The sequence below is a fragment of the Lolium rigidum genome, chromosome 5, assembly GCF_022539505.1.
Source record: "Lolium rigidum isolate FL_2022 chromosome 5, APGP_CSIRO_Lrig_0.1, whole genome shotgun sequence".
In the NCBI taxonomy this organism is placed as follows: domain Eukaryota; kingdom Viridiplantae; phylum Streptophyta; class Magnoliopsida; order Poales; family Poaceae; genus Lolium; species Lolium rigidum.
Genome location: NC_061512.1, coordinates 165,792,362 through 165,864,450, shown reverse-complemented (window position 1 = coordinate 165,864,450; position 72,089 = coordinate 165,792,362). Strand labels below are relative to the sequence as shown.

At 45.2% G+C, this 72,089-nt stretch overlaps 1 protein-coding gene, 1 long non-coding RNA gene and 1 pseudogene across 3 annotated transcripts; 2 read left to right on the top strand and 1 right to left on the bottom strand.

The window, feature by feature from the left end:
* The first annotated feature begins 20,164 nt into the window (after positions 1-20,164).
* On the top strand, positions 20,165-21,188 carry LOC124653667 (germin-like protein 8-11). Its single transcript, XM_047192736.1, has 2 exons — positions 20,165-20,334; positions 20,463-21,188. The coding sequence occupies exons 1-2, from the start codon at positions 20,214-20,216 to the stop codon at positions 21,017-21,019; spliced, it is 678 nt and encodes a 225-aa protein (XP_047048692.1). The 5' UTR covers positions 20,165-20,213; the 3' UTR covers positions 21,020-21,188.
* Positions 21,189-21,400: 212 nt separating this feature from the next.
* On the top strand, positions 21,401-22,204 carry LOC124656660 (annotated as a pseudogene).
* Positions 22,205-57,041: 34,837 nt separating this feature from the next.
* Positions 57,042-58,243, bottom strand: LOC124658118. Of its 2 annotated transcripts, XR_006989021.1 has the most exons (4): positions 58,172-58,243; positions 57,761-57,863; positions 57,344-57,654; positions 57,042-57,261 (listed from the first exon to the last, which is right to left on the bottom strand). It is a non-coding gene; the product is annotated as an uncharacterized LOC124658118 (long non-coding RNA). The 2 variants fall into 2 exon arrangements; XR_006989020.1 differs by having other exon boundaries at positions 57,344-57,863.
* Between the last annotated feature and the right edge of the window lie 13,846 nt (positions 58,244-72,089).

The window sequence follows — 72,089 nt, the reverse complement described above, 5'->3', positions numbered from 1 at the left end:
ACGACGGAGGGCTCGGCGAGGCCGGAGGAGGCCGGGAGGCGCCGCGGCGGCCGTCGGTGTCCTCGCCGGCTGCGGGGAAGAAGCAGACGGCGGCGGCGATTGGTGGCTCCCCGCATCGATTCCTTCGACGGGGAGGATCAGGAGGGGGAGGCGGAGCCGATGGCGGTCGCGGATGGGCGCGGGGTGGTCGGTAGCAGGATTTGGGGATATTTGGGGCATTTTGACCCAAATTTCAAGGGGGTTTTTGCACAAAATTTTGTTAGAGCAAAATACAACATTTACAACTTTCTTTCAAACCATTTTGGTGCAAAATTTCACAAATCAAATGTAGATGCATGCATGCTTATGAACAACTTAGCAACATTATTGGATTAACAAACATGGGATGTTACACTAAAGTCATAGGTGGTCATTCCTTGGATCATGAGCCTTTGAAGCGACATGTATTCTTTGTTGGCGACAACTCGTTGTTGCTTCCTCTAGGTCCGGTCAGGTCCTGCCGCCCTCTCGCCTTCTTATGTGTACAAGAGATTGATATTTGTGCTATCTTACCAGGCTCACTTACGCCACCCCCGAGTGTACGGTGACCAAGCATTTTAATCATCAACATTTTGAAAATACCAAAGCAAATGAAATGACAAGGGCCTCATACATTGTTGGTCAACACAAATATTAACATTCAGGGATGGCGTAAGTGAGACCAAGTCTGATGCACAAGAGATTGATATTTGTGCTATCTTACTAGACTCACTTACGCCACCCCCGAGTGTACGATGATCAAGCATTTTAATCATCGGCATTTTGAAAATACCAAAGCAAATGGAATGAAAAGGGCCTCATACATTGTTGGTCGAAACAAATATTAACATTTAGGGAAGGCGTCGGCGAGGCCAGGTAGGATGCACAAGAGATTGATATTTGTGTCATCGCACCAGACTCACTGGCGCCTCCCCAAGTGTGTAGTGACCACAAAATTTAATCATCGACACTAAAATGGAAGAAAGGCCAATGCAATTAAGAAGTGCCAACTCAAATAATAGATAAGTAGCTAGTATGAACTAAATGGAACGCCTCATACTTTGTTGGTCGAAACAAATATTAACATTTAGGGAAGGGGTCAGTGAGGCCAGGTAGGATGCACAAGAGATTGATATTTGTGTCATCGCACCAGGCTCACTGGCGCCCCCCCAAGTGTGTAGTGACCACAAAATTTAATCATCGGCACTAAAATGGAAGAAAGGCCAATGCAATTAAGAAGTGCCAACTCAAATAAGAGATAAGTAGCTAGTATGAACTAAATGGAATGCCTCATACTTTGTTGGTCGAAACAAATATTAACATTCGGGGATGGGGCCAGTCGAAGCCAACTAGGATGCACAAGAGATTGATATTTGTGCCATCACACGGGTTCATTGGCCCCACCCCAGAGTGTACAAGTGACCAAACATTCTAATCATCGGCCAATGCAATTATGAAGTGCCAACTCAAATAAGAGACAAGTAGCTAGTATGAACTAAATGGAATGCCTCATACTTTGTTGGTCGAAACAAATATTAACATTTCGGGATGGTGTCAGCGAGGACGGGTAGGATGCACAAGAGATTGATATTTGTGCCATCACACCAGGCTCGCTGGCGCCACCCCGGAGTGTATAGGTGACCAAACATTCTAATCATCATCACTAAAATGGAAGAAATAGCCAAGTGGTATCAACTAGATAGCATATGCCTCATACTTTGTTGGTCGAAACAAATATTAACATTCAGGGATGGAGTAAGTGAGGCCATGTAGGATGCACAAGAGATTGATATTTATGCCATCACACCAGGCTCACTTGCTCCACCCCCGAGTGTACGAGTGACCGAACATTCTAATCATCGGCACTAAAATGGAAGAAAGAGCCAAGTGGTATCAACTAGATATCATATGCCTCATATTTTGTTGGTCGAAACAAATATTCACATTCCGGGACGGAGTAAGCGAGGCCGGTAGGATGCACAAGAGATTGATATTTGTGCCATCACACCAGGCTTGCTTGCGCCGCCCCGAAGTGTATAGGTGACCAAAAATTCTAATCATCGGCACTAAAATGGAAGAAAGAGCCAAGTGGTATCAACTAGATATCATATGCCTCATACTTTGTTGGTTGAAACAAATATTAACATTCAGGGATGGCGTAAGCGAAGCCAAGTAGGATGCACAACAGATTGATGTTTGTGCCATCACACCAGGTTCACTCACGCCACCACAGAGAGTAGTGATCGACCAAACATTCTAATCATCGACAAGTACAAATAAAATTAAAGACCAAATCATTTATAAAGAGAACCATGAACAACATATACACACATATATATATAGCAACCAGTGAGCATTAGCATTCATTTTGAAGGTGTAGGCTATGTTCAATAAATAATGAGTGAGAACAAAAAAAATTCACAACAAAATGGATATGATGCATACTTGATGCGACTAATATGGTTGGAAATACCAAAGAACTAGGTAGAAGAAGGGGAGGAAGAGAAGTAGGATGCGGATGGTAATAAGGGAGCACCCTTAAGCCGTAGGAGAGCTTCCTGGTCCAATCCTAATATCACTCACGCGGACTGAATCATTTACCTATATTTAACTAGAAAATGTCTGACGAAAAGAAAAACATCTCGTATCATACAGAGAGAACATATCCCTCCGATTTCAAACACCTCCCCTTTTTTGTCCTCGACAGTGGATGAGCTAGTAGCTCAGAGTCTAGAGCGTGGTGGCGTGGTCCGGCCAGTCAAAATTGGGAAATGGCGGTGTGCACTGGTTCATTGCTATCGCGGTGTTTTACGATCAGGTTCAAGTTCTCTATGATCTCCACGTCTGTTCCCAAGTCATCCGTAACCGTGGACACGGCTTTTCGAAAAGATTCATAACCCTGCAGGGGTGCACAACTTTACCCACACATGCCAACCGACTCTTAATGCCAAATTATTAGCTCTCTTCCTTGGAAAGCCGGCAGAGGGTGGTCGACCACGACCTTTACCTTGCTGTCGCCGAGACCATGAGTCACGCGCTAAGGATTATTCCGCCGTAACGGGTCAAGTCCCGAAGTCGGTCCTTAACGATGTGAGCCGAGGTGGGTTTCCCGGAGGCCGCAACCCCCGACCACCACGACCACGCTTACCCGCTCGTTATGTACCTTTAACCCCCAAGCAAAATGCAATGCATATGACCAGGTAACGCGCAAACTATGTGACTCATGGAATATACTAGGCAAGTTAGTGAGTCGAGAGGGTACCATAATGGGGCCTCATGTGGTTGTACGCTCGGTCTTGGTTCAAGAGGCGAGAACTCGGTTCCTAGGGTCGGCAGAAACGAAACAACCCACCACATCCCAATGTGGCCTCTCGTCTGAGCCTTTAATCATGTTTATCATCATCTCTATACTTACCACGTCAACCTGTCATGCTAGATTCATTTCATCGTAAGGCTCCAGTCCGAGGACCGGAGTAGTAGCGTAACAAACTAAGCATGGCTAAGCATAAGAGATAAAGGCTCTCGCGACGCGCACATGCCAAACCTAGTTATGCTAGGGGCAGTGGATCAGGGTATCGAGGCTACAAAGGTCGTACATGCAACAGATAGGGTAACTCTATCTATCGATAAAAGACAGTTGAATCGTACGCGATATGTAGGAACCACAGATAAAAGCATTTCGAAATCATAGATGAACCAGGTTAGGGCTTGCCTTTGTCCCTGTCAAAGAAATATGGAATCTTCGAAGATCTTGTGATTGACTTGTTCGTCGGAGGATAGTTGCAAAGACTTGTGAGTGCTGTTGATCATCAATGTTGTTGATCTTCGTCGTCTCAGACTCGTACTCTATCGGTCGCGAAGAAGCAAATACTAGAAATAGAGAAATAACATTCAATTCATGGCATCGATGCGCGTACAAGGATGATGATATGACATGTTAATAGGTATTGAAATCATCCCTAAACATGAAAGGCAATTTAAATGGGTTTGGAATGCCCTATGGTTAGCATTTCCATAAACCACATAAATAAAGAAAAGGGTTAATATTGTTCTTCTATTAAGGACAAGGATTAAAGTTTTTTAACAATGCATGCTTTTGATATCAAAGTGTAGATCTCATTTTTCTGAAGATTTTGATATATTATACACCTTTTTCTGATTTAAAATGAAATAGTTATGAATTATACAAGTTTTACTCATTTTCTCCAATTTCTGAAAATTCCTGAAAAAAATTAAAAGCCTGACAGACGGACCCCACTTGTCATGGATTTAACCTTTTTCTAATTATTTACAAAAACAATAAAAATCTGACAGGGGGCCCCACCTGTCATGGATTTGTGAATTAAGGAAAACATTTAAATAAAAAGAAAAGGGTTGGGTCCCACTGGGTCAACCGCCGGTGGTTGACCACGGCGGTCTGGCGCCGGCGACGGGCAGCGCGGGCGCTCCAGGGCGTCCCCGGATGCGCCGTTTGGCGCGGCGGACGCGCACGAGCGTGGGTGACCGCATGGTGGCGGCGCCGCCCGGGTTTGGTCGCCGGAGCGGCCGTGCCGGCAAGCAGAGCGACGGCCAGCCACGGGTGCGCGCGAGGCGGCGGCGATACAGCGAGCGAGGGAGATGGAAGAGGGGCGCCTGAGCACCGGAGGCTCACCACGAGCACGACGGAGGGCTCGGCGAGGCCGGAGGAGGCCGGGAGGCGCCGCGGCGGCCGTCGGTGTCCTCGCCGGCTGCGGGGAAGAAGCAGACGGCGGCGGCGATTGGTGGCTCCCCGCGTCGATTCCTTCGACGAGGAGGATCAGGAGGGGGAGGCGGAGCCGATGGCGGTCGCGGATGGGCGCGGGGTGGTCGGTAGCAGGATTTGGGGATATTTGGGGCATTTTGACCCAAATTTCAAGGGGGTTTTTGCACAAAATTTTGTTAGAGCAAAATACAACATTTACAACTTTGTTTCAAACCATTTTGGTGCAAAATTTTCACAAATCAAATGTAGATGCATGCATGCTTATGAACAACTTAGCAACATTATTGGATTAACAAACATGGGATGTTACACTAAATTCATAGGTGGTCATTCCTTGGATCATGGGCCTTTGAAGCGACATGTATTCTTTGTTGGCGACAACTCGTTGTTGCTTCCTCTAGGTCCGGTCAGGTCCTGCCGCCCTCTCGCCTTCTTATGTGTACAAGAGATTGATATTTGTGCTATCTTACCAGGCTCACTTACGCCACCCCCGAGTGTACGGTGACCAAGCATTTTAATCATCAGCATTTTGAAAATACCAAAGCAAATGAAATGACAAGGGCCTCATACATTGTTGGTCAACACAAATATTAACATTCAGGGATGGCGTAAGTGAGACCAAGTCTGATGCACAAGAGATTGATATTTGTGCTATCTTACCAGACTCACTTACGCCACCCCCGAGTGTACGATGATCAAGCATTTTAATCATCGGCATTTTGAAAATACCAAAGCAAATGGAATGAAAAGGGCCTCATACATTGTTGGTCGAAACAAATATTAACATTTAGGGAAGGCGTCAGCGAGGCCAGGTAGGATGCACAAGAGATTGATATTTGTGTCATCGCACCAGACTCACTGGCGCCTCCCCCAAGTGTGTAGTGACCACAAAATTTAATCATCGACACTAAAATGGAAGAAAGGCCAATGCAATTAAGAAGTGCCAACTCAAATAATAGATAAGTAGCTAGTATGAACTAAATGGAACGCCTCATACTTTGTTGGTCGAAACAAATATTAACATTTAGGGAAGGGGTCAGTGAGGCCAGGTAGGATGCACAAGATATTGATATTTGTGTCATCGCACCAGGCTCACTGGCGCCTCCCCCAAGTGTGTAGTGACCACAAAATTTAATCATCGGCACTAAAATGGAAGAAAGGCCAATGCAATTAAGAAGTGCCAACTCAAATAAGAGATAAGTAGCTAGTATGAACTAAATGGAATGCCTCATACTTTGTTGGTCGAAACAAATATTAACATTCAGGGATGGGGCCAGCGAAGCCAAGTAGGATGCACAAGAGATTGATATTTGTGCCATCACACCGGGTTCATTGGCCCCACCCCAGAGTGTACATGTGACCAAACATTCTAATCATCGGCCAATGCAATTATGAAGTGCCAACTCAAATAAGAGACAAGTAGCTAGTATGAACTAAATGGAATGCCTCATACTTTGTTGGTCGAAACAAATATTAACATTTCGGGATGGTGTCAGCGAGGACGGGTAGGATGCACAAGAGATTGATATTTGTGCCATCACACCAGGCTCGCTGGTGCCACCCCGGAGTGTATAGGTGACCAAACATTCTAATCATCAGCACTAAAATGGAAGAAATAGCCAAGTGGTATCAACTAGATAGCATATGCCTCATACTTTGTTGGTCGAAACAAATATTAACATTCAGGGATGGAGTAAGTGAGGCCAGGTAGGATGCACAAGAGATTGATATTTATGCCATCACACCAGGCTCACTTGCTCCACCCCCGAGTGTACGAGTGACCGAACATTCTAATCATCGGCACTAAAATGGAAGAAAGAGCCAAGTGGTATCAACTAGATATCATATGCCTCATATTTTGTTGGTCGAAACAAATATTCACATTCCGGGATGGAGTAAGCGAGGCCGGTAGGATGCACAAGAGATTGATATTTGTGCCATCACACCAGGCTTTCTTGCGCCGCCCCGAAGTGCATAGGTGCCCAAAAATTCTAATCATCGGCACTAAAATGGAAGAAAGAGCCAAGTGGTATCAACTAGATATCATATGCCTCATACTTTGTTGGTTGAAACAAATATTAACATTCAGGGATGGCGTAAGCGAAGCCAAGTAGGATGCACAACAGATTGATGTTTGTGCCATCACACCAGGTTCACTCACGCCACCACGAGAGTAGTGATCGACCAAACATTCTAATCATCGACAAGTACAAATAAAATTAAAGACCAAATCATTTATAAAGAGAACCATGAACAACATATACACACATATATATAGCAACCAGTGAGCATTAGCATTCATTTTGAAGGTGTAGGCTATGTTCAATAAATAATGAGTGAGAACAAAAAAAATTCACAACAAAATGGATATGATGCATACTTGATGCGACTAATATGGTTGGAAATACCAAAGAACTAGGTAGAAGAAGGGGAGGAAGAGAAGTAGGATGCGGATGGTAATAAGGGAGCACCCTTAAGCCGTAGGAGAGCTTCCTGGTCCAATCCTAATATCACTCACGCGGACTGAATCATTTACCTATATTTAACTAGAAAATGTCTGACGAAAAGAAAAACATCTCGTATCATACAGAGAGAACATATCCCTCTGATTTCAAACACCTCCCCTTTTTTTGTCCTCGACAGTGGATGAGCTAGTAGCTCAGAGTCTAGAGCGTGGTGGCGTGGTCCGGCCAGTCAAAATTGGGAAATGGCGGTGTGCACTGGTTCATTGCTATCGCGGTGTTTCTCCTCTTCGTCTTATCATGACAAACTGAATAGACATTGAGTTTCTAAAGTATTTTTCTCTCCCACACTAGAAGCATCAAAACAAGCTTTTAATTTTCTACTCAATCGCCACAAACGTGTGCATTTTTCTGTAGCCGGAGGTGAAGGTGCTGAACCTCACCATCCTGTCGCTGGATCGGCCCGACCTGGTCCTACCCTCCCCTTCTACGCCTTCGCCCTCAAGGACGTACGACATCACCTACAGCTTCCGCATGCCGCCAGGATCTGGATCGAGGAAGACAAAGGTCACCGACGAGGGGAAGAGGAAGAGGGAGGGGAGGGGAGCGCTCACCGACGAGGACGGCAGGTGTCGAAGACGAGGTTGACGACGATGGTAGGGGTTGAGGACGAGGCGGCGCCCCCTCCTCCTTGACGCGGCGGCACCTCCTCCTCCTTGACGCGGCGGCCCCTCCTCCTCCACGCCGCAACGGATTGTGCTGCTGGTGGCATGGATGCGCGGAGCGTGGCGGCATGCGGCCGTCGCGGAGGAAGGTGGCGGAGGTGATTTGTGGAGAGGGACGGGGGGCCGACGTGGGGGGGCGACGGGGGGGGGGGGGTACGGGCGACGGAGGGGTACTGGGTGGGTTATAAGGACCTTATTTTTGTGGCGCACCATGTCCAGTGCGCCACAGAATAGCTTATTTCTGTGGCGCATCAAACCTAGTGCGCCACAGAACAACCAATTTCCGTGGCGCACTGAGTCTGGTGCACCACAGAAATAAGGAAACCAATGATTGGGGCTAGCAGGGTGTGGGCCCCACCTTATTTCTGTGGCGCATTTGCTTGCGGTGCGCCACAAAAATAAGCTATTTTTGTGGCTCACCATGCCGGGTGCGCCACAGAAACTATTTCGGTGGCGCATAGGAGGCTGGTGCACCACAGAAATAAGATCTCATCTATAAGGCTTTTCCTAATAGTGTGCATCTCATGCTATAATTGTATTAATATAAACGGAAACATTAATACTTGTGTGTTATGTAAACATAAAAGAGTCCCTAGTAAGCCTCTTGTTAAACTAGCTTGTTGATTAATACATGATCATGGTTTCCTAATCATGAACATTGGATGTTATCAATAAAAAAGATCATATCATTAGGAGAATGATGTGATGGACACACACCCATAGTAAGCATAGCATAAGATAAAGCCATTAAGTTTGTTTTGTTGCAAGCTTTCAAATACATAGTAACCTAATCCTTCGACCATGAGATCATGTTAATCACTAGCACCGGATGGATGCTTTGATGACATCAAATGCCACTTCGTAATTGGGTGGTTATAAAGGTGGCATTAAGTGTTCTGAAAGTATGAGTTGAAGCTCATGGATCAAGAGTGGGATTTGTCCATCCAAATGACGGATAGATATACTTTGGGCCCTCTAGGTGGAATGTCATCCAATTAGCTTGCAAGCATGTGACTAGGTCACAAGGGATGTTAAATCACGGTACGAGTAAAGAGTACTTATCGGTAACGAGGTTGAACTAGGTATGGAGATACCGATGATCGAACCTCGGATAATTAAGTAAAGTGTCGCATGGCAAAGGGAATCAACATCGTATGTTAATGGTTCTTTCAATCACGAAGTTCTCGTTGAATATGTGGGAGCCATTATGGATCTCTAGGTCCCGCTATTGGTTATTGATCGGAGAGGTGTCTCGATCATGTCTGCATAGTTCGTCCGTAGGGTGACACACTTAGGGTTTGATGTTGTTTAAGTAGATATGGAATATGGGATGGAGACCAAATATTGTTTGGAGTCTCGGATGGGATCCAGGACATCATGAGGAGGTCTGGAATGGTCTGGAGAATAAGATTCATATAAGAAAAGTTATTTTCTGGGGTTCGGAAAAGTTCGGAAATTTTCCGGTGGTTGAACGGAGGGTTTCTAGATGGTTCCGGAGGGGCAACAGGTGGGTCCACGACCCCAGGAGGGGCCGCCTGAGCCGAGGTGGTGCAGCCCAGCCCTAATGGGCTAGGCGCACCAAGCCTAAAGGCCCATGCCGGCCACCCCCTAGGGTTTAGGGGAAACCCTAAAAGGGGGAGACATGCGGGAAGGAAACTTCCCCCCTCCCCTTGCGCCGGCCCTACATGGGTATGGGGCCAAAAAGGCAACCCTAGCTGACCCCCCGACAATATAAAGAGGGGAGGGGTGGCCAGCCACTTCCCCCTTCCCCTAAACCTAGCCGCCACCTCTCCTCTCTCCTGCTTCTTCCTGCTCCGACTTAGGCGGGCCCTGCAGGAATTCTCCTCCACCACCACCACCACCACGTCGTGCTGCTGGGATTCCGAGGGGATCTACTACCTCCGCTTCCCTCTAGAATGGGGAGAGGAAGGTATTCATCGACTCCGTACGTGTTACCGAGTACGGAAGTGCTGCCGGACCGCGGCACCGGAAGGATTGTGTTCATGAACCACGAGACTGGATCTCGTTAAGTCTTTGGATCTTCGAGGGTTAGTTCTCATCTATCTCGTTGCACATATCTCATATTTTAGATCTTGGCTTTTCCATATATTATATCTTTGTTTTATTCTTCTTTGCGGTAGAACTTTTTTTGTTTTCTATGCAATGAACCCTACAGTGGTATCAGAGCCGTGTTTATGTGTAGATCTGTTGCACGAGTAGAACACAATGGTTTTGTGGGCTACGATGCTCTTGTTTTTGTTTCCTTTTTGTGTACTTTGCATCTTGCGGGATGGTGGGATATAGCGGCCCGGGCTAACCATACATGTCCGCGCACATGATACTTGCTCCACGCCTTTAGATGCAACTTGTATTGCATAAGTGGCTTTGCGGGTGTCTGTCTCTCCCACCATAGTTAAGATCCAGTTAAAATCTACACTTGACAACACTTGTATCAGCGTTGTGGTTCTTGTTCGTAGGTAAGAACGGTTCTTATTTGAAATCCCCAAGCCACGTAAAACATGCAAAGAAAATTAGAGGCGTCTAACTTGTTTTTGCAGGGGCATGTGATGTGATATGGCCATGATGAGATTATGATTTTATTTGATGTATGAGATTATCATTATTGTATTATGGCAACTAGTAGGAGCCTAATGGTTGTCTTTAAATTTTGTTAATACATGTGTGTCTATTCATCATGTAATAGCTCTATTCCAAGTAGTTGTTATAGTTGCAATTAGTGATGGACAACCAAGAAGCGGCGCCACTGACCTTGATGCCATGCTGGTGATGATGGAGATCATGTTCATGCTTTGGAGATGGAGATCAAAATCACAAGAAGAAAGGCCATGTCATATCACATATTATGAATTGCATGTGATGTTATTCCTTTTTGCATCTTATATTGCTTAGATCACGGTGGTAGCACTATAAGATGACCCCTCTCACTAAATATCAAGATAATAAAGTGTCCGTCCTTACTATGCACCGTTGTTAAGACTCGTCGTTTTGAAGCATCACGTGATGATCGGGTGTTATAGATTCTACGTGTGCATATGTGCATACAACGGGTGCAAGCCAAATTTGCACATGCTAATACTAAGGTTAAACTTGACGAGACTAGCATGTATATACATGGCCTCGGAACATGGAATACCGAAAGGTAAAGCATGAGTCATATGAATGATATGATGAACATGTTGATTGTTCGCCTTTGAAGCTACATCTTCTCTCGTGAAGATCGGACTTCGTGTAGTGGATTTGGTTCGTGTATAATCACTAAGACAACGTGAGGGATGTTGTTTTGAGTGGGAGTTCACCTAGTTAATTTAAGAATTAAAATTGAACTCAATTTATCATAAACATAGTCTAAATTCTTTGCAAATATGTTGTAGATCATGGTGGCCCTACCATCAACTTTAATTCATTCCTAGAGAAAGAAAAGCTGAAAAACAATGGAAGCAACTTTACGGACTGGTTCCGTAACATGAGGATTGTCCTCACTGCTGGAAAGTTGACCTATGTGCCCGATGCACCGCTAGGTGATCCACCTGCAGAAACTGCTCCCGATGAGGTAAAAAATGTTTACCTCACTCGAAAGAATCAGTACTCCACAGTTCAGTGTGTCATCCTGTACGGTTTAGAATCAGAGCTTCAGAAGCGCTTTGAGAACCACGACCCTCATGATATAATCACTGAGCTCAAAATTATATTTGAAACTCATGCGGCCGTGGAAATCTATGAAGTCTCTGAACAGTTCTTTAACTGTAAGATGGAAGAGGGCAGCTCCGTTGTCTTGGCACGCAAAGAAGCTCCATGATTTGGGAATAATGATTCCTAATGCGTTGGGGATTCATCGTGTCCTCCAATCACTGCCACCTAGTTACAAGAACTTCATGTGAACTACAATATGCAGTGCATGAACAATACGTTGCATGAACTCTTCTCAATACTGAAAATTGCTGAAGTGGAGATAAAGAAAGAGCACCAAGTGTTGATGGTCAATAAGACCACCAATTTCAAGAAACATGGCAAGCCTAAGGAACAGGGCAAGTTCAAGAAGGGCGGCAAGAAAGCTGTTGCGCCTTGTAAGAAGCCCAAGTCTAGCCCCAAGCCTGATATTGTGTGCTATTACTGCAAGACGATGGGCACTGGAAGCGGAACTGCTCCCAGTACCTGGCAGATCTGAAGAGCGGCAACATCAAGAAGAAAGGTATATTTTATATACATGTTATTGATGTGTATCTTACTAGTAATCGTAGTAGTGCCTGGGTATTTGATACTGGTCTGGTTGCTCATATTTGTAACTTGAAACAGGAGCTACAGAATAAACAAAGACTAGCGAGGGATGAGTTGACGATGCGCGTTGGAAATGGATCCAAGGTCGATGTGATCGCCGTTGGCACGCTCCCCCTTCACCTACCTTCGGGATTAGTTTTAAATCTGAATAATTGTTATTTGGTGCCTGCGTTAACCATGAACATTATATCTGGATCTTGTTTATTGCAAGACAGTTATTCATTCAAGTCTCAGAATAATGGTTGTTCAATTTATATGAATAGTATCTTTTATGGTCATGCACCTGAGATGAATGGTTTATTCTTATTGAATCTCGATAGTACTGATACACATGTTCATAACATTGATGCTAAACAAATTAAATTGAATGATAATTCTACATACATGTGGCAATGTCATCTTGTTTGCATTGGAGTGAAGCGCATGAAGAAAATCCATTTCGATGGACTTCTAGAATCACTTGATTTTGAATCACTTGAAAGATGTGAAGCATGTCTGATGGGAAAAATAACTAATACTCCATTCTCTGGTATAATGGAACGAGCTACAGACTTGTTGGAAATAATACATACCGATGTGTGCGGTCCAATGAGTGTAGCATTGCGCGGTGGTTATCGTTATGTTATTACTGTCACAGATGACTTGAGTAGATATGGGTATATCTACTTTATGAAACATAAATCCAAAACTTTTCAGAAGTTTAAGGAATTTCAAAGTGAAGTAGAAAATCAGCGTAACAAAGAAGATTAAGTTTCTGCGTTCTGATCGCGGAGGTGAATATCTGAGTTACGAGTTTGGCATGCTTTCAAAGAAATGCAGAATACTTTCACAGTTGACACCGTCGGGAACACCACAACATAATGGTGTGTCCGAACGTCGCAATCAAACTCTCTTAGATATGGTTCGGTCTATGATGTCTCTTACAGATTTGTTGTTATCGTTTTAAGGTTATGCATTAGAAAAGGCCGCATTCACTTTAAATAGGGCACCATCTAATCCGTTGAAATGACACCGTATGAATTGTGGTTTAGTAAGAAACCTAAGTTGTCGTTCCATAAAGTTTGGGGCTCCAAAGCATATGTAAAGAAGTTACAACCTGACAAGCTTGAACCCAAAGCGGAAAAATGTGTCTACATAGGATACCCTAAAGAAACAATTGGGTATACCTTCTATCATAGATCCGAAGGCAAAGTTTTTGTTGGACATACCTGATGGCCGTAAGGCTATCGAGAACATATGGATTTTCAAAAGAAAAACAGACGATGATGGCAATAGTACTGTCTATAAAGCTCGACCTGTCGCGAAAGGGTTCCAACAAATTCAAGGAGTTGACTACGATGAGACTTTCTCACCTGTAGCGAAGCTTAAGTCTATGAGAATTTTGTTAGCAATCGCTGCATTTTTCAATTATGAAATTTGGCAGATGGATGTCAAAATGGGGTTCCTTAATGGTGACATTGAGGAAGAGTTGCATATGGTACAGCCCAATGGTTTTGTCGATCCTAAAGATGTTGACAAGGTATGCAAACTTCAACGCTCCATTTATGGACTGAAGTAAGCATCCCAGAGTTGGAGCCGATGCTTTGATAAGGTGATCAAAGATTTTGGATTTATAAAAACTTTTGAAGCTTGTATTAACAAGAAAGTGAGTGGGAGCTCTGTAGCATTCCTGGTACTATATGTGGATGACATATTGTTGATTGGGAATGATATAGAACTTCTTGAAAGTGTCATAGGATACTTGAATATAAGTTTTTTTGATGAAGGATGATGCAGCATATATTTTAGGCATCAAGATTTACAGAGATAGATCAAGATGCTTAATAGGGCTTTCACAAAGTACATACCTGGTCAAATTTCTAAAGAAGTTTATAATGGATGAAAGCAAGAAAGGGTTCTTGCCATGTTGCCAGGTAAGACCCTGAGTAAAACTCAGAGTCCGGCTAAGGCAGAAGAAAGAGAAAGGATGAACAAAATCCCCTATGCCTCGTACATAGGCTCTATTATGTATGACATGTTGTGTATGAGACCGGATATCGCACATGCTGTTAGTTTGACTAGCAGATATCAAAGTGAGCCTAGAATGGAATACTGGACAATGGTCAAGAATATCCTGAAGTAATTGAAAAGGACTAAGGATATGTTTCTTTGTTATGGAGGTGAACAAGAGCTTAATGTAACCAGTTACACCGATGCTAGTTGGAACACCGATCCGGGTGACTCAAAGTCTCAATCTGGATACGTATTTATTTTGAATGGTGCAGCAGTGAGCTAGAGGAGTGCCAAGCAAAGTGTTGTGGCGAAATCTTCAACTGAATCAGAATACACAGCTGTTTCGGAGTCTTCATCAGAGGTGATATGGATGAATGAGTTCATTACTGAGCTTGGTGTGGTTCCTAGTTTGTTGGACCCGATGACCATCTATTGTGACAACATGGGTACCATAGCCAATATATGCACAGAAGACAAGGTCACACAAGAAACTGAAGCATATCAAGCTACGTTTTGATTCTATTCACAAGTATGTCGAAGATGGTGACATAAAGATTTGCAAAGTACAAACAAATCTGAATGTGGCAGATCCGTTGACTAAACCTCTCCCTAGAGAAAAACATGCCACCCACACCAGAACGACATGGGTGTTAGGTACATTACCATGTAATCTAGATTATTGACTCTAGTGTAAGTGGGAGATAGTTGGAGATATGCCCAAGAGGCAATAATAAAGTGATTATTATTATATATTTGTGTTTATGATAAATATTTGTATCCCATGCTATAATTGTATTAACCGGAAATACTAATACGTGTGTGTTTTGTAAACATAAAAGAGTTCCTAGTAAGAATCTTGTTAAACTAGCTTGTTTATTAATACATGATCATAGTTTCCTGATCATGAACATTGGATGTTATTAGTAACAAGATCATATCGTTAGGAGAATGATGTGATGGACACACACTCATAGTAAGCATAGCATAAGATCAAGTCATTAAGTTTGTTTTGCTACAAGCTTTCAAATACATAGTAACCTAATCCTTCGATCATGAGATCATGTTAATCACTAGCACCGGATGGATGCTTTGATGACATCAAACGCCACTTCATAATTGGGTGGTTATAAAGGTGACATTAAGTGTTCTGAAAGTATGAGTTGAAGCGCATGGATCAAGAGTGGGATTTATCCATCCAAATGGCGGATAGATATACTCTGGGCCCTCTAGGTGGAATGTCATCCAATTAGCTCGCAAGCATGTGACTAAGTCAAAAGGGATGTCATATCACGGTACGAGTAAAGAGTACTTATCGGTAACGAGGTTGAACTAGGTATGGAGATACCGATAATCGAACCTCAGATAATTAAGTAAAGTATCGCATGACAAAGGGAATCGACATCGTATGTTAATGGTTCTTTCGATCACGAAGTCCTCGTTGAATATGTGGGAGCCATTATGCATCTCCAGGTCCCGCTAATGGTTATTGATCGGAGAGGTGTCTCGATCATGTCTGCATAGTTCGTGAACCGTAGGGTGACACACTTAGTGTTTGCTGTTGTTTAAGTAGATATGGAATATGGTATGGAGACCGAATATTGTTTGGAGTCTCGGATGGGATCCAGGACATCATGAGGAGGTCCGGAATGGTCCGGAGAATAAGATTCATATAAGGAAAGTTATTTTCCGGGGTTCGGAAAAGTTCGGGAATTTTTCGGTGGTTGACCAGAGGGTTTCTAGAAGGTTCCGAGGGGCCACAGGTGGGCCCACGACCCCGGGAGGGGCCACCTGAGCCGAGGTGGTGCAGTCCAGCCCTAATGGGCCAGGTGCACCAAGCCTCAAGGACCAGGCCTGCCAACCCCCTAGGGTTTAGGGGAAACCGTAAAAGGAGGGAGACTTGGGGTAAGGAAACTTCCCCCTCCCCTTGCGTCGGCCCTAGATGGGTGTGGGGCCAAAGGGGCAACCCTAGCCGACCTCCCAAACTATATAAAGAGGGGAGGGGTGGCCGGCCACTTGCCCCTTCCCCTAACCCTAGCCGCCACCTCTCCTCCCTCCTGCTTCTTCCTGCTCCGGCTTAGACGAAGCCCTGCAGGAATTCTACTGCACCACCACCACCATGCCGTCGTGCTGCTGGGATTCCGAGGGGATCTACTACCTCTGCTGCCTGCTGGAACGGGGAGATGAAGGTCTTCATCGCTCCGTACGTGTGAGCGAGTACGGGAGTGCTTCTAGATCGCAGCACCGGAAGGATCGTCTTCATCAACCACGAGATTGGATCTCGTTAAGTCATTGGATCTTCGAGGGTTAGTTCTCATCTATCTCATTGCACATATCTGATAGATTTGATCTTGGCTTTTCCATAGATTGGATCTTGGTTTTATTCGTCTTTGCGGTAGAATTTTTTTGTTTCCTGTGCAACGACCCCTACATACATCCGCGTGTACCTTCCTAGGGTTAGTACTAGGTAGTCGTGCCATGGAATTGACGCGAGTTGAGACCTTCCGCTCTTACATCGCGCCATTGCTTGGATGGTGGTTGGGCAAGCCGTATGCTGGTCGTGTGCTTGCTTGGGCATGCGTTGACGAGGGAGTGTATTTGAACATGCTATAGTAGTTTGCAATCAATAAAAAGAGATAAGTGGCCAAATATACTCAAGTTCATAATATTAATCAGAACTGAAATATGCATAGAGCTAGGATCGTCACTCTTTACTCGATCTTAATGGGAAAATGGAGGTGGCCACCTACCATCCGAACTAGATCTACATAAATGCCACAAGTCAACGGTACAAAAGGGGTTTACGGTACAAAAATTACTTTAATAAAATAGAAATAGAAGATGTTTGCATATCAAACCAACTGGTTTAGGTTGTACAATTCTGACAATCATGAGGTTCACATGTACGACAATATAGAAGCCATATAGCTCCGTCTCATTAGGCTACTGGCAGCACTGAGACATAGAGCATATAAAGTACTTTCATACAGTAGCCAAAAAATGGATTTGACATGCATGCATATACTCTCACTAGTATAAGTGCTCCGTGTAAATGATCTTCTATAACTGAACTAAAGAAAATATGGACAACATAAAATCCTTAAAATGATAGAAAGAATATGGACGACATTAAATTTTATTATGCACATGAAAAAACAATCACCTGTCAATAATGTTCTCCAAATCCCTGATATCTATCGAAAATTCAATTCGGCTCCTAGGTGCATATGCTCCCTCTACCAAAAAATAATATTTCAAAATGTAGAAAAAATTTGACCAAAAATTTTTCATGTACATTTCCATAATATATGTGCATTCGTCAAGTTTCGCGAAAAACCGATACTCCCTCTGTTCCATTCTATAGTGCCTATTTTTTTTGGCACGGAAATTAGCGCAAGAGTATTTTTTACACAAGACCCCTAGCTGAACGATTTGAGATCAACGTAAACTTTGGGAAATCCATATCTTCCTAACTTACCATAACAATTTTGGGAGTTGAACGATTTGGGAGCTGAACGGGGAGGGTGTAATTGAAAAAAAGCTAAGCTAAAACCTTATATTCTGAAACAAATGCCAAAAATGTATAGGCACTATAGAAAGGAACGGAGGGAGTATTTTTTATGGTCTATGTAAAAAAGAGAAAATTTATATTGTGAAAAGTCTTATTTTTAGCACCAGATTTTTTCCTTTTTACACACCCCACGTGACATGTCAAATTTTCATGAAATAACTTTCTGGGTGTGTACATGTGAATTTTTTGTTTTAATTTTTTTGACATTCTAAAACTTGTCTAAGATGCATTTCAAAATAAAGGGAGCATATGCTCATAGCCGAAACACCACTCCCGATATCTATCCCCTTATTATGGTAAGAATCGAGATAATGGAGGTTGCTTGTTAATTAGTCCACTAGACTTGTAAGATTGTACCCCGTCTGTGTTCCGACTGGCATGTAAAGTTCCGTCCACGCAGTAGGTTTGATCTAGACAGTGCTCCAATTAAATGCTGACCAAGTCAAAGATTTGAAATTTCATATCTCATAAGATGAATGACAAATGTTAGGTGCAAAAGGCAGATTGTAAGCCCAGCTTGTGAGTTCTAGCACTAGCAGCTAGCTCTTGGCGCGAGCACAGTAGTCATGCAGGTGCACTCACATTTTTCTCATTCATGAAATCTTCATTCACTCGATGGTGAATTGTTGATGGGTGGTGAGCTTTCGTGGAACCACCGTGCATGCATTGGCGACTTGGTAGTTGATAGAGATGGAAAAAGTAAAAGAAATACTCGGTCGTCACATATCATAGTATCCTTAGCTAGATAGAACGAATCGTACCTGCTACCTTACTTCGAAGCGTGGATTCGACATACTCAAACGAAACTTCAGAGACATTGATGGAAAGTAATTTAATCAGCGCGTTCAAGCAACCAGAGACTATTTCCATCCGTTGGTACGGTTCTACTGGGCGTCTCGGCTCCTTCTGCTGCGCATGTGGCCACACACTAGTAAAGATCGGGCCTCTTCAGACATGGCTGAAATAGACTATTGCACACGCTAAACCTAACGTCACAAGGCGAGGGTGGACAATATACCAAAACAAAGCACACTGATTTTAAAACCGTGTGCGACAGGATCCAATCCCGCACACGGTTAATTACGTGAAATCGTGTGTGATAGGCTAATCCGTCACACACGGTGTGCTCCTTTATCGACCGTCGACAGACAGAAAGATCGCAAAAGTTGTTGTTAATTTATATGTATGTATTTGACAGAGATATCACATGTTTGTCTTAACCAGCCGTTCAGTTTTTGCCAGCATTGCTGATGTTTGATATATGCAGCAAGCAAACCCAGCTGTCCCTAATAGCCCATAACTCAACATTGCATTCACGACAAAGTACCAAACTTATTTATATTTGATTATACATTTCATAATCATACAGCACATATACACATATATTTCGACATAGATTAACTCCTATCTATAGAAACGTGAGTTCTGCAGAAACCTCAAATAATGGATCAATTGGAGCTTATTTGTTAAAGCCACCACCCTGGTATCACAGATCCAACTTTGTTCAACGAATAGAAACAAGAATTTCAATAGTTTTTTGTTACACTATTTTGAGATTTGGAGATCTATGAAAACACAAACCTTAATTAATAGGGTGATCAACTTAAAGTGAAAGTGAACTCATGCTATGAACGTACATATTTACCGGAAAGGTGACTCCCACTAAGAAAATATGTCGCTTATTTAAGACATATATACGTTAAACCTAAGGTATAAACTCTAGTGGGCTGAGGGAATTCAACATTAAGTTGGTTCTCTCCTTTATTTTATCTATTTGACAAGTACACTCTTTGTAAATAACATTTTTTTCATCTAATCAAATCGTAGAACGTCTTCCTCTTACAATAAAAGAATTAAAGTGATCAAATTAATGAATGGACCAGGTCATTGCCTAGGCCGCCACCACACCAAATCTGTTTTCTGGGCACGGAATATCTCATGAGAAATCTGCCCTTTTTTCTCTCACGTGAAGCACTTCGAGCATCGTGAATTCCAACGGCCAGAAAATGAAGCCAAAACGAAACACCTTACTAATTGGACATGTGAGAGTAAGAATTACTACTCCGTCGTCAGTTAACTCACTTTAGCATTAGCTTCCTAGAAACAACCGTAGCTGCTACCTAGGAGTACATCTTTAAAGTAAAGAGAAAAAGTGTGCCTTCACATACTAGCAAACAGAACGTGAAAAGTTGATGCAAAATAACTTCATCAGCAAGTTCTAGCAAACACTGACCATTTCCATCCATCGTTGGATTATACTTGACTTCTTCCTTCTGCTTCTTGTATGGACACACCCACACTGCTTGCTGCAGCTATATAAGTCCACCCTCTCTGCATCTTCGAAGCATCAGCCACCCACAAACACACAACAAGCAACAGAGGAGAAACACAACCAAAAAGCCTATAAAGAAATGGCATTCTCTTCTTCCTTCCTTGTCCTCGCCGCTCTTCTCGCATTGGTCCCATGGCAGGGCATAGCCTCCGACCCTAGCCCACTCCAAGACTTTTGTGTCGCCGACAAGAAGTCTCCAGGTATTATTTACTTCGTGACTTACTTGTCAAGTTATTACCAAATATACATGTTGTGTCTCTTGATATTATGATTGTGGAAATAACAATCAAACACCCATACTTACATCTTAAATTTGTTGCGCACACAGTGTTTGTCAACGGGTTTGTTTGCAAGAACCCTAAGGATGTTAATGCTGATGATTTCTTCAAGGAAGCTAACCTTGACAAGCCTAGGGTGACCAACAAGGTTGGATCCAACGTCACCTTAATCAATGTCATGCAGATTGCTGGCCTCAACACCCTCGGCATCTCACTAGCACGCATAGACTATGCGCCCTTAGGTCAGAACCCACCACACACGCACCCTCGGGCCACCGAGATCCTCACAGTCCTTGAGGGTACATTGTATGTCGGTTTCGTCACGTCAAATCCAGAGAACAAATTCCTCTCCAAGGTTCTTAACAAAGGGGATGTGTTTGTGTTTCCCGTGGGGCTCATCCACTTTCAGTTCAACCCCAACCCTCACAAACCAGCTGTTGCAATTGCTGCCCTTAGTAGCCAGAACCCAGGAGCTATCACCATTGCAAATGCAGTATTTGGATCAAAGCAACCAATCTCAGATGATGTTCTTGCCAAGGCATTTCAGGTGGAGAAGAAGACAATTGACTGGCTTCAGGCTCAGTTCTGGGAGAACAACCACTACTAAGTCAGACTTTGGTTAACCTCTATGGAAGATCTATGTTTGATGTGTGCCAAGAGCTTGCTTTAGTTTCTGGCAGTATGTGCATCTCAATGTTTAAATAAACGACACATATGTCATGGTACTACATGTGCCCGTGAGTATGAATGTACTTTGAGCTTTCAAATAATTAAAAGTGTTGCTTTGTTTCTGACTCGGAGCATATGCTACTTTCATGTGTCTTTTTCTCGCGAAAATAAATCAAAACTGGGGACTATGTTGCCCTAGTTCCAGAGCAAAAGTATCTTCATTAGTAATTAAGTATAGCATGAGATCGACGGTTGTACGTTTGATGCAAATGGTACATATATAGTATTTGTATTTCATACTCACTCGGTTCTCAGATAAATTGCCTCCTCTTTTTCATTAATTTTCCTCGCTTCTCTTCTCGCATTGGTCCCATCGCAGAGCATAGCCTCCGAACCTAGCCCACACCAAGACTTTTGTGTTGTAGACAAGAAGTACCTAGGTATTGTTTACGCCGTGATTTATTTATCAGGTTATTACAAAATATACATGTTGTCTCTCACGAAATTTTTCTTTCGGAAATAACCGTGCAACAACCATACTTATATTTCGAATTTGTTGTTCATGCATTGTTTGTCAATGGGTTTGTTTGAAACAACCCGATGGATATCAACGCTGAAGACTTCTTCAAGGCAGACAACCTTGACAAGTCTAGGATGACTAACAAGGTTGGATCCAAAGTCACCTTGATCAATGTCATGAAGATTGCTGGCCTCGACACCTTGGGCATCTCACTAGCACGCATAGACTATGCACCCTTAGGTCAGAACCCACCACACACGCACCCTCGCGCCACCGAGATCCTCACAGCCCTTGAGGGTGCATTTTATGTTGGCTTCGTCACGTCCAATCCGGAGAACAACTTCCTCTCCAAGGTGCTCAACAAAGGAGATGTGTTTGTGTTCCCCTTGGGGCTCATCCACTTCCAGTTCAACCCCAACCTTCACAAGCATGTTGTTTTAATTGCTGCACTCAGTAGCCTATCCCAGGAGCTATCGCAATTGCCAATGCGGTGTTTGAATCGAAACCACTGATCTCAGATGATGTTTTTGCCAAGGAATTTAAGGTGGAGAAGAAAACAGTAGACTTGTTTAGGCTCAGTTCTAGGACAACAACCACTACTAAGTCGATCTTCGGTTGACCTTCATGGAAGATCTATGTTCGTTGCGTGCACAGAGCTTTCTTTAGTTTTTTGCTATATATGAATCTTAAGCCTCCTTTTCGATTTTTTTTAAATTTAATCTATTAATAAATTCGACATATGTGCCTGTGAGTATGAATGTATTTCCACCTTTCGAATAATTAACAGTGTTGGTATTTGTCCGACTCGCAGCATATGCTACTTTCAAGTGTCTTGCTTCCCGACAATAAATAAAAACTAGGGACTTTGTTGCCCTGGTTCCATCGCAAAATTATCTTCATTATAATTTCAGTATAAGTTTAACATTGACAGCTGTACATATGATGCAAATAGTGCATGTTTGTATATCATACATGTGAAGGGATTACAATATTCACTCTTGATCATGCCAAACTTAAAGTGCAATATGTATTCCTATATTTCATTTATGATGACCTTATTGACATTTCATTATATATTTTTTACTTATGTGTCATCAGTCTCAGATAGATGTTGCGAGTTGGTTATTGATAACCTTTTCACTGAGTATCTAATCAAGTATTGTGCCAAAAATCATAATGATTAACTCAAATGGTAAGACGGCTGAATTGCAACTCAAAAATAGAAAAAAAAACAAGGAATAATCGCTTAATTAGTGACAAGAAGTAGAAACAAGTTCTTGGGCCCTTGATACATCTATCGTACACTATCTCAATGTTTTTACTATATATGTACACAACTCGTGGAGATATACAGAAACTCATGGAGATATACAAACATAAGATGTTGTTTGAGATGCTTCCTTGTAGCAAACTCTATGCTACATAATATTATTTATTTGAAGGAAACGGGCTCTATGAAAAAATATAGTTTTAAACTATCTATCTATTGAAAGTAATTTTTTAACAAATGAGGTAAGTTAAATGGCCTAAAAAGTTGCTAATGTACAACGTGTACTCGCACTTCCAGAGAATAAATTTTCAAACCATGTTATTGGAATGGATGCAAACAGCCGCTCATTTGTCCAACAAACCATTCCATTTAGACTCCGTTGGGAATGAAGGAACTCAAAATATAGGAATATGAAAATGCAGGAATTCGAATGTCATATATCATGAATTTCTACATGAACCAAAACCACAAGAAAGTTCCAAAAAGGACATTTGAATGTTACTAAGGAAAAACACAGAAATTATAAACACGGGTAGATGAAAACACGATGGGAGATCTCATGATAGTTTTCCTAAAAAATCCTTTGGAATAGCCTTTTGCATAGGAATTTCAAATGAATCTTAGATTCCCATTCCTTTGTTCCAAACGTCAGCGTAGGTTTTTCTATAGGAATTCTATCCTCCCAAAGTTCTATGCATTTTCTTTTTTCCAAACGGGACCTTGGGGTATTAATAGACGTAATATTCATACTAGGGGTGTGCTCTATAATGCATACAACTCAGTGCACGTAGCGAAGATGTCACCTAGACAGAAAAAATGAAATGTTTAAGAGACAGTACCAAAGTGGAGGTGCATGAGTGATCGTAATGTCATCACGTCGATCAGCAAAGTCGTCAAAACGTGCACCCGGTCATAATTTCTTTCGGAGTTGTTAGTTACTTGCGGGAAAGCCATGACATTAATCGGGATGCCGCGCGCATATGCTCACCAAACCAAGATACGCGATTGAGACCGCGTCAGATTAGTTGGTAGTGCTGACATATATAAAGCTCGATCGTAAAACAGAGCTCAATGCAGCTTTGTCAACGTAATCTAGCAGCAAGCTGAACACATTTCAGACTGGTTCTGTCGCTCACAGGGTCACATGCGCCCGCCGTCATCCGGAGGACCAAATCGCCGTGCCCAAGGTTACTTGGTTAATAAACAACAAGAACAGTAATCTGTTCTTAGGTCCTTGGTCATACTATACCGTGAGAATATTAGAAAATTCTAGCCAGCTAGTGGGCTAAAAGATTACAAGATCTGGGACTATACATGAAGTCACACTCCCCAAATTCAGTCCCGTGGAGGCCTCCTCTCTCTCTCTCTCAAGAATCAAGATAGAACCAGAAACAACAAAATACTAATAAACATTAGAAGTACTGTCTTCGATCCATAATAAGTGTCGTCGTCTTAGTTTAGAATAATCAGAGTTGTAAATGAAATCACCAAAATTTGGAGCATCCGCTTCAGCCTCCCTCCCCTGTAAACCTTGTTCTCTTAGAGATAGTAAAAGCAACAGCAAATCATAAATATTGGAGATATATAAATGCACTCGCTTGGTACCCCACCATTGCTTAAGATGCAGTGCATCATGGGCGTAGCCTGCCAGTAATACTGCCCACTGCAAAGCGCATGTTTACTTTGCTTACATGATTTTTTTTCCTTTGCTTGAAAGAAATGTTCCATGTTCTTCTTTGACATTTATTGGGTGCATGGAATAAATTCATACCAAGATGGAGATTCTTTATCTGACGAGACATTTAGAATGCAGTTTCAGAACATGTTTGGCAAGCCAGAAGGTTAAAGCTGGCTGACTGTACCCCTAATATAACAAGTGGAATCCTCCTGCAGAGTAAAGTAGTAAAATTCCATATTAATGAAACTTTTGATGCATTGACTGTGAGTGGTGGCCAACAAAGACGTGATCGATGCGGGAAAGGGCTCTCCCCTACCCTAGCACCGAGCGTGGACTCCGGCTAGTAGTGGCCCAAACAGATCTCGGCTACTACGGCGAGGGGGAGCAGGCGGTGGCAGCATCGACGGGGGGCACCATTTCGGTCTAATGGATTTCGCTGTCCCTGGCGGGCAGGGCCAGGTAGGTCACTCAAGCTAACCGCGCGTGTCCGTGTTATGTTCACACGGACGCATTCGTGGCTCAAATTTGGATCGTGTTTGCGTCTCGCGGACAGCTCGGTTAGTTTGTGTCGGGCCGCTGGGCTGAGAGCAGACCCAAACTTTAACCGGCTGATGCAAAGGATCACTTTGTGTTCATTTGCGCCGGACAGCTTGAGATTCCCTAAAAACCACCATCCATGTGGTGGCTAGGGTGAAGGTTCATATATATAGCATACAAAATATCCATAAAAAGTCGTTTTATGTGAGTTGAGGAGGGATGTTGCTGAAACCTGATTATTTGTGTTAGCTAATCGCATGCTCTTCTTGTTCATTGACCTTGTCATCTCCGTGCATGTTTTCTCAGTTCAATCTACTGCCATTTTCATCGGTACTAGCTACTTTACTTAGTCGGCCATTACCTTACGACGTCTCAGATGGATGTATTAGTAGGGTGCAGAGATGTGGTAGTAGTTTGAAAGGTCCACAAAAGAAAATTGCAGCATACAAGCAACCCGGAAGAAACCATTTCAGTGTTCTAGCAGGTTTCTACTTTATTTACTTATTTTTTTAACAACTGTCGGGCTTAAAAATTAACTTCCATAAGAGTGAAATTTTTGCTTTTGGTAAGGCAAAGGATATGGAGGATCGATATAGACAAATTTTTCGGTGTGAGTCTGGAACTTTACCTTTAAAGTACCTTGGGATTCCGGTACATTATAGGATCTTGCGGAAGGGAATGGAACCCTGTAGAAACTCGGTTTGCCTCTAAGTTGGGGGGATGGCGTAGTAAACTTTTTTCGTATGGGGATAGGTTGGTTCTCATAAATTCGGTCCTAACTAGTTTGCCAATGTTTATGCTCTCGTTCTTGGAAATCCCAATTGGGGTGAGGAAGAGGCTCGATTTTTATAGATCAATTTTTTTCTGGCAATCTGATGAGCATAAGAAGAAGTATAGGCTGTCTAAATGGAACATCTTGTGTAGACCAAAGGATCAAGGGGGGTTGGGAATTGAGGTTTTGGAATTAAAGAATAAATGTTTATTGAGAAAATGGTTGTTTAAACTTCTTTCTGAAGAGGGTATGTGGCAACAGCTCATATGTAACAAATATCTTAAGAACAAAACTCTAGCTCAAGTAGAGGTTAAACCAACTGATTCACCGTTTTGGAAGGGTCTTATGCATGTGAAAGAGGAATTCTTCAAGAGAGGTTTTTTCAAAGTAGGGGATGGGAAATCTGTGAGGTTCTGGGAAGATGTGTGGTTGGGAGATACGCCATTGTCCAACCAATATCCGGCTTTGTATAATATTACTCAACATAAAAATGTGTCAGTTTCCACTGTGCTTTCTTCTCAACCTATCAATGTTACGTTTCGAAGAAGTTTGAATGATAGTAAGTGGTTGCAATGGTTACATCTATGCCAACGTTTAATTACAATAAATTTGACTTCTGAGGCGGATAAGTTTATTTGGAAACTAAACGACTCGGGTATTTTTTCAGTCAAGTCTATGTATCTTGATTGGATGAATGGGCATACTATTTACCTGCGCAAATATATATGGAGGTTTTACGGCATATTGCAGCTTACACACTATAACTCTACAACACTCCCGGTGCAACGCACGGGTATTTTTCCTAGTATTTTATAATGGGAGCATTTGCTCCTATGAGCCAAAACTCCACCTCCATATGTGAAGGGGTTATAATATTCACAATTGATCATGCCAAAATTAAAGGGCAATTCAGTATTCCTATATTTCATTTATGATGACGATATTGACATTCCACGTGCATTAAATTTATTGTACTTATGTGTCATCAGTCACAAATAGATGGTGAATTGTTCATTGATAACCTTGTCACTGAGTATCTAATCAAGTATTGTGCCAAAAATCATAATGATTAACTCGAATGGTAAGGTGACTGAATTACAAAACAAAATAGAAACAGGCAAGAACTACTCGCTAAATCAGCAACAAGAACTAGAAAATAGTTCTTGGGCCCTTGAAATTACTACCGTGCGGACATTATCTCAATGTTTTCCATATATGTACGTAACTCATGGAGATATATGAAAATAAGTTATTTATTGAGTTGTTTCCTTGTAGCAAACTCTATGCTACAAAATATTATGTATTTGATGGAAACGAGCTCTATGAAAAAATATAATTTAAACTATCTATTTATAGAAATTTATTTTCTTAACAAATGAGCTAAGTTAAATGGCCTAAAAAAGTTGCTAATATACAACGTGTGTCGCACTTCCGGTGAATAAATTTGCAAACCATGTTACTGGAATGGATGCAGGCAGCCGCTCATTCGTCCAGCAAACCATACCATTTAGGCCCAGTTGGGAATGAAGGAACTCAAAATATAGGAATATGAAAATTGCAGGAATTGAGATGTCATCCTAAATTTGTACAGGAACCAAAACCACATGAAAGTTCCAAAAACATCATTTGAATGTTACATAGGAAAAACACAGGAGTTATAGACACGGGTAGATGAAAACATGAGGTCAGATCTGATGTTAGTTTTCCCCAACAATCCCGTGGAATAGCTTATTGCATAGGAATTTCAAAGGAATCTCAGATTCTCATTCCTTTGTTCCAAACGTCACCATAGGTTTTTCTATAAGAATTCTATCCTCCGAAATTCCTACGCTTTTTCTTTGTTCCAAACAGGACCGTGGTGTATTAATAGCCATAATACTCATATTAGGGTGTGCTCTATAATGCATACAACTCAGTGCACGTGCGAAGATGTCACCTAGACAGATTTTTTTTTAATGTTTAAGAGACAGTACAAAAGTGGAGGTGCAAGAGTGATCGTATTGACATTCAATGTGCATAATATTTTTTAAATCGCAAATAGATGGTGCAAGTTGATTATTGAGAACTTTGTCACTGAGTATCTAATCAAGTATTGTGCTAAAAATCATAATGATTAACTCAAATGGTAAGGCGGCAGAATTGCAAAAGAAAAATAGAAAACGACAAGGACTACTCGCTTAATCAGTGACAAGAACTACAAATTAGTTCTTGGGCCCTTGATACGACTACTGTGAGAACATTATCTCAATGGTTTTCCATATATGTATGCAACTCGTGGAGATATACGAAAGTAAGTTTATTTTTGAGTTGTTTCCTTGTAGCAAACTCTACGCCAGAAAACCATTTTATTGGGCTGCTTGAAAATATTATTTATTTGATGGAAACGAGCTCTATGAAAAATATAATTTTAAACTATCTGTGTAAAGTAATTCTTTTAACAAATGAGCTAAGTTAAATGGCCTAAAAAAATTCTAATATACAACTTGTACCCACACTTCCTGTGAATAAATTTGCAAACCATGCTATTGGAATGGATGCAACAGCCACTCATTTTTTTTCCAACCAAACCATGCCATTTAGACCCCGTTGGGATTGAAGGAACTCAAAAATGTAGGAACATGAAAAATGCAGGAATATTCATATTAGGGTGTGCTCTATAATTAATGTATACAACTCAGGTGTACGTAGCGAAGATGTCACCTAGACAGAAAAAAAAAATGAAATGTTTAAGAGACAGTACCAAAGCGGAGGTGCAAGAGTGATCGTAATGTCGTCATGTCGATCAGCAAAGTCGTCAAAGCGTGTACTTGGTCATAATTTCTTTTGGAGTTGTTAGTTACTTGCAGGAAAGCCATGACATATTAGTCGGGATGCCGCGCGCGGATATGCTTACCTAAACAAGGGCTAGCAAGATACGCGATTGAGACCCGTCAGGTTAGTTGGTAGTGCTGACATATAGAAAGCTCGGTCGTAAAACAGAACCCAATACAGCTTAGTCAGTGTGATCTAGCAGCCAGATGAACACGTTTGAGACTAGTTCTGTCGCTCATAAGGTCACACCGACAGTTCAGCACATGCATGCACCGTCATCCGGAGGACCGAATCGCTGTACCCAAGGTTACTTGGTTAGTAAACAACAAGAACAGTAATCTGTTCTTAGGCCCTTGGTCAGACTATACCGTGGGAACATAAGAAATTTCTCAATCTATAGACTATACACAAAAAAGTAGCCAGCTCGTGGGCTAAAAGATTACAAGATCTGGGACTATACATGAAGTGACTCACCTGAAATTCAGTCCCGCGGAGGCCTTATCTCTCTCAACATAGAACCAGCAACAACAAAAAACTAATGAACATTAGAAGTACTGCCTCCGGTAAATACACCTCAAATAATAAGTTTTGTGGTTTTAGTTTAGAATTGCAGTAAATGAAATCACCAAAATTTGGAGCATCTGCTTCAGCCTCCCTCCCCAATAAACCTCGTTCTCTTGAAGATATAACAAACAACAGCAAATCATAAATATTAGAGTTATAGAAATTCACTCGCTTGGTACCACGCCATTGCTTAAGATGCAGTGCATCATAGGCGCAGCCGCGTAAGGCTAGCCGGACAGTAATATTCCCACTGCAAAGCGCCAGCCACCACTCACAGTCAAGGCATCAAAAGTTTCATTAATATGGACTTTTAGTACCTTACCTGAAGGAGGATTCCACTTGTTATATTAGGGGCACACTCAGCTAGCTATAACCTTCTGGCTTGTCAAACATGTTCTGCCTTCTGATGTCTCTTCAGACAAACAATCTCCATCTTGTGAATTTATTCCTTGCACCCAATATATGTCAAAGAAGAACAGGGAACATTTTAGCAAGCAAAGGAAAAAAAATCATCAAAGCATATTAAAGATGATTTCCCTGAAAACACGTCTATGCATCTCAATCTAGAACTGTATCTGTGACATCCATGGGCAATTACTTAAAGTCCAATACCGCTGGATTTATGACCTAAAATGAACTAGATATGTGTAGACTGGCTTCACTGGACTTAGACCTGAGGAGGATATTAAGTACAGTAGCATTTGATAACCTTGGACAAAGTATTTGGATAGTCCAGGGTCCAGTGGACGTGTGCTGATCCAGCACTAGTAGGAAAAGCCTCATCAGTGGCGCACCAAAAATGGATTCTGTGGCGCATGGGAGGTGCGCCACAGAAACTTCGCCACAAAAATAAGGTTTCTGTGGCGCACCGGCCCATGCGCCACAGAATTAAGGTTTCTGTGGCGCACGTGTGCTTAGGTGCGCCACAGAAAAGCGTGCGCCACAGAATTGGTTTTCAGTGCGCCACAGAATTTGCTTGTATTATACACGATTTTGTGCTGCCTGCTATACACATGCAGTTTATAGACAGCAATATACAGGTTATATACAGCAACATTCAGATATAATATAAATATCATGTACATTGCACAGATATAACATAGACATCATCATCACATTACTTAGAGCCCGATCGAGATACATATATAGTGGCAAGTGTCAAATGTTTTGCATACAACTCTTAATTCATACAAAATTCACAATTTCGAGATACAAAGTAGTCTTCATCCGGTTCCTCCTTTGCTCCCTCATCTCTACCCACCAGGCTCGCTTGCATCGGGGTCTTCATCCAGTTCCTACTATGATGAAAATGGAAGAAAGTGAGACCAACAAGTCCGATGCACAAGAGATTGATATTTGTCCTATCTTACCAGGCTCACTTACGCCACCCCCGAGTGTACGGTGACCAAACATTTTAATCATCGGCATTTTGAAAATCTCAAAGCAAATGGAATGACAAAATGGAATAAGTGCCTCATACATTGTTGGTCAACACAAATACTATGGTCAGAAACCATAGTTGCAGTATACACCGCAAGTATACTTTGCGTAAGGGCCCCCTTTCCCCGGCCGCCGTTCCGTGAACGGGTGCTTGACGACAAAACAACGCCGATCTGCCTCTCCGGCGCAGAACCACGGCAGTCCCTCGCCATCCAGTGAACGAGTCCTTGATGCAAAGACCGTGCCGGCCTGCCCAGCATTATGCCGGGCCGTGTTGCCGCGCTTCAGGCCGTGTGTCCCGCGCCTGCCTCGTTCGCCTTCTTGCCCGGTGAACCAATAGACCGATCGTTGCAATAAGGAAACCGATGACGGCCGGTCGCAAGATTAAATTGCGATCGGCCGTCATCGGCTTCCTTATTCCAACGATTAGCCTATTCGTTCACCGGGCAAAAAGGCGAAGAGTGCAGGGCGCGTGAGACACGGCCTGAAGCGCGGCAACAGGGGTCGGTATGATGCTAGGGAGGCTGACACCGTCTTTGCATTAAGGACTCGTTCACGTACTGGACGGCGAGAGAAGAAAAGTGGTGATGCGCCGGAGAGGCAGGTCGGCGTTGTTGTCTCGTCAAATACTCGTTCACGGAACGGCGGCCGGGGAAACGGGGGGCCGTCTACAAAGTATATTGCGGCGTATAGGTGACCAAACATTCTAATCATCGGCACTAAAATGGAAGAAAGAGCCAAGTGGTATCTCAACTAGATATCATATGCCTCATACTTTGTTGGTCGAAAGAAATATTAACATTCCGGGATGGGGTCGGTGAGGCCAGGTAGGATGCACAAGAGATTGATATTTGTGCCATCGCACCGAGCTCACCGGCCCCACCCCGGAGTGTACAAGTGACCAAACAATTTAATCATCGGCACTAAAATGGAAGAAAGGCCAATGCAATTAAGAAGTAGCTAGTATGAACTAAATGGAATGCCTCATACTTTGTTGGTCGAAACAAATATTAACATCCAGGGATGGAGTAAGCGAGGCCAGATAGGATGCACAAAATATTGATACTTGTGCCATCACACCAGGCTCACTTGCTCCACCCCCGAGTGTACGAGTGATCGACCAACCATCTAATCATCGGCAAGTACAAAAACACCAACAAACCAGCAACCATGGTGACATAAGTCAAGATGCTCAAACACACATAGCATGCATGGAGCGAGATGCTCCAAAGGGATTATTCATCACTTGGTATATAGACCAAGTGATGCTGGCAAAAGAGAGGTCAATCAAGAACCAAGTAAATCCAGTAAGTGATAGATATGCCTAAACAAGCAACAACACATAGCATATCCCAGCCTAACCGGATGAGACAAGTCTTGGTAGCCAACTGAATCACCTAGCACCACCTAGCCTTTTAAAACCATCGAAACTGTCTTTTTCTTCAAAGGATCACCACAAGTGGCATTCATTTACATGATCCCCTACTGTGGATATCTCTATTTTCATCAAAGCCAACAAGAAATAGAAATTTATCATTACTCAGTTGAGTTCAAAACAAAGCTGGGGTACCATAAGGGATTATTCACACTTGGTAGTAACCAAGTGATGCTGGCAAGAGAGAGGCCAAGCCTGAGCTAGTCAATCCAGTAGAGATGGATATGCATAAGTAAGCAAGAACACATAGCCTATCCAAGTTAACCAGATAAAACCAACCTTGACAACCAACTTAATAACCTAGCATCACCTAGTCTTTTAAAACATTAGAAACTTCCCATTTTCTTCAAAGGATACCACAGTGGCATTCATTTACATGATTCCCTAATGTGAATATCTATATTTTAGTATACCATCATAAGCATTCCATTTAAATCACACATTTTAGTATCTGTTCTTATCCAAGTTTTTGCCTCGGCCTTTGCATCATTGGCTGAGCCAAGACATCAAGCATCCGGCCGAGGAGCATTCTTTCTTTTTAGGGAATTATATGAACTATATGCACATGATCCAAGTAAGCATCCCCACTAATCGAGCATTATAAGCATAGTAGCATACCATAAGCTCACAACAATCCATCAAGTAAATCATCAGGGGTCCAGAAAACTTGGGATCCAGAAAACTAATCCCAACAGAGAATTACTTGGGGTCCAGAAAACTAATCCTAGGCCAACCAAGAGCAACTATAAATATGTATGTATACAAGCTCACCAGTAGCATTGTAGCATACCATAAGCTCACAAGAATCCATCAAGTAAATATGTATGCAACAGCAATGAGCCAACAGCAACAGCAATGAGCCAACAGCAATAGCTTCGGCACAGCAACAACAATGAGCCAACATCAATAGCTTCAGCACAGCCAACAGCAACAGCAATGAGCCAACAACAATATCTACAGAGACATAGCAATAGCTTCGGCACAGCAACAGCAATGAGCCAACAGCAGCAAGCACAGCACAGCACAGCAACAGCAGCAGCACAGCAACAGCAACAGCACAGCAGCAATTCGTCGAGCACCTTGTGCGCGCGCGGGAATTAAGAGGGAGGGGAGGGGAGGGGAGAGAGATCACCAATGACAGGGGTGGAGGAGGAGGTTGAAGATGACGGCAGGGGTGGAGGAGGAGGAGGACGCGGCGGCTCCTCCACCTTGACGCGACGGCGGCCCCTCCTCGCCGTAGCGGCAGCTTGTGCTGCATGTGGCGGGGATGGGAGGAGCGTGGCGGCATGCGGCCCTCACGGAGGAAGGCGGCGGCGACAGCGATGGCGACGACCATGGCGGCGCGCGGCGGTACGGATCGGAGGAGAGGGGAGAGGGGAGGGGAGAGGGGAGAGGGGAGAGGTGAACAGGCGTGGGGGAGGGCACAGACGGCGCGCGCTGATATAAGTTCTCTTAGTTCTGTGGCGCACCAGAATAAGTGCGCCACAGAATCAACTACTTCTGTGGCGCACCGAAGCACGTGCGCCACAGAAAGAGTTATTTCTGTGGCGCAGCACGCCATGTGCGCCACAGAAATACCTACACTAATAATTGGTGGTGGCAGGATGTGGGCCCCATGTAATTTCTGTGGCGCAGGGTTCAGTAGTGCGCCACAAAATTAAGCTATTTCTGTGGCGCACCTAGCATGGTGCGCCACAAAATAACATTCAGTGGCGCATTCTTAGTGGTGCGCCACAGAACTAAGCTCCGCCTATAAGGGTTTTCCTACTAGTGCAGTTACAGAGTTACCTGCATCTCACATCTTTCCCCAAATAAGAAATTATAGGAATTGAATCCGCAAAACACAAAAAGAAATTACAAGCATATAATAATCAAGGATTTCATAAGTTACCCTAGGCCCAAAATAAGGTAACATAGTGATCATAGTGCATCTACCAGTTTCATTCCAGAGACCAAGTTTTAAAATATGGCATTCGTTAATTACCCAATATGTGGTAGTAGCTGCAAATCCATGTGACATCGTAGCCGATGACTCAATAGAATTACTAGGATAGTCATGGAAATAGGGTTAATCTTTTTTTCCGGAAGCTCGTCTCCATAGAACCTCTCGGTTAAGTGTGTTTGGTCCTACGGTGTGCAGGAGTGACACAAAGTACACTGAAAAATACTTGTGTTGCTTTGTGGGGCCAATCTAAAAATCCTAAAGAGGTGATAGGCGTCACGACCACCAGCCACGGGGGTGGCTGGGGTGCGAGTTCATATATGTAGCATACAAAATATCCACAAAAAGTCGTTTTACCCGAGTTGATGAGGGATGTTGCTCGATGCATGATGATTTGTGTTAGCTATCGCTTTCTCTTATAGTTCATTGACCTTGTCATCTCGGTGCATGTTTTCTCTGTTAAACCGACTTCCATTTTCATTGGTACTACTTTAGTTAGTCGGCCATTACCTCATGACGTCAGATGGATGTATTGGTCACTAGTGGAGAAGAGGCCTTTGGTCCCAAGCAAATGTCCCAGTGCTGAACCAAACCGGGTCCAATGGTGGCATTGGTCCCGGTTCGTTTCTGCCCAGGATGACCCCACCCGCTGGAGCATGTCCGTAGTGGCCTTTGGACCCGGTTTGTAATACAAACCGGGACTAAAGGGTCCACGGCAGGGCGCGACAGTCGTGTCGGCCGTGGGAAACCTTTAGTCCCGGTTTGTATTACAAACCGGGTCCAAAGCCCCACCCTCTGGACCCGGTTTGTGTTACAAACCGGGACAAGGTCCCCAATCCGGCTATATTACCTTGCCCCGCCCAAGTGTGAGCCACACTTGGCTATTTTTTCACTTTCTTCACAAGAGGGGTGTATTGCTCTCCTCTCTTCTTCACATGCACAAGAGGTGTTTGATGAAATGCTTAAGAGGATTTGCCACTTGAGTTTACACAAATCAAGCCACACTTAACTTGTTTTTTTCTTCTTCATCGAGGTTAACAACTTTATCCTTTTCATCCGTAATTGATAAAATGCATGTGTATATATACATCGTGATGTTCCGTAATGGTTTTGATCAGCTAAATTATATCATGCATATGAATCGGCAATGGATGTACATTGACCGACGGTTTGACGAGTTCACTTCGGGCCTGGATAATTTTATGGCCGTGGCGGAGGCAAACAAACATGGTGGCTTCATGTATTGTCCATGTGTGAACTGCAAGAATACCGTAAATTACGCTCACTCGAGTCTCATTCACAGCCACCTTCTGCGATCCGGTTTCATGCCCATTTACTATTGTTGGACCAAGCACGGAGAAAGAGGGGTTATGATGGAACACAATGAAGAAGAGGAAGAGGATGATGACGGTTATCCCAATTTCCCTGAATACGATGATACCGCGAAGGCAATGAAGACAATGAAGTAGAAGATCAAGAGGCACCAGATGAGCCCGCCGATGATGATCTTGGTCGGGCCATTGCCGATGCAAGGAGAGAATGTGAAACTGAAAAGGAAAGGTTGGCCTTCGACAAGATGATAGAAGATCACAACAAATTGTTATACCCAACTTGCGAAGATGGCCATAAAAAGCTAGGGCAGCGACGCTGGAATTGTTGCAATGGAAGGCGGAGAACGGTGTCACTGACTCAGGATTTGGAAAGTTGCTGACAATAATTAAGAGAAAGCTTCCAAGGGGTAACGAATTGCCCGCCAGTACGTACGAAGCGAAGAAGATTGTCTGCCCTCTAGGATTAGATGTGCAAAAGATACATGCATGCATTAATGACTGCATCCTCTACCGCGGTGAGTACGAGAATTTGGATGCATGTCCGATGTGCACTGCATTGCGGTATAAGATCAGACGAGATGACCCTGGTGATGTTGAGGGCGAGCGCCCCAAGAAGAGGGTTCCTGCCAAGGTTATGTGGTATGCTCCTATAATACCACGGCTGAAACGCTTGTTCAGAAATAAAGAGCACGCTAGATTGTTGCGATGGCACAAAGAAGACCGTAAGAAAGACGTGATGTTGAGGCACCCTGCTGATGGATCCCAATGGAGAAAAATCGATAGAGAGTTCCCAAACTTTGCACAGGATGCAAGGAACTTAAGGTTTGGTCTAAGTACAGATGGCATGAATCCTTTTGGAGAGCAGAGCTGCAGCCATAGCACCTGGCCTGTTACTCTTTGTATATATAACCTTCCTCCTTGGTTGTGCATGAAGCGGAAGTTCATTATGATGCCAGTGCTCATACAAGGCCCGAAGCAACCCGGGAACGACATTGATGTGTACCTGAAGCCATTAGTCGAAGAACTTCTACAGCTGTGGTCCCTAGCAGGTGTACGTGTGTGGGACGAGCACAAGCAGGAGGAATTTGACCTAAGAGCGATGCTTTTCGTAACCATCAATGACTGGCCTGCTCTTGGTAACATTTCAGGACAGTCAAACAAGGGATACAATGCATGCACGCACTGTTTACATGAGCTCGAAGGTGATTATTTGGAAAAAGGTCAGAAGGTCGTGTACCTGGGGCATCGTCGATTTCTTAGGACTACCCATCCCATAAGAAAGAAAGGAAAGCATTACAACGGTGAGGCTGATCACCGGAGGAAGCCTCCCCATCGTGATGGTGTTGATATATTTGGTATGGTCAAGGATCTAGATGTAATATTTGGAAAGGGTCCTGGCGGACGGTCTGTTCCGAATGACGATGCCGGACACGCGCCCATGTGGAAGAAGAAATCTATTTTTTGGGAGCTAGAATATTGGAAAGTCTTAGAGGTCCGCTCTTCAATCGATGTGATGCACGTGACGAAGAATCTTTGCGTTAACCTGCTAGGCTTTCTGGGCGTGTACGGGAAGACAAAAGATACACCAGAAGCACAGGAGGACCAAGCAACGTTGGAAAGACCCCAAAAAGCTGCATGAGAGAGTTAAAGGACGTCATTTATCCAGCTACGCTCTTACAAAAGCGAGAGAAGGAAATATTTTTTGAATGTCTCGCGCAGTATCAAGGTCCCGTCCGGCTTCTCCTCCAATATAAAGGGAATAATAAATATGGAGAAGAAAACATTCCGTAACCTGAAGTCTCATGACTCGTCACGTGATAATGACACAGCTTGCTTCCGATTGCATTGAGGGGGCTTCTACCGGAAAATGTTCGATCGCCCATTGTGAAGCTATGTGCATTCCTCAATGCAATTTCTCGAAGGTAATAAATCCAGAAATTCTACCGAGGTTGCAGAATGATGTGGTCCAATGTCTCGTTAGTTTTGAGCTGGTGTTCCCACCATCCTTCTTCAATATTATGACACATCTCCTCGTTCACCTGGTCGATGAGATTTCCATTCTCGGTCCCGTGTTTCTACACAATATGTTCCCCTTCGAGAGGTTCATGGGAGTCTTGAAGAAATATGTTCATAACCGTGCTAGGCCGGAAGGAAGCATCTCCAAGGGCTATGGAACGGAGGAGGTCATTGAATTCTCGTGTTGACTTTATTCCCGACCTTAAGCCGATTGGTGTTCCTGAATCGCGGCATGAAGGGAGACTAAGTGGAAAAGGCACGCTAGGAAGGAAATCAATGATATGTAGGGACGGGATTTCTTTGACTCAAGCACACTACACAGTTCTACAAAGTTCCACCATGGTGGCTCCGTATATCGGTGACCACAAGAACTTTCTATGCTCCCAGAACCCGGGGCAGTAGAACGATTGGATTAGACGTGAACACATGTCAACTTTCGGTGGTTGGTTGCAAAAACATCTCCTGAATAACAAAGATATTGAAGATCAGCTGTACTTGCTGTCCCGGACACCATCTTCGATCGTAGTGACTTTCCAAGGGTACGAGATAAATGGGAATACATTTTACACGATCGCCCAAGATAAAAAGAGCACCAACCAAAACAAGTGGTGTCCGCTTTGATGCAATAATGAATGAAGGCCCAAATGACACATATTATGGTTACATAGAGGATATATGGGAACTTGAGTATGGACCTTCTTTTAAGGTCCCTTTGTTTAGGTGCAAATGGGTCAACAAAACAGGAGGCGGGGTTCAGGTAGACAAGTTGTATGGAATGACAACAGTGGATCTCAACAATCTTGGGTATAGAGGCGAACCATTCGTCCTAGCCAAGGATGTGGCCCAGGTTTTCTATGTGAAGGATATGTCTAGCAAACCAAGAAAAAGGAAACATAAGGAAACAAATACATCAAACGATGAGCCAAAGCGCCACATAGTTCTTTCTGGAAAAAGAAACATCGTGGGAGTGGAGGACAAGACAGTACATGTCAGAAGATTGTAATAAGTTTGATGAAATTCCACCCTTCAGAGTGAACATTGATCCAAGCATCAAGTTAAATGATGAAGATGCTCCATGGTTAAGGCCGAAGAAGATTAAATGATGAAGATGCTCCATGGCACAAATGAGTATCTCAACATGGCAATCAATTTCCCATTTATTTTTGTGTAATCATTTAACTGTATGTAAGATATGAAAAGTGGAGATGCGCCACGGGAGATTTCCCAACCCTTTCCCCAACACCGTTAGATGAGATGTAGTCGTTCAGGGGCTTGCAGGAAAAATTCCAAGGCGCAGCTTTCGAAGATGCCGTAGGGCGTGTGCACCAACGACATCTTCGAGAAACCGCGCCACGGGAGATTTCCCAACCCTTTCCCCAACACTCGTTAGATGAGATGTAGTCGTTCAGGGGCTTGCAGGAAAGAATTCAAGGCGCAGCTTCGAATATGCCGTAGGGCGTGTGCACCAACGACATCTTCGAGAAACCGCGCCACGGGAGATTTCCCAACCCTTTCCCCAACACTGTTAGATGAGATGTAGTCGTTCGTGGGCTTGCAGGAAAAGATTCCAAGGCGCAGCTTTCGAAGATGCCGTAGGGCGTGTGCACCAACGACATCTTCGAGAAACCGCGCCACGGGAGATTTCCCAACCCTTTCCCCAACACTGTTAGATGAGATGTAGTCGTTTAGGGGCTTGCAGGGAAAAATTCCGAGGAGCAGCTTCCGAAGATGTCGTAGGGCGTGTGCACCAACGACATCTTCGAGAAGCTGCGCCACGGGAGATTTCCCAACCCTTCCCTTCATCCATGGGAATGAAACTCGCTTGGCTTGTTGATCTCGCTTGGCAAGGCGTATCGATGCTCCTTTTATAGGCACGGCACCTCTTCTACTTTGTCTTGTTCCTTCGACAGGGTGTCGTGCGCTACATGCTTTATCTCATCGAGCAAGTGCGTCCACCCATGCGTTCTTATCTCGCCGACATCTTTAGTCCCGGTTGTACCCACCAGCCGGGACTAAAGGTTACCCACACGTCCTTATCCCACCGACGCTTTGTTAGATGACACAAAAAAGGATCTTTAGTCCCGGTTGTACCCACCAGCCGGGACTAAAGGTTACCCACACGTCCTTATCCCACCGACAGCTTTTTTAGATGACACAAAAAAGGATCTTTAGTCCCGGTTGTACCCACCAGCCGGGACTAAAGGTTACCCACACGTCCTTATCCCACCGACGCAGTTTTTGGCGCCACCTGCGTTCCCGCCTATTTTTCTTCCCGCGCTTTCCACCGCTTCCCGCCTCCGTCCTCCCGCCATTTTTTCACTATATATATGTTGGCTTGGCCTCCATTTACATATCACATCTAGACTCATATCCGCAAACCTCATCACTCGTGTCACATGGCTTCCATCGTATCTCTAACCCTCCGGGAGGCGGAGGCGCTTTGCGCGTCGAACTACCCCCGCCCGCCGGGCTACCGCGTCCCTACCGGCTGGTTGCCGAGCGTCGGAGGGGTACCGGTCCCTCCTCGTCCCTCTAGGTGTGGCGCGCGAGATGGCCATCACGAACCACTACTACTTCGAGCTCACGCCGGAGCAGCGGAGGAATCCCCGTGGCATCCCGACTACGTCCCGACTTGGGAAAGCTTCTTCATCAATCGGCGTGAGAGGGCGCTCGCCAGGCACGAGGAGGGCGGCCCGCCTCCTTCGAACTTCAACGAGGCCGGCCGTCGGCTGTGGTGGTGCGGCCGGACTCTCCAGGGCGTCATGGCCTACCGTGGCCCCCGCCTGCGCTACCCTCAGTCCCAGCCCACGCGTGCTCTCCCGTCGAGGTTCGACGACTACCGCGACCCCGATGCCATCGACGATGATGACGGCGACTACGACGACTACAGTGGCGAGTACTATAGGGCTAGGCACGAGTATGACTGAATGACTAGAACAGTCGAATCTGGCGATGTATCTTAATTAATTTTCAGTTGAGCTCGTACTTTAATTCCATGTATGTGGCGGGAAACTTTTCTCCGAGGAGCTCTGTACTTTAATTTCAGTTCAATCGTAATAAATTTCGTGTCAACCACTTTATTGAACAAAACCAACCGACATCGACTTTATAAACTAAATTTAAACTAATAGAACCGACAACGACTTTATTGAAATTACAATAAAATAGATAAATTACTAGTCTAGTCTCTACTCGTCGTCGGAGGTTGTCTCCGTCCAAATGTCCTCCCACCGAGGGTCGTTTTCGGTCCAAGTTGTATTCGGGTTCTCGAGCTCGAAGGCGGCGACGGCCCGACGGTGGCGCTCGTCGGACCTGCGTTGTGCCCTAAGGTTAGCAAAGAACGCGGTCGGTGTTGTCGGCATCGTTGGGAACTGCGCCCTCCACCGGCGCATCAACCGCTCGTCGCGCCGGCGATGGCGATCCTGCGCTGCACCCGGCGGTGCCGGCGGACGGTCCTCGTCGTGCCGACGAGGCACGGCGGCGGCGCGAGGAACTCCGCCTCCTCTAGCGATTCAACATCCGGGAAGTTCATGTCTCGCCCGGCCGCCGAAAGCGCCACGCCGCCGCGTCGTAAGCGCGCGCCGCCAGCTCCGGCGTGTTGTACGTGCCGAGGGTGAGGCGGAAGCCACCGGCGCGTATCTCGGCGGTGAACCTACCGCTCGGACGCACTCGAACGCCACGGAAACCGGACGCCCTCGACGACGTGGAGGCATCCCGGAGATGAATGAGCGGAGGCGGTGGCGACGTGTGGTTGCGCCCGCACTCGCCGCTCTATATAGCGCACGCGGGGCATGGCACGTGTAAGCCACGGCTACACACGCCGCACGCCGGCGTCGGCGGGGTGAGGCACGTGGAAGCGGTGGCTACAGCGCCGCACGACGGCGTCGACGGGTAAGCGACACGTGTGGCACGGCGGAGGGACACGTGGCACGGGGAAGGGACACGTGTGGCACGGCGGCGGTGGCCGTGACATGGCGGTGACGGTGGTGGCCAGTACACGGCGGTGGCGGTGGCGGCGGTGGACGCACACGGCGGTGACGGTGGCCGCATACACGGCGGTGGCGGTGGCGGCGGTGGCCGCACACGGCGGTGGCGGTGGCCGTACATGGCGGCGGCGGCGATGGACACGTGTGGCACGGTGGTGGCCATTACACTGCGGTGAGCGGTGGTGGCGGTGGCCGTGACACGGCGGTGGCGGTGGCGGCGGTGGCGCAGTACACGGCGGTGACGGTGGCCGACACACGGCGGGAGGCGGTGGCGCAGCACACGGCGGTGGCGGTGGCGGCGGTGGCCGGTACACGGCGGTGGCGGTGGCCAGCACATGGCGGCGGCGGCGGTGGACACGTGTGGCACGGTGGTGGCCGATGACACCGCGGTGACGGTGGTGGCGGTGGCCGCATACACGGCGGTGGCGATGGCGGCGGTGGCAAGTACACGGCGGTGGCGGTGGCCAGTACACGGCGGTGACGGTGGCCGAGACACGGCGGTGGCGGCCGGCAGGCACGGCGGTGGCGGTGGCCGAGACACGGCGGTGGCGGTGGCGGCGGTGGCCAGTACACGGCGGTGGCGGTGGCCGCGTACATGGCGGCGGCGGCGATGGACACGTGTGGCACGGTGGTGGCCGTACACTGCGGTGACGGTGGTGGCGGTGGCGATACAGCGGTGGCGGTGGCGGTGGTGGACGCACATGGCGGTGGCGGTGGCGGCGGTGGCCGATACATGGTGGTGGCGGTGGCAGTACACGGCGGTGGCGGTGGCGGCGGTGGCGGTACACGGCGGTGGCGGTGGCGGCGGTGGCCAGTACATGGCGGCGGCGGCGGTGGACACGTGTGGCATGGCGGTGGCAGCACGTGTTTTTTTTGATTTGAAATAAGGCGGGAATGAAATTTTTAAAAAAATTGGCCTTTGGTCCCGGTTTGTATTACAAACCGGGCCTAAAGGCCTATTTTGCGCGCGCAGCGAAAACCGCAGCAAAAATGGCTTTTAGGCCCGGTTTGTATTACAAACCGGGACCAAAGGGGCCTTTGGTCCCGGCTTGTAATACGAACCGGGACCAAAGGGTCGGCAGCATATAACCGCTCCTTCGTCTCCACGCGGAAATCAATCGCGCGGAGACGAACGGACGACGCCGCCGAGCTGCCCACTCGCCACCGCCCGCCGTCGCCGTCGCCACCGCGCCACGCGCCCGCCGTTGCCGCGGCCGCCTCCACCGCGCCTCGCGCCCGCCGTCGCCACCGCGCCCGCGCCCGCCGTCGCCGCGGCCGCCTCCTCCGCGCGCCGCCGTCGCCGCGGCCGCCTCCACCACGCGCCCGAGCCGCGCCCGCCCACCGCCCGCCCCCGCCACCTGCCGCCCCCGCGGCCGCCTCCTCGCCGTCTGCCGCGCCCCCGGCCGCCACCTCGATCCGCCGGTAAGCGCCGGCGCCGCCCACACCCCGCTCTTCTCTTTTTTTTTCAATTGTTAGATTAGTCAATTTGTTAGGTTAATTGTTAGATTAGTTAGTAAAATAGTTAGTTAGTAAAATAGTTAGTTAGTGTTAGTGAAAATAGTTAGAAATTTTGTGAATAATTAGTTAGTTAGTGTTAGTGAAAAAATAGTTAGTTAGTAAAGAGTTAGTTAGTAAAATAGTTAGTTAGTGTAATAGTTAGTTAATTTGTTAGGTTAATTGTTAGATTAGTTAGTAAAATAGTTAGTTAGTGTTAGTGAAAATAGTTAGAAATTTCGTAAATAATTAGTTAGTTAGTGTTAGTGAAAAAATAGTTAGTTAGTGTTAGTGTTAGAAAAATAGTTAGTGTTTAGGGTTAGAAAAATAGTTAGTGTTAGTGTTAGAAAAATAGTTAGTGTTAGTGTTAGAAAAATATAGTTAGTGTTTATGAGGGCCGCCGCGCGGTAACCACCACGCTCGCGATGGCGCCCCTAAAATACGGTAGTGCCGACGCTCGCCGGCGCCCCCAAAATAGAGTATGTAGTGCCGGCGCCCCCAAATGGTAGTGCCGGCGCCGACTAACATAAAAGTAGTGAAGTTATTTTTTAATTTATGTTAACGTTGGTACATATATATATGATTTGTTTTCGTAGCTACGATGCCGCGACAGCCGCCGCGCCGTGGTCTGACTCTTCTAGAGGAGTTGCAGCAGTCGGGGAGGTCCGGGATTGGGCTCCGCCGGGGTGGCACCGGGAGGTCTTAGCTTCCGGGTCGCGCACCTTGGTGCGGAATCCGGGTCCCGTCGTCGACCCGGATATTCTATGGTGGAGGTCTTATGGGCCACGGTCGTTTCGGAGGAGCCGGCCCCGCCGGAGGAGGTAGCTCAGCGCATTGCGGCGGAGGACGAGCACGTTCGCCGTTACATGTATGCGTTAGACAACATGTATAGGACCGGATGGAGCGTTATGCAGGGATCTCATGTTAGCTATGCTCCCGTGACTGTTCCGTGGCTTTGGGGGTTCACCCGGCGCGGCTCAGGACCCGGTCGGCGCGTTATAGGACCCGGTCGGCGCGGTTGAGAGGTTGTAGTAGTGATTGATGTATTAGGGTTAAATAAACATGAACCCGATCTACGTATGCATGTAATCGCACTATCTGCTTTTAGCACTATATTATCGATCCTTAGTTAAGAACTACATATGTAACTCCATTTTCAGTTTTCTGCATTATCCTTAATTTGATCATATGATGGTTCCTATATATAGCTTGCAGGTCGTTGTAGAAAGCATGGACAGAGATGAAATTCAAGAAAATTTCATGGAGAACCTCATAGCCCACGGTACTCGGATGATCGCGACGACGACGTTATTCCAGGATGATGGCGGTGACGATGTCACCGCAACTTATTTGAATGACTCCGGTGAGGGAGCGGAGAATATTGAGGAAGAAGATCCTAGTGGCGCCGGTGAGGAACAAGATCATCATAATGGCTCCCGAACTGTAGTTATCACCGAGGTATATAAACTAATTAAGCCGCTGTTGATCGACTAGATGCATTAACTAATTAAATTGTACTGACTATGAATTATTTCTTTTTTAGCCCTCCGGATCGAGCACTTCTTCTGTAAAGTCGAGGAAGCGAGGCCCGGCCAAAAAGTTGGATGACGGTGTTAGGCACGACATCACCCACATCGAAAAGGATGGTAAACCGATTGCTCCGGAGAAAGGTGCAAAGGCATTTATAGCTCAATGCGGAGTGCTTGTTAGGGACCACGTCCCGATCACCGTTCGAGAATGGCACAAGCCGAAGGGACTAGTGCTTGTCTCGCAGAGGAAGAAGGTCAAGGTCTTTATATCGATGATGTAGCCAAAAACAGCATTATGGACAAGCTCATGTCACATTTCAACATAGTACCCGAAGAGGGGTGTGACGCTGAAAAGGCCAAGATGGAGCAGGCCCTCCGCGAGTTTGGCAAGAAGAAGATGGCCGAACTATTCAAGAGCCACAAGAAAAGATTGCGCCGCCTTATCAAGATAAAGAAGACTCCGGACAATGAGAAGGTAAAAACTCACTGGGAAGAATTCGTGAAGTACAGCACGGAGTCAGAAGAATTTAAGAGAAGGTCGGAAATAAATAAGGCAAATGCTGCGTTGAAGCTATATCACCAAATTCTGGGTCCAGGTGGATACGGTGGCTAACCGTCCTAAGTGGCAAGCAGCTGAGGCGGAGCCGACCGATAAAGGGATCAGATTAGGGACACACGGTTGGATCGAACGGTGCAAGGAGTGGTTCTACGGGATTGGGGGAACGTTGGATCCAGAAACGAGGAAGTGCATCTATAAGAAAGCTCATCCGAAGGTTCCCATTGATGCCCCGGAAAGAGCACATAGGGACGTGGAGGCGGGGTTGTTCCAGCCCGAAAGAGAGAACGATGAGCTGACACGCGCCCTTGGGAACAAAGAACACGGCGGACGAACACGAGGCACGAGAAGGCTCCGTTCCGTGGAAGTATGGCTTTCTGCGAAAAGGAAGAGATTTCCTGATAAAAGCCATGAGAGGAGGAAGGCAAGGGAAACAGACCGCCTGGCTAACCTAGAGGAGGGTATGAGCACCATGAAAGCCCAATTAACCATGGTAACCCAAGTACTTACATCTCGAGATGGCTCGGGGCAGGCTGTAGATCCTGCATTGCTCAATGCCATCGCCCCATCGCAATCTCAACCACACCGGAAAAGCAGCGTGGCTTCCTCTCGGCGAGGTGGATAATGATGATGATGATGACCAGGTGGTCGAGCCTCCCTCGCTACCCCCCCCCCCGTGGATGATCTCACCGAGAGCCGTCCTTGTGAGCTGCATGTTAAAGTTTTCAACCTATCCTTCAAGGCGGCGGTCGGCATCCTCTTACCTACAAGGTCTTACCATTGCCGTTCGGTCCAAGACGACTTTGCTGTTGTGATGGTGGATGAAGTGATGAGAGATTATGAGGGGTTGGTGCTTGAGCACCTCGCGCGGTGAACATGGGGAAATCAAAGAACCGGGAGAAGCCCGTAGAACCACCGTGCAATGGCGGAAGGAGAACATTGTGTTTCCGGGTGAGAAGCCAACAAGCATGCCACCTCCGCCTCCTCCGCCACCCGAGTCTCCTCCGCGTGATGATTCTCCTGTGCGCGATGATGATTCCCCTATCCATGACCGGTCTCGCTCCGCGTGAAAATACTCCGCCGCCTCCTCCTCCTCGTCGGGAGACTCCGCCGCCTCCTCCTCCTCGTCGGGAGACTCCGCCGCCTCCACTTAAGCAAAAGAGGAAGCTGTCCGTGGCACCTCCTACGGCTCCGAAGAGATCATCAACTCCAATGAGGGCAGCGAGACTCCGAGTTGTTACCACATGAGCGAGACCGAAGAGCAAAAGGCGTTTCTTGCGCCGAAGAAGATGTTTATTCGACCGCGAACGGTGAAGCACTTTGCCGAGACGAGAATGAAGAGACCCGAGCCGAGAGCTGATTATGACCGCTCTCTTGGACAGTCCTCTAGAGCGAGCAAAGAAGCAAAAAAAGTCGCCAAGCTTGGACAGCAGGACATTCAGGCCGCACCCCACTTCATCGTGGAGCCATATCATGATCCAGAGACGGCATCGATGATCGAACGGGCGGCTAGAGCTCAGGGAGCATCGGTTGAGTACGAAGATTACTATCCAACGGCTCAAGTGGTAAACACGTATAGATACGGAAAAGATCTCGTCAAACCTGGCGAGCTCGCGCATCTAGGGACTCAGATGCGAAGGTTGCATGAATGGTACCTGAAAGCCTGTCGAAGAAGTGAAAGCTACCTCACGGTGTATCTTAGAGATGAGCATTACTTCCGGGGGGAAGACGAGATAAACATTAAGTTAGATGAACTGTTTCAGTTATTCAATCAAGACGCCCTCGACAAAGCTGTCATCGATTGCTACTGCTCGTAAGTGATTTATTTGTGTAATTAAGTTTGTAGCTCATTCATTTGCACTAACAATTATCCTCATTATATTCTTTGTGTACGCTATACATTTAATTATGCAGAATGAAGAAGCTGGAATACAAAAGAGGCAAGCTCCTACCGCTGGGGTTCATAGACCCAAACACGAGTTCATGAAGTTACGGTTCAAGACTTCGCCAAGGACACGAGAGGACAACATCGTAATGTTTTTAGAGAAGCAAGCAGACAAAGAGGATATATTCTTTCCCTACAACTTCAAGTGAGTGTTATATATAACATACATTATGCTTGTGCACCTTCCACTTTATTCTCATAATCATTGAGCTATGCTTGTGCAGATTCCACTTTATTCTCCTAATCATTGATCTTCCCCTTGGAGTCGTAAAAGTCATGGACTCGAAACGTAAAGAATATGCGGAATGGGCGGACATGGCTGCCATCCTCCAGAGGTAGTTTCAATCAATTTCGTATTGGCATCTTCATCTGTTCTAATTCGAAGATATCATCAACTAATCAATTACTCATTTACTCATTATTTTTTGCCGGGCAGGGCTTGGAAACGGTTCATCAATATTTGTTCCGGGTAAATGGAAACCGGAGCTTACATTTGAAGATTACCACTGTAAGTAGTACTATATATATAGCTATGTCCGTGAAACTTTATATATGATATTTACTTTCAATACGATGCTTGATTATTAGTTTGATCGAACTATTTTTTCGTAAAGTGTATGAGGCAGGGAACCGGGGAATAACTTATGTGGATACTACGTCCGCACCTTCATGCGTGACATGGCCTGTCCCAAGGGTGGGGATGCCCGTATACACCACACTCGTGTACGATAACAAAATTTCACAATTAATCTTAATTAGTACCATCTATTGTATTGAGTTCCATTCATATATTGATCTCCCTTTTTAAATATAGATGACACGCCTGCAGAACACTCTCATAACGGAGGATCAAATAAAAGCAATTCAAGAGGAAATCGCGGGATTCTTTATTACCGAGGCCCTTACCCCAGGTGGAGAGCACTATCGGCGGATCGTGACGGGGGATGAAATCCGTCGAGGAGATGTTGTATTGTAAATATGCATGCATTACGTGTACTGTTGACGATGTCGTGTACTGTTGACGATGTCTATATATATTCATGACGATTTTTTGTGGTTTCTTGAATGATATATATGCATTGCTGAAACTCTGCCGCGGCAGAGAAACGCCCTGTTTCTCTGCCGCGGCAGAGAAATGCTGGTACAGCCTAAACCTGTGCCGCGGCGGAGAAATAGCAATTTCTGCCGCGGAAGAAGAACCTAGGCCCGGTTCGTACCACGAACCGGGACCAAAGGCCTTCCACCGCGAGCTCCCTGGCCGCACCACGTGTCGAGGCCTTTAGGCTCGGTTAATCTTTGAACCGGGACTAAAGGGTACCCCCTTTAGTCCCGCCTAATTGGTCCCGGTTCGGGAACCGGGTCTGAAGGCCCAAATGGACCGGGCCTACTGCCCCTTTTTCTACTAGTGGCCTCTACCCATCTGGCCATTGTTCTCCACTTCAAGCACCACAGTAACAAGTTTCGCCAAGTATAAACAAGATGGGATAGGGGTTGTTACCTGCACAGTTTCAGTTGCGGGAGATCAGACTGGACAGGGTAGATGGCATCGCGCCTGAGGGAAGAAGAGATGCCGAGAGGAGGAGGTCTAGGGGAGATGAAGCCACGCCTCAGTGGCCAGATGCTTGGTCACTGGACGGGAGGAGTCGAGGCAAGCCGGGCAGGGGCGGGGCACTCCGGTCGAGTGGATTGAAGTCAAACGCGCAGGTGCGACAGCTAGAGTGCCTCCCCTAGCAGACGGTGAGGGAGGGCGCGGAGACGGCGGCGTGACCATCATCCCGTGCTGCGGCGCACGAGGATGCAGAGATGGATTCGCGAGAGGAGGGCTGAGCGGGCGGCAGCGCAAACGTGCAGCAGAAAAGCTAGGGTTGCGAGCAGAGTTGCGCCGTTTCTCAACTCTCAACCCATAGGCAGAGCCGGTAATAAATCACCAGGTAGGCCCAGCGATAGCGACAGCCGGAGCAACCACAGGGCCTCGGAACCCTGGGAGCTTAGTGCTCTTTAGGATATGTGTATTCTAGTTGTTCAGAGGCTAGATGTATATTCTTGTGAACTCTTGTGCATTCTGTTTCTTGTTCTTCAGTGGGACAAGGAGTACCATACATATTTTGTAATTAAGATGACTAGTGGTTGGGAGTGGGGCGTCTCCTCGCTGGTCAGTGGCTGCCTAAGCTGAGAACCATGATGGTCAGCTAACTCACAAACCATGTGGTAAGAAACAAACCATGTAGTAAGAAATAGTAGCACGTTGGTCACTTAGATGAATGCAATAATATGGAGAGATAAAGATACATCAGCCTGAATTGTGATTGCGCCATATGGAATTCAGGATTACATTGGAGTATGATACTATGATACATGCACCTCACATACTTAAAAGAAGGTGTAACACATCATAAATGAGCCGTATACATCAGTTTATGCAGAGGATGAGCCTAGGCCCTTTGTGAAGAAAAAATAACACATCATAAATGGTCGATCCACATGATCAACAATCTGAACTTATAAGGGAATTCGACCAATGCATGGTTCGATCCTTCCCCCATTTCAATATCTACAGAGTAAAAGCTGGGAGCAAATTAAACTTGGTTAATGTTGGTTGCCCATCACTTGTTCTAGAATATATAAGGAGGTGAGAGTCCCTGAATCACTTGAAATTAACTATGTCCAAAGATTAGTACTGCAATAAAAAATACAATTACAATAGAACTAAGCCACATTTTAGCAAAAGAAGAAAAAAATTCATCTAGTTACCTGTTTGTAGTGAACACCAAAATATTCTATCTTGCTTTGTGGTATGGTATGATGCTCATACAAAGTCTTGTCAAAGTCTTGTCAGGTAAGCTGTAATTTCCGGGATACGTCCTAAAAGCTCCAATTTACACTTTACCAGCAGAAATAGTCCTTGCAGGGTCAATGATAACAACCAAAAATGGCTCTGTAAACCGATGATGAAGCATCTGAGTAGAAACATCAATGCATGGCAACCATCATCCATAACCAGGGTGTGAGTGGTACCATTCAACCACATTTGCCAACCTTCCACCCTGTCCAAGTGAAGAACATACGCTATTTAGCATTAACAACAAAATTGCAAGTAATTATTTACTCACACATGTCAGTAGCAGCATTCTCCAAATGATCATTAAACAATGTAACATTTATGTAAATCCATATTTTCCAAAACAGATTGAACAAGTACAAATGTACGATCATGTATGCATATTGTATATATAATGTCAACAATAACATCAAAAACCAGAGATTGGATTCAAAGAAAGCTATACATAAATTCGATGTTTACAGGAAAACTGAAATATGGAACCATTGGCCATTGTTCAATCTACACAAAATTCTACGGCTCCAATAACTAATTCACACTGCTTGTGAGAAACACATATTCATGAAGAATCGTTATATTTCTTGCTAAATAAAAGGTAGAATCAAGAGGTAGACTAATACATAAAAATACAGCTATGCTTAAATACATCAGTTAGAATGAAGAGCTAGACTACAGTATCATGCCCAACAATGACTCAACAAGACCGCCACGATAGCCTGCTGAAGAAAGGCACGCTGATTTTTAATTACAATAACCTGCATATTTAGCAAAATAAATGCTAAATCTGCTGATTGTTCCTCCTTGCTGCACCTGCAGTAACTGAAGATCAGCGATAGGAAGAAAAAAAGCCAACAAAAGAGAAAGAAAACCATATAAGCAAACGACTCTACAAGAAAAAACTATAGTTATAGGCATCGGATAGTCTCATATTGTCCTACACTAGTTGAATGCCCGTGCGTTGCCACGGATCCTAATAAAAATCGACACTACATATATAAATTTTGAACATCATGATGCATGTTAAATTGATGTTTATACAAAGATATATTTGTAGTGAAATTTCCTTTGAAACCCGAGTTGGAGTGCTTTTCCTATCACACTCGTGCATCTCCACCATATTGTCGGCGATGGCATCTTGTCGGTACCTACAGCGCTCCTAGTACTCTCTTTGATTCAACTTAATTGGCATAGATTTAAGCAAAGTATTACCTAAGATCTCCCTAGATTTAGTGAATTTGTGTCAACTAATTTAAATTAGAGAGTATTATATTTTATCTCACACTTGAGTTAATGCAAGACTTATGCGAATATCAACAGCCATGAATCATCAACCGCCTTGATAGAGCAGGATGATGTAGACAACTTGGCACCAGTGTTCTTCTCAGCAAATCCCAAAACCCAGTAACTTGTTGAGTGGTGCTACCTTGATCAGTTAAATTATCCAAAGCCACCTACCTAGGCGGACCAGTTCTAGATAGGGTTTCAAATGCCTAAAGGTATTTAATTTTGGAGGTCTGTCTATTTAGTAGTGTAAGAAATTGACTGACAGTATCTCGCAAGCATCCACTGTTCACCACCCGGTATATGTTTTTGTGGAATATCTAGGCACACCCAGTTGTGTAATTAACTGTCTGGTGATATTGTTCAGAAAACTACACGTGAGATCATGCAATCGTGTAGAGTAACATAAAAAAAATCTGAACATGTTTTGAATTTCTTATTCCTCATATAATGTAACTTTATACACAATTCAGTTCTCTTATAGACTTCTCCAGGCCACTTATACGACCTAACCATGTCGAATTGATGTATTTACCTCCAATATAAACCAAACGCATTCAGTATGTAATGTATCTATACACTAATACCCAGTAAATACAAATAAAAATATGGTCTATTTAGACATAGTACGGTCAGGTTTACCTGTATAAACCATGATCCTGAATGTAACCAACTTTCATTTTGATCAGCCAAAGTAATTCTTCCTAATGGTAAATAGACAACGAAAAAAGCTAAAAATGTCCAATTATAGTTTCTGATTGTTGTCCCAATTCTAGCTGAGCACATACTCTTTGGCCAAACAAACTACAATCGCCTGAATTCATGTTTAGTTTTAACAAACTAAGCATCACAAACAACAAGTTATTTTTAGTAGCCAACCTCCTCCAAAAGGACTCCGTGATTACCTCTATTGTCCAGGCTATTGATTCTCTCTACTCCCTCTTCTAGCTATCTTTGCATTAGAAATTGCATTTCATTACCCGAGATAATGTTCTCCGGTATCCATGTCAGAGCATGCATAGGGTCAGATTTGGTACAACTGACCACAAAAATGGATCAAACTTGCACAAGTTTTATTCATGTGTCCATCAATCTTACACTCGAACTTAACAAGCCTTGCATAAAACTGCAATTTACAATTGAAAAATCATATGAGATAATACACATCTTGAGTTCACATGCCCAGTCACATAAAAAATTGATTGGCAAAAGATGAAGTAGAAATTCATTTTTCCAGTAGTGTTTCGACAGAGATTGCGAAACCATACAAATCAGAGCATGCAAGCACATAAAAAGAACCAACTATGAAGCCCCAAGTTTTATAGCATGGTTTAAACTTTGTACTTCCTTACTTGAATCATCTCCTCTGGCCTCACTTCACATGCAACCAATGCATTTCTTCTCCGATTAGCCTGCACAGCCCAAGGTATAAAAACTGCAGGGCGCTAATTGAATCTACGACCAAAAAATTGCATGTGGTTCATACTACCAACCTGTATGCACCAATAACAGTGCATGATTGTGGAACCAACATGAACATTATGAATGCTTCAACCATAAACCAGAGTTCCATGTCAGATTTGCACAGACCTGAAACCATATGTTGCATCGTTCACATGGAAGAAAATTCTACTTACCTCGGAGAATTTATTGTAATCATCCGAATAGCAGCAAGCTGAGCTAATTCTACAGGTACCATAGTCAATCATCCTGTGAAAAATGGAGATCCAAAAAAAATGTAGATGACAATTAAGAAATTGACCTAGACTCCTAGGATCTGCAATTGAAATATAATGGACCATCAGGAGGTTTGCTGTGAACTTCTAAACTGTATGAGTCCAGAATATGTTCCGGCTCCATCTCTACAAAATTGACAGGACCTTACTTGGCTAACGAGGAAGGATGGACATGAACATACCGCATAAATATTAAAAATATCATGCCTAGATAGGTTGCAGATGATCAATTAGAGCATCCGTAAGAGTAGACTTGAATGTTCCCCACTTCATATATCTTGGCATTCACTAACTTCCTGCAAAATAAAATGTGTAATTTATGTTTTCAATTAACAACATGATCTTGGACATGGATGAACCGTGCATGTGCAGAAACACTGTTGTATGTTCTGGCTGAGCAGGTGTATTATTCAAGCACGCAAAAGTTATCCAACTCTTCTTTTCCAATAATGATCTGGTAGATCGAGAGAAGATTTTTGCATTGCAACGTGGAGTGTAGAAGTTGAATGACATGATTTTCTTAGTTCTTACTGAAGGTTATATGTTAATTCAAGTTGGGGTGAGAAAGGAAAGGAGGGGCTACGGGAGCGAGTCAGTTTTGCGGCGTTTGATTTCTTCACGATCTCCTGAGAATAAATTAAAATGCTTAAAACTATAAACAAAAACATGGCTAGTTCATGGAAGAAATAACACAAGTTAATTCACATTACCTTGTAGTCTGTACCTCCTAGCCACCATCAGCATTCTACGATTCTTATCCGCCTGCAGGCACTCCTGCCCTCCTACCACCAAAGTAATGGCACCAGATTCCTCTCCCATCTCAATACTGGCGCAGCCCTGCCCCTCCCTTCGAATCACTCCACAACTCTACCAGGCCTCGTTTTCCGGCGTGCAGGTCGGCCTCGCTCCCCCAGCGTGCAGGTCTGCATCGCTTCAGTCGGTCCAAAAAGTGGCTTGAAGGCAGGACGTGTTGTCACCTAGCATTGGGCCTTTGGCGGCGGCTGCGGTGCGGCAATGTCGAGCTGATGTCTTGCGGGCGCGACAGTGTTGACTGGCTGCCTGCCGGCGTCAGTAAAGGACGTTGTTGCTAACAGGAATCGCGGGGACCCGAGATCTGGGAGGTGGCACCGACTGCTGGGTCTCATCCCGTCATCCGTCGGTGTGGGGATGTGGTATTGTCGCGTCAGCGTTCGCGATATGTGGCCTTGGCGTTATATCATGCCTTTTTGTAAAATTAATAACAAGGAAATGAATGATATTATTTCGTAGCTTTAGGAAACAAGATAACCAGATTTTATTTGACTTGATTGAACGTTAATGACCGTGAAGGGAGACGACATAGTGGGAGATGGATGGTTGGATATCGAGGGAAGATGCGAGGCAGAAATCGAATGGACTGGATGCTTTTAATGACGACCATCAAAAATCAACTTCAATATAATAATATAGATCGGAAGCATAAACGGAGCGTTGGAAACACCATTTTTTCTGTAAGAAAGCAAATCAAATCATCTTAAATTAGTACCATTGGAAACTAAATTTTGATCCAACCGGAAGCAAATAAAAATTGCGTTGGAATTGCAAAACACCATTTGTTCTGAAAAGTTATTAGTTTTCTTAAAAGCTAAATTATTTTTCTGAAAATCAAGAATGAGGAAGAGGTAGTTATGAGGAGCAGTTTGGAAACTCCACATTATATAGATGGTACACGATTCCTATCGATCTGCACGCTAAAAAAGATTGCTGATAATAACATAGACGTGCATTACGGGATCTATTTTTAAGGCAAGCACGCAAATCGGTGCTTCATTCTCGGAAATTAATAGACACACGGGTCTGGTTGCAGATCGAACGGCCTAGCTGCTTTCGATCCTGCGGCAGTACACCGGTCCGATGGGAAGCAAATGACCGGCATCCGATTCCTAGTGGTTTTTTATAACGCGAGAGATTGGGGAAGCGTTAAAAACATTTTTGGCAAGTATTTTAATGTTTATGCGGACAGATTGATATCACGCTGTGAGATTGTTTCCTAATTAGATCGGACGAAACGTTAAAAGCTTTTTTGGGAAGTATTTTAATGTTTGTGCGGACAGAATGATATCACGACGTGAGATTGTTTTCTAATTAGATCAGACGAAGCGGAGACCGTGAGATTGATTGAACGGACATGATGCTTTTAATGACGACCATCAAACGCGTTAAGTGTCAAACGACCAACTCCAATTTAATAGTAAAGACTATTAGAAAGTGCCGGGTTCTAACCTTTAAACCACATCCTTGGATCTAAAAGGAAAAAAAAACAGAATATATTGCAATGCGGAAGGAGATGTCTCCATGGTTTAGTCCAGAACCGCCACATCCATCTGTAATGTTTCAAGGGAAAGGAAATCAAGAAGCATCCGAAATCTGAAATCAAAAGCATCAAGGAAAACTATGCGCACCAGAAACACATCAAAAAGAGTTAATTCAATTTGGCATCTACCTCTATATCTGAACCATCTAGTCATTTGGCACCCACCTCTGCTTCTCAAGCATCCAGCGGCTGAAAAATAGTGGTACACGAGATGTGGCAAGGGGAGAGTCAGTGCAAGGAGGAGATGGAAAGATAGGAGACATGGGGAAAATGGTATGAAAAGAGCTCAGAGGATGAGATTGGATTCACCTCGGTCCTGCACCGGAGCCGAGGAGAGCTGGGTGCCGCCGCCGCACTGCTCTCCGACAAGAAGCACCTGCATCGTGGACCAAGCCAACCACGCTCGCCGTTCCCCACCACCAGTCAGTTTCCCGTCGTCGCTCAGGATCCCGCCGTCCCCCGCCGCCACACATGAGCCGTCGTTCCCCGCCGCCATCTTTTCCCCGCCGTCGGCTGCTGCCCGTCGTGCTACTCCCAGTAGTAGCCGCCAGGAAGAGTGAGACAAGAGAGAATAGGGTTTGAGAGGAAGAGAGCGCACGAGAGGTAGGAAAGGTTCCATGTTTCTTTTCCCTTCCTCGCTCGCAGTACATCGCTGTCCTGCAGTACATATGCGTTGTACAAATTGGCCAGGTAGTACATCTACCACAGTACCGAAATTTTCACCCAACGCAAGCGCCCCACGGGGCTATCGTGGCGAACGCTCAGATAGAGCAAAGGGGTCGCACTTGCTTGTTCTCAATATGGTATAACCTTTTGTTGAAGATAAATGTTTTTTTCGATAAGAAGTATATATTAATATAAAGAAGATACCAAATACACCCAACCTCTGTAACAACGCGTACTATAATGGCATTACGGATGCACACAGCCAAAAGAAGAAGAAAAAATTACATAAAAAGAAAAAGTCCCGCTACGGTATTCCAGCCCTAGCCGCAACAGTACATCAACCACCAAGACAACACTTGAATTTCAGACTCTCCAAAAGCGACGTCTCCAAGAAGATAACAATGCACAAGCACCGTCGTCGCCTGATCAAAAGATTTTAGGTTTTCACCATGAAGATAGTACCCGCTCTCAAAACAATGCCTCCAACAAGATCATTGCTAGGCATAACCAATTAAGACCAGACCTTGAATTTTCATCCTGAAAGGTAAGACTCTGAACTTCACTTGTACTGTCGCCCCACTTGCATATTGCTGCTGCAAAACCCAGAATATCAAGCAAGTCCCTCAACAGCGCAAAAACTTGAACCTCCTTTGCTAGTTCTCCAGTTCGGTCTTCATGGTATTCTCCACCTCTAACTTCGCCATGGAGCAAATGTTTCCATATGGCAAGAAAGAACAGAGCTTCGCGGCGCTCCCTCCAGAACCAAACGGCCAGAATAAAAACATGGGTGCACCTGACCGAATACCACCGATCCAGCAAACTCTAGGCATAAAAAGCGCTATTACATTCACCGGCGACGCTTTCCGGAACACACCACTCCGGCTAGATCAAGAGGGACTGGCCTCAGGAAGATCTCCATCATCGCACAAGAAAAACCCTAGGACCGCTACCTTTATTCATGCCTGGCCAGCAGCCCCCACACCATTAGCTGGCCGCGGTAAAGACGAGCAAGCATGGATCTGCCAACGGTTGCGGGGCAACGAACAACGGGTAGCAGCAGACCTGCAAAGGAACAGCAGCAGCGCCACCCCCGCAATCGCCGGCTACAGCCATCGTCGTCCTTGCCGAGGCGAGCAGGAGCAGCTGCGGCCCTCCAGGACCAGGTGCGTGCATCACGAGGATGCCACCGAGTGCGCGCCCCGCCGTCGAGCCGAGACCGCAGCGGCAATGGACTTCTAGGCCCAGAACAGGGCCAAGCCTTGACTGATGGTGGAGACACCTGCATATAGCGTTCAGGTACGCCGGTATGTGGATGTTCACCAGGCCCTCACGGTTCATGACGGTGTCCGCGACCCCAGCACTCACCTCCTCTCAGCCGCATCATTGGAGTCCCCTGAGCCTCAGCCATCCCAGCTTCACCTTGCTGCTCATCGCGTCCCCAAACCAGCCTCCTTCTCCATTGACTCCGGCACCACCAAGCTGTGGTACCCATCTAGACATTCTTAGAACAAAACTTTGAATTTAAATTGTTTTGGAAAATCGATCATCTTAATTAACCTACCAAAGAACTCTCGAGGTGTGACCCAGATGAGAGAATGATGGAGTCATTGACAAAAAGTAATCCTCTTCTTGAAGTGGTTCACTGTCTGCGCCACTGAAACGATCAGTACATTTCTATTAGATCATACGGAGAAAAGATGATCGGCGGACTACTTACATTCAAATGAGAATGTTCACGTATGCTACTACATGATACTCCAATGATAAAATGGCATGAACAATTTAGCATCGCCACATCGCCCTCCATCATTATAACTAAGGCTCCGTTCGGAACGGAGGAAACGTATAGGAATTTTGCAAGTTTCAATTTCCCTGGAAAATTTCCCTTTGAGAGCACTCGGAACAAAGGAACAGCAGTCCCGATTCCTTTAGAGAAGGAAACATTTCATTTGCTTTACACGGGAGAGAAAACATCTACCTGGACCTTACTTTTTCACCTAGGCACGAGGCAACAACAAACTGCATTGGATAATCTCTGCTAAACACAATAGTATCGAGCAGACGGCTCAGCCTCCATGTCTCTTCATAAAGAAGAAACAAGATTCGTAAAATCATTGTAGCAAATAGTATCAACCACTTCAATATTTAATTTGCAGTATCAAACTATAACACAAAATAAAGTCAAATTTAGAGAATGACTTGGCCAGCTACAAATAAAAATCTACAGCTGGAATATGGTTCAAATCATCATCAACAAATATCTAGACGAAGGAGCTTGCAAATCATCCTCAAAATCTACAGCTAGAATATGGTCTAGAACTCTAGATATTTTAGATTTATGATGTTCCATGGGAAGCAAAAGTGAGAATCAAAACAACAGCTGGAACACCTGTACTTGGAAGATGAATTGTGGGGTAGAATGGAGAGGAGAGCGGTCAGCCACCATGGGAACCTGCGCTGCGGCCGCGATCCGGATCGAGCTCGGGGCAGATGAGGACTCCATTGTGGTCAACGTCTGCTGCCCTCCATCGCTGACATCCACCCCATGCTAGATCTCCGCCTAGAGCGTTTCCCCTCTCCTCCGCTAGTCCATTCACCACCTCTACATCTCCGCAGCCGGCTGCATAGACAGAGAGAGGAGAGGAGACGGGTGAGGGAGAGAGAGCAGATGTGGAGGGAGACAACTTAGAGAGAGAGAGAGAGGAGATGAGACAGGCGAGGAAGAGAGAGGCGTACCTGTGGGCGGCATCCATGGTCGCCGACGCTGTCGCCGACGCTGCCACCAATCCAGTCGCCGACGGAATCGACCGAGATATGGAGAAAAACCGACGGTGGCGGCTAGGGTTCTGGAGAGAGGAAGCGGGGGAGGAAGAGAAAGGAAGGAGGAGCTATGGATGGGAGTATGAAATTCTCTCCCCATGCGTACAGAGGGGGTCCGCCATGGCCGGCGAGACACTTCGCCACGCTCTTCCTCTCCACAGCAAAGCAGAAGGAAATGATACGTGAATAGACAATTTTACCCCCGGCGGGTTTGTGAAATCCCGGGATCAGCCACCGTGGGTGTGTCCATTTCAATACCCACACAAGACCATGTACACACAGTCGCTGATCAGCGGGCCCCGCGGAAAGCAGGCACTCACAATCAGTGGAGTGTTCGGACCATAGGAGCAGTGTCACGTTGTCGATCGGACGGTTCACAGCAGCCGATCGGAAAAACGGACGGCCTAAGCTCCGCCACGTCATCTGATCAGACGGTTAGAAATCAAGAGCTCTGGATAGCCGCCTCATGTTCCCGCAAGAATGTTCTAAAGAGATGACATCGCACTACCAGAGGCAATCGAGATAGTTTATCTCTTAAATTGTGTACTCGATTGCCCACTCGTTTTCACCGTTGGCTTCATTTTCCACGAGATTAGATCTCCTGCATGTCTATATGTTCTGATTTTCTTTGATTTGTATGTAGTTCAGCAGCTGGTTATAGCGGCATGTTTACAAGGTTATAGACATATTATAGCCACTTTCTTACTCGGTTTATAGTTACTTGGTGACCAACTGACTGAATGTCACCCCCTATCCACGTAGATTGTACACTAGTAGAAAACCTCTCATCCATCTAAGCCTTCAGTACCGGTTCCCTAACGAACCGGTACTAAAGGGGGCATTAATACCGGTTCCGTGCGTGGGACATCAATACCGGTTCGTCATGGACCTTTAATACCGGTTCGTAACACGAACCGGTATTAAAGGGTTTGGGCCCGATTTCCAGGCGGTGGTGGGGCCAGGGTTGCACCTTTAGTACCGGTTCGTGTAAGGAACCGGTACTAAAGGGTCTGTGCCCTATTTGAGCGCGCGGCAGCCCGAGCTCCCTGCATATTTCATTCTCACTTCTCCTCTCACATTTCCAAATATTTTGCACCTCTCACACTCCAATAATCTTTATTTTTCTCCACCATTTTAACAAGATTAACGGCATACATCTATCCAAGGGTTAGCAATATCATCCTTCCTTCCGGCGTTCCAAATTTAGCTCAGTTCTTTGGTAGTTTTAACTCGTACTATTTTTGTAGTGCAAGCAAGGTGTTCGATGAAATGCCTAAGTTAGTGATTTTATTTTTTTATATGCAATTTGAGCTGAAATTATGGTATGTTTTGTAGGTTTTAATTAGTATCATCCCCGTCCTTACCGCTGTCGATCGTCCCCTAGCCGGCACGGTACCACCTCGGTGAGCCCCTCTTTTTTTTTATAAAAAACAATTAGTTTTATGTGATGAACTTGAATATTAATTAAGTTGGTCACTCATATATCCATGATGTTGTGTATTTAATGATTTTTGATATACATATAAAATGCAGATGAGTCGACAATGGATGTACGGTGACCGGTGCCATCCCGAGTTCATTACTGGCATGCATTATTTTCTCAACGTGGCTGAGGCAAACAGGCGGTCGAATGGTTTCATATATTGTCCTTGTAGTTCCTGTAAGAATATGAAGGATTACTCTACCTCGAAGACCCTTCACGTCCACTCGCTGGAGAACGATTTCATGCCCAGCTATAATTGTTGGACCAAGCACGGAGAAAGAGGGGTTATATTGGAAGACAACGAAGAAGAAGAGGATAGTGACAACTATCCCTTATTCACCGAAGACGGTGGTAGTAGAATGGGGAAGACGAAGGCTGAAGAAGAGCCCATTTTCGATGAGCCGATTTTTGATGACCCGGATGACGATTTGGGTCGGGCCATTCTTGATGCGAAGATGAACTGCGGAAATGAAAAGGAGAGGTTGAAGTTGGAGAAAATGTTAGAGGATCACAACAAACTGTTGTACCCAAATTGCGAAAATGGTCGAGAAAAAGCTAGGTACCACGCTGGAATTGTCTGCGGTGGAAGGCAGAGAATGGTACTTCGACAAGGGATTTGAAAAGTTGCTGAAAATAATAAAGAAGATGCTTCCGGGGAAAACGTGTTGCCCTCTAGCACGTACTGAAGCAAAGAAGGTTGTCTGCCCTCTAGGATTAGAGGTGCGGAAGATACATGCATGCATCAATGACTGCATCCTCTACCGCGGGGAGTACGAGAATTTGAATGCATGCCCGGTATGTAGTGCATTGAGGTATAAGATCAGGCGAGATGACCACAGCGATGTTGAGGGTGAGTCCACCCCCGGAAGAGGGTTCTTGCGAAGGTGATGTGGTATGCTCCTATAATACCACGGTTGAAACGGTTCCCGGAACAAAGAGCATGCCAAGTTGTTGCGATGACACAAAGAGGACCGTAAGAAAGATGTGATGCTTGAGACACCCCGTCGACGGGTCGCAGTGGAGAAAAATCGACGAGAGAGTTCAAGTCATTTTCAGATGACGCAAGGAACTTAAGATTTGGTCTATGTACGGATGGCTTTAATCCTTTCGGGGAGCAGAGCTCCGGTCATAGCACCTGGCCGGTGACTCTATGTATCTATAACCTTCCTCCTTGGTTGTGCATGAAGCGAAAGTTCATTATGATGCCGGTGCTCATCCGGGGCCCGAAGCAACCCGACAACGACATTGATGTGTACACTGAGGCCATTGGTTGAAGAACTTTTAGAGTTGTGGCGTGACGAAGGTGTACCTGTGTGGGATGAGCACGAACAAAAGGAATTTAACCTACGAGCGTTGTTATTTGTAACCATCAATGATTGGCCTCGCTCTTGGTAACATTTCAGGGCGGTCAAACAAGGGTTACAATGCATGCACACACTTGTTTAGGTGAGAGCCGACGAGTAATTATTTGGGAAACAAGAATGTGTACACAGGGCATCGTCGATTTCTTCCAAAACAACATCACGTAAGAAAGAGAGGGAAGCATTTCGGAGGTGAGGCGAGATAACCGAACGAAGCCTACCCGCCCTCTCGGGGAAGTTATATATGATATGGTCAAGGATTTAAAAGTGATCTTTGGAAAGGGTCCCGGCGGACAATCTGTTCCGCATGATGTTGACGGACACGTACCCATGTGGAAGAAGAAGTCGATATTTTGGGAGCTACCCTACTCGGAAATTATTAGAGGTTCACTCTGCAATCGACGTGATGCACGTGACGAAAAATCTTTGCGTGAACCTCGCTAAACTTCTTGGGCGTGTATGGGAAGACAAAAGATACACCGGATGCACGGCAGGACCAAGCAAAGTATCCACGAAGGAAACAACCTGAATCCGGAGAAGTATCAAGGTCCCGCCGCCTACGCTCTTACCAAAGAGGAGAAGGAGATCTTTTTGAAGTCCTGAGTAGCATCAAGGTCCCGTCCGGCTTCTCGTCGAATATAAAGGGAATAATAAACATGTCGGAGAAAAAGTTTCAAAACCTAAAGTCTCATGACTGTCACGTGATTATGACACAATTACTTCGGTTGCATTGAGGGGCTTCTGCCGGAAAATGTTCGAGTACCCATTGTGAAGCTATGTGCGTTCCTCAATGCAATTTCTCGGAAGGTGATCAATCCACTTACTCTACAAAATTTACGAAGGATGTGGTCCAATGTCTAGTTAGCTTCGAGTTGGTGTTCCCACCATCCTTCTTCAATATTATGACACATCTCCTAGTTCACCTGGTCGAAGAGATTGGCGTTCTCGGTCCTGTATTTCTACACAACATGTTCCCCTTTGAGAGATTCATGGGAGTCTTAAATAAGTACGTTCATAACCGTGCTAGGCCAGAAGGAAGCATCTCCAAGGGCTATGGAACAGAGGAGGTCATTTAGTTTTGTGTTGACTTTATTCCTGACCTTAAGCCGATCGGTGTTCCTGAATCGCGCTATGAGGGGACACTGCGTGGAAAAGGCACGCTAGGAAAGAAATCAGCAACGTGTATGGACGGACATTCTTTCACTCAAGCACACTACACAGTTCTACATAATTCCATCTTGGTGGCTCCGTACAAAGAGGAACACAAGGAGATCTTACGCTCTAAATACCCGGAGCAACGTGAAGATTGGATTGATGGAGAACACATGAAGACTTTCGGCGGTTGGTTGCAAACACGTCTCATGAATGTCACCGATGACGAGCAGCTGTACTTGTTGGCCAAGCAACCATCTTCTACTATATCGACTTTTCAAGGGTACGAGATTAATGGGAACACATTTTACACTTTCGCCCAAGACAAATAGAGCACCAACCAAAACAGTGGTGTCCGCTTTGATGTAGAAGATGGCAATGGGAACAAGGTCACATATTATGGGTACATAGAGGAGATATGGGAACTTGACTATGGACCTAATTTCAAGGTCCCTTTGTTCCGGTGCAAATGGTTCAACCTGAAAGACGGGGTACATGTAGACCCGCAGTACGGAATGACTACAGTGGATTTCAAGAATCTAGGGTACGACACCGAACCATTCGTCCTAGCCAGTGAAGTGGCTCAGGTTTTTTATGTGAAGGATATGTCTAGCAAACCGAAAAAAAGAAAAGAAAGGCAAGAGGACACATCATACGATGAGCCAAAGCGGCACATAGTTCTTTCAGGAAAAAGAAACATCGTGGGAGTAGAGGACAAGACAGACATGTCGGAAGATTATAATAAGTTTGACGATATTCCACCCTTCAAGGTAAAAATTGACCCAAGCATCATCTTAAACAATGAAGATTGTCCATGGTTGCGTCGCAAGTAAGAAGAAAGGGAAACAGACGAAGAAAACTCGGAAGACTAGCTAGCTACATATAGGGATCATAACTTGTGTATCTCAATATGGAAATCACTTTTGTGTGATGATGTTACTGTATGTAAGATATTAACAATGGAGATGGTTGGCTTGTTTTACTAGTTAAGTAGCTTTCACGGGCTTGCAGGGAAATTTTTCCGAGGCGGAACTTCCGAATATGCCATATATAGGGCATGTGCACCAAGGGCATATTCGAGAAGTTCCGCCACGGAGATTTCCCAACCCTTTCCCCAACATTGTTAGAGGAGATGGAGTCTTTCACGGGCTTGCGGGGAAATTTTTCCGAGGCGGAACTTCCGAAGATGCCATAGGGCGTGTGCACCAAGGGCATCTTCGACAAGTTCCGCCACGGAGATTTCCCAACCCTTTCCCCAACATTGTTGAGCTGCTTGCCATGGCGTATCGATGTTCCTTTTATAGGCACGGCGCCGCTTCTACATTCTCTTCTTCCTCCGATAGGGCGTCGTGCGCTACATGCTTTATCTCATCGAGCAGGGCGTCCTTATCCTACCGACAGCTTTAGTACCGGTTGCACCCACCAGCCGGTACTAAAGGTTACCCACGCGTCCTTATCCCACCGACAGTTTTGTTACATGACAGAAAAACCACCTTTAGTACCGGTTGCACTCACCAGTCGGTACTAAAGGTTACCCACGCGTCCTTATCCCACCGACAGTTTTGTTACATGACAGAAAAACCACCTTTAGTACCGGTTGCACCCACCAGCCGGTACTAAAGGTTTCCCGCCTATTTTCTTCCCGCGCTTTCCACCGGTTCCCGCCTCTGTCTTCCCGCCATTTTTTAACTATATATATGTAGGCTTGGCCTCCATTTACATATCACATCTAGACTCATATCTGCAAACCTCATCATTCTCTCCCATGGCTTCCATCGTATCTCTAACCCCCGGGAGGCGGAGGCGCTTTGCGCCTCGAACTACCCCTGCCCGCCGGGCTACCGCGTCCCGACCGGCTGGTTGCTAAGCGTCGGAGGCGTACCGGTCCCTCCGAGTCCCTCTAGGTGTGGCGCGCGAGATGGCCATCACGAACCACTACTACTTCGAGCTCACGCCGCGAGCGGCGGCGGAATCCCCGATGGCATCCCGACTACAGCCCGACTAGGGAAAGCTTCTTCATCAATCGGCGTGAGAGGGCGCTTGCCGAGCACGAGGAGGGCGGCCCGCCTCCTCCGAACTTCAACGAGGCCGGCCGTCGGCTGTGGTGGCGCGGCCGGACTCTCCAGGGCGTCATGGCCTACCGTGGCCCCCGCCTGCGCTACCCTCAGTCCCAGCCCACGCGTGCTCACCCGCCGACGTTCGAGTACCGCGACCCCGATGCCAGCGACGATGATGACGGCGACTACGACGACTACAGTGGTGACTACTACAGGGCTAGGCACGAGTATGACTGAATGACTCCAACAGTAGAATTTGGCCATGTATCTTTAATTTTCAGTTAAGCTATGTACTTTTAATTCGAGTTCACTCGTAATAAAAAATTATTCCCGCCCTTTCTTTCCCGCCTTTTTCCGTCGTACGTGGAGGGAAAGTTTCCCGCGCGGACGGCGTCGTGGCAGGAGTAAAGAATAGAAATAGATAATATATAGAAAAGAATTAGAAAATATATAGAAAACAAATATAAAAAAGGATATAGAAAAGAAATAGAAAAGAAAACAAACAAAAAAAGAAAAAGAAATAGAAAACAAATAGAAAAGAAAAGAAATAGAAAATAAAAAGAAAAGAAAAGAAACACAAAAGAAAAGAAAAAAAACAGAAAAGAAAAGAAAGAAGAAACATAAAACAAAATAAATAGAAAAGAAATATAAAAGAAAAGAAACACAAAAGAAAGGGGAACGAAAATGAAAAGAAAAGAAATAGAAAATGAAAAGAAATATAAAATGAAAAGAAAAGAAATAGAAAATGAAAAGAAATAGAAAATGAACAGAAAAGAAAAGAAACACAAAATAAAAGAAAAAAGAAACAGAAAAGAAAGAAGAAAACAGTAAAAGAAAAAAAACAGCAAAAGAAAAGAAAACAAATAGAAAAGAAAAGAAATAGAAAATAAAAAGAAAAGAAAAGAAACACAAAAGAAAAGAAAAAAAACAGAAAAGAAAAGAAAGAAGAAACATAAAACAAAAAAATAGAAAAGAAATATAAAAGAAAAGAAACACAAAAGAAAGGGGAACGAAAATGAAAAGAAAAGAAATAGAAAATTAAAAGAAATAGAAAATGAAAAGAAAAGAAATAGAAAATGAAAAGAAATAGAAAATGAAAAGAAAAGAAAAGAAACACAAAATAAAAGAAAAAAGAAACAGAAAAGAAAGAAGAAAACAGTACTAAAGGCCATCCCCCCTGTTTTGACTTAGCCGCGCGACCAAAAAATCCCCAAATCCTCTTCTTTCTCCCCCGCGCGACAGCAGAGCCCCGACGTCGCCCGACGACGCCGACGCACCCACGCCGCCGACGCACCCACGCCGCCGCCGACGAAGCCGCCGCCGCGGACGCAGCCGCCACCGCCGACGCAGCCGCCGCCGCCCACGTGTACCTCCCCGGCCCTCTCCTCCTTTTTCCGCCACCCCTCATCGCCGCCCGCAAGGTGTTCGACGGCGAGTTGCAGCGGACGGAGGCACGGAGCCGGTCGTCGACTCCGCCCTCCACTCTCCGGCCATCCGACGATGGCTCCTCGGCTGCCCCTTGCGCCGCCCCAATTTGCCCGCCGGCCCGCCTCGGCCCTCCGCCGGTCCGCTGCAACTCGCCGGCAGCAGCACCCCGGCGGCCGGCTGGCGTCCTCTCCTCTGCTTAGATCTCGCCGGGCCAGCCGCTCGCCGCCGTACGTCCGCAGGCCCGCAGTTGCAGCTCCAGAAGGGCAGCAGGTGAAGACCAGGTCCTCGCCGGCGTAGTCGCCGGCGGTGAAGGGGGGGGGGGGCGGGGCAGGTCGGGGCGAGCGGCGGGGATGGCTCGCGCGGGAGCAGGTCGTAGGGCACCTCCCACCTCTGCGGGATGAGCTCGGCTACGGACACTGGCTCTCTCTTCACTTTTATTTTTGCCCTTCCGTCCGCGAAAGCAAAATGTCAATTTTTAGAGTGGCGAAAGTAATATGGACAAAGGAAGAATGCCTATTAACTATAGAGCGGCGGGGATGACATTACGAGATGAGCTTGCGTTGCATTGTTCTCGCAAGAGTGAATTTGGTACACTCGTGACTGAAATAATGCACTATTTCATCGAAGCTCAACTCTGAACTTGGGTGCCATTTGTGTGTCCGTAGTTACATGTGAACTCGCAAAGACTTCGGGATTAGCTGGCCGAGCAAAGTGTTCTATTTGTTGGCATGGATTGGAATTGATAGTTCTTGAACTACTATTTGTTGGCATATGTGTTTGTATTTCACATGATTATGCTATTAATTGCTTTCTTCATTTTGCGAGTGACATTGAGGTATGGAGGACGGCACCTTCGTCCGAGATGAGGAGGGGAAGAAGCGGTGCAGAAATTGATCTATGAGAGTGCCCGTGGTCCGGAACCCGACGATGGAGATGACAACGAGTACCAAGACTTTCTGAATGATTTTGGCGAGGGACTTGAGTCTCGAACAAGTTAGAAAAGACAATGAAGTGTCCATCACAAACTCCGGCGAGGTGTATATCTATGTATCAATTAGTCTCGTGTTCATCCCTAGATGCATTCATTTATTTGTATTGCACTTATTAACGAATAATTTTTTCTTTTAGCCTTCTGGATCATCGAGCAAGTCTGTTAGAACAAAACGAGGCCCGACGCGGGTGCTAAAGTGCGAGGGCAGGTTAGCCCTCACGGCATTCAAGGATAATGGTGAACCAGTTCATCCCAAGGAGTTTTGCCGCAAATTTACAAGTCAATCCGGAGTTATTGTTAGGGACCATGTACCGATCAACATTCAAGAGTGGCATAAGCCGAAGAACCCTGAGAGTGGTGCTAGTTATGTCAACGACACGATGAAAAAATTTCTTTGGGACACGCTACTGACAAAGTTCAGCCTACCGGAAGACATGACGGAAGGCCAGAAGAATAAAGTCAAGGAATGGACATTGAAGAAGATGGCCATACAATTCCAGAGCTTCAAGAAAAACTTATGGGACAAATATAAGAATGAAGATCCAGTATTCGATGATAATCTAGTGAAGATAAAAGATCACTGGGCCGCATTTAAGGAGTATAAGCAATCGTCTACTTTTGTGTCCCGATCGAAGAAAAATACCGAAAATGCTGCAAAGAAGAAACTTCCGCATCATTTGGGGTCAGTGGCTACAAGAGTGCCATTCCGAAGTGGACAGCGTTTGAGAATAAACTGATTGATCATGGAATCACTCCACGGACATGGGACTGGCCCGAACGGTCCAAGTTCTCGGTTGTTCGCTCATGGAGCGGGGTTGGACCCAAAGACAGGGCTGATCGTTGCGAAGGGAAAATGGAAGGAAAAAATTGAGGCAATTGTACCGAAGCTTGTAGATGCAATTGAAAAGGTCGAAAGGGAGAGTACATTCCCGATCGAGAGAATGACGAGCTGACACTCGCTCCGGGGAACCCCGAACATGTTGGACGGGTACGAGCTCGCCTGGGTCTCACCATGAAGGAAGCGTGGCCGGACAGCGCTGACACTTATAGAAGCCGTTCGCGAAAGAAGAAGAAGGACGCCGACATTGTAACGGAATTGTTAACTAGGGTGGAGACTCTTGAGAGAAATCAGAGGGCACCTGATCAGCCGCTGTTTCTACAGGATCCACAAGGCGATGCTGCCCCATCTCAGCGAAGAAGCAGTGTCGGTTCCTCGCATCTTGACGGGTGTGGAGGAAGCTACCCCGTGGATTATGTCACGGAGAAGACAGATTGCGAGCTACATATGTTATTCAGGACCGCGTCCGTTAAGGTGGCGGTCGGCTATGTGTACCCAAGTGAAGATGGAGCAATGCACCATCATATGCCCATTCCACCTGGTTGTGTTCGTGTCGGGGTGGATGAAGTGGTTTCGGGTTTTGAAACAGTGGAGCTTGATATTCCTCGAGGTGAAGATGAGAGGACACTGGCCGATGTCAAGCACGGTTTCGCCCTATGGCCGAAGAAGTACGTCGTCCTTTTGCAAAGGCCACCGACTCCTACACATGAGCAGCAAATGCCATCGACTCCTCCTGGTGGCAGTCCCGGTGAGCAGCCAAGTCCACACCTACCCGAGAGGGACCCCGGCGTGAGTCCACCATCTCGAGATCCTCCGCGTAAGACAGGTGTCCGTTAAGCGGAACGGTACGCCGCCTAGGAAGAAAGCTAGAAAGGAGAAACAACTGCCGCCTACTGAGAAGTTACCTTGGGAAAAAACTCCAGAGGAAAACGCGGAGGCCGTTCAGGCCGAGGTGAAGAAATTTTTTGCACCGAAAGTGCCAGAGATACCTTTCGAGAAGACACTAGATCGGGTGAAAGTTGTGCGTACCGTTGACAATCTATATGACCCTGTACCATCGCCGCCATCTGACTATGCGCGTTCTATTGAAAGGTCGTATGACAAGATGATCGAGGCGACACAACCCGTTAAATCGGGTATCAGGGAGATAAAAGGGATACACCAAGTCTACCAGCTCGGACAACAACCCGTTCAATCGGTCGACCCTCTCAAGGTGTTTGACGGGAAGACCGTTCAAAGTTCTCGACAAGACGCAACTGATTACGCCTTCGCTGAACGAGCATATCAATTTGTTCAAGGGAAAGATTTGGTCGAGAATCTCAGGAAGGTACCAATGTGTATGCGTAACTTTCATTCGTGGTACCTTAATGCCTCAAAGGAAGGGATCGAGACTATCATGGTGCGAGTTAGGGAAGAGCACTACTTCCAGGAGTACTGTGTGAACGTTGACTTCGCCGAACTCTTTCAGTTATACAATCTCCGGGCCCTCGACAAATCAATCATCGGTTGCTATTGTCTGTAAGTGATTTATTTATTTAATTTGAGAAGTCTTTAGCTCAGCTCGTTCATTGTCTGCAGATTATAATCTTTTGTGCGCTATATTATGCAGATCGAAGATGCTCGAATGCAAAAAGGACGAAATCACAGACATTGGGTTCATTGACCTGCACACAATGCATGTCAAAACCATAGAGAATCCCCTCTATAACAAGGATACACCGCAGACTTTGCTAAGGTTTTTGAAGCGACAACGTGACAAAAAGCTAATAATTTGGCTTTACAACTTCGAGTGAGTCTTACTGTCTTATAACACATTATATTTTGCTCACCGTATGTCAAAATTTTAACTAATGACTTATATATATGACACTACATATTGAAACGTGCGTAGGTTTCACTTTATTCTTCTCGTCATCAATATGCCAATTGGAGAAGTTGAAGTCTTTGACTCACTAAGCAAAAAATCGGAACTATACTTGTCTTGTTATTTAATGGTCAAAAGGTAATTTTAATTCTTATCGGTTTGTTTCGTTAATTTCCTGCTATGAACTAATTGATAACTCTTTTATGCATTTTGTTTTGTCGGGCAGCGTGTGGGAAACTTTCATCAAGGAAGATAAGTCCCATGAATGGCCACCGAAGCTGCGATGGAAGGCGAAAGTAAGTAGTACTACCTAGGTCCACACACCTTTAATTACCATACTTGACTATTGTTTGATTGAATTATATTCTTGTAAAGAAATTCCCGCAACAACCACAAGGGACCGATCTCTGTGGATTCTTCGTTTGCGAGTACATCCGCAGAATTGTCAGCGAGAGAACGAATAATGAAAGAAATAAAGAGGTACAAAAACAATCTTCACAAATTTGTTTTCTTATCATAAGTTGTGCTGAGTTTCAGTAATAGTTGATTCATGTATTCATTTGTATCTTATTCTTTTATAGTTGGCAAGAAAGCGGAACAAGCTCCCAATCGATGACCGCTTCATAGCAATAGGCGAGGAATTGGCGGGATTTTTCCTTCGGGACGTCATACTACCATTCGCGAGTACCACTATGAATGAAGATGTACATGTTACATATATAGTTTACTCGAAGAGTACCACTATGCTACATGTAATAGACATATATAGAGTACGCCTCGGAGAGTACCACTATGCATGAAGATCGATCTTCATGCATAGTGCTACTTAATTTGCGATCTTATGCAATTACATGTGTGTTATATTATATGCACCAACTTGCTATGCATCATCTTGATCTTCATGTACTACCTAAACCCAAACGCGTTTCTGGTGCATCGACGCGATATGAAACAAACCGATATCCCTAAACCCCTCCAAAAACCCTAAAAATCCAATTCTCTGCCGCGGCAGAGATTTGGGCAAATTCCCTGCCGCGGGTGGGAACCTTTGGTACCGGTTCGTATAACCAACCGGTACCAAAGCTTCTTGGCCCTGAGCTCTCCTGGTCGCCCACGTGGAGGCCCCTTTTATACCGGTTCGTAAGCAACCGGTACGAAAGGGGGGGGGGCTTTAGTGCCGGATAATTAGTACCGGTTGCTCAACCGGTACTAATGCCCCTATGGAACCGGTACAGATGAGCGTTTTTCTACTAGTGGTAGAACTTGCATGACCATATTTCTGTGGTCTAAAAGTATCTCTTACATGTTGGTAACACCCAAATACTCGAACTCTCGGCTTGCATGCACATTATTACAAATTGCAATACATAGTATTATTAATAAGCTAAGCATAGATTATTAGGGTGGTAATCGTTCAACACTAATATGTTAACTTTCTATGATAGTCTGGATAAAGGTGGCGATGAATAAACTCAACTAAACATAATAAAATAAGATCTTTGGTTGAAGCCTTCGTTGAGGCTAACTCAACGTGAAGATGAACCGCTGATCGTATTACCGGTTACTTAATTTGAAATTTCAGAAATATCAATTGATGTTCATGATATTAAGATGACGGGGTGATCCATACATGAGTGCATGCATCTTAAATTTGGGCCGCGAATGCATTCGCCCGGACACAACGCGGTCACCTCACGTGACCTACCTGGTCCCGCCCGCCAGCGAAATCCATCAGACCAAAATCGCGCCCCTCCCATTTTTTGCAGCTCTAGGGCGACGCTACCACCCCATCGCCAACCGCTACCCCTTGCCATAGTAGCCAAGTCTGTTCGGGCCACGACTTGCCCGAGTCCATGCTTGGTGCTGGGGTAGGGAGAGCCCTTGCCTTCATCGCTCGCGTCCTTGTTGACCGCCCATCTGGTCGGAGCCCCCATCATCCTCGACGCACGGGGCTTGTTTGATCAATTGTGTGGTACAATACCGACAAAATGTTCGACAAAAAGTGCATAGATAAAACATCATGATATATGAATCGCTATAGCTTTCAAAACGCAGTAATATTATTTGGCAATACAGAAGAAAATCTTAATTTCTATAAGAACGGATTTGTCTCTTGGACGATAAAGCTCGTCAAACAACTCAATAATCTCCTTGGAGGTGACCTTCGTAGCAATTTCTTTTCAAGTCTATAGTCTTACAAGTTACAAGCATGTTTGGACAATCCAGAATTGGTTAATGGATTTAGATTTTTGTGGTTTCTTCCATTCCGGTGTTATAATTTATCAGAAATCAATCTAATGTTAGGAGATAACT

Excerpts from the sequence above, each read along its gene's own strand:
- LOC124653667 (XM_047192736.1), top strand. The coding sequence starts at position 20,214 with ATGGCATTCTCTTCTTCCTTCCTTGTCCTCGCCGCTCTTCTCGCATTG. Across the intron at positions 20,335-20,462 it reads CGCCGACAAGAAGTCTCCAG|TGTTTGTCAACGGGTTTGTT; the intron begins GTATTATTTACT and ends TTGCGCACACAG.